This window comes from Nerophis lumbriciformis, linkage group LG04 (genome assembly GCF_033978685.3).
Source record: "Nerophis lumbriciformis linkage group LG04, RoL_Nlum_v2.1, whole genome shotgun sequence".
Classification (NCBI taxonomy): domain Eukaryota; kingdom Metazoa; phylum Chordata; class Actinopteri; order Syngnathiformes; family Syngnathidae; genus Nerophis; species Nerophis lumbriciformis.
In genome coordinates this window covers 21,561,072-21,633,160 of record NC_084551.2, presented here as the reverse complement: position 1 = coordinate 21,633,160, position 72,089 = coordinate 21,561,072, and the positions used below count along the sequence as shown (strand labels likewise).

The window sequence follows — 72,089 nt, the reverse complement described above, 5'->3', positions numbered from 1 at the left end:
ATATATATAATAAAATTAATATATATATATATACGTATATATATATATATATATATATATATATATATATATATATATATATATGAAATACTTGACTTGGTGTATTCTAGCTGTAAATATACTCCTCCCCTTTTAGCCACGCCCCCCTTCTACCCCGACCACGCCCACCCCCACCCCCCTCCCCCCACCTCCTGAAATTGGAGGTCTCAAAGTTGGCAAGTATGGTTTAAACCTCGTCAAAAAGCCTGTTGTTTCACCGTTACGTTTGAGCTGCTCAACGTCAAGACCTAATTCAACAAGTTCTAAAGGATGTTTTGATGTCTTGTGCCTGCTGGGAGGAGATACCTTTTTTGACTATTTACATACTCGGTTGGTAAAGTGGCCGTGCCAGCAACTTGAGGGTTCCAGGTTCGATTCCCGCTTCCGCCATCCTAGTCACTGCCGTTGTGTCCCTGGGCAAGACACTTCGCCCACCTGCTCCCAGTGCCACCCACACTGGTTTAAATGTAACTTAGATATTGGGTTTCACTATGTAAAGCGCTTTGAGTCACAAGAGAAAAGCGCTCTATATAACTAATTCACTTCTCACTTCACTTTAGCATAAAATTAGCAAATACATAAAGGTACTTGGCATTTATGCTAATAGCATGTTGACACTTATGGTGCATTTCATTTGTACTGGGAAGTCAGAATTTCTGAGTTTCTAGTCAACTGGAATGCCCCTCAAGGTTGGATTTCATACTCATTCTCATACCCAAGTAAGTTAGTTTCAAAGATAGCTGCTCTGGGTGTAAACAATGATGTACACTTCTATAATAACCATTATTAGCACTTGTGATAGTTTTTTTGTTGCATTAAATCAGCCATAAGGAATGTATAGTTGGAAGTGTATATATAGTTATGTTACTGTAGTATAAATGTGATGTATATGTTCCACATCGCTAGCAATACCGTCTGTGTTACCTCTTCATCCACCGTGTTTGAAGGTTGCAGAAAGAGTGCATATTTTCCCATAGGTTGTTTATATTCAGACAAGGCAGGCGCAAAAATAGCTTACGTGGATGTGGCCGTCTTGATTTCCGACCTCGTACCTGGAACGCTCACATCTCGGCTGTGACGTCATTCCCAGCTCCGACTTCCAACTTCCGAGGTAAATGGAACACACCAGTAACACTTTAATGTAGTGCCTTAGTGGTTCTGTAACTCAAAACACTATCTAAATCAATGTCTCCCATTGAAATACATTTAATTGGTACTTGGCCCCTGCTCAAAACAGCACACTTCTAACAAGTAACATGCCTTTTAGAATTTAGTACTAACAGGTACAGTAGATTTATGAATTAATGTAATACAATGTAAAGTATTTAGCTTGGAGAATGGACTTCTACGGTATCTCCTTCCAGCTTCTTCCCTGCCAAACACACCATCCGCAGCTTTTCCATATTTCATGGTAAAATGTCTGCCGTTTAGATATTATTTTAACATTTTTGGCTGGCGGCAGACTCATTCTGCTTCAGTATGGTGCAGACTAGCAGGTATACGCTCAAATCGCTTCGCCAAGTTGGCTACATGCACGGCGGTCATGTTTATGCTAATTAATTTCTTTATTTGAATGGATATGCCCAAATTCTTCTTCTCAGCACTGTCCTTCACATTTACTTTCTTCCTTCCTACGGTTGGAAAACAAAGTTACATCCATCTCTAGGTATAAGCTAATGATAGCGAGTAAGACCAGATGTTTTGGGCAGATCTTATTAGGTGTTATATTTATATTTTTGTGTATATTTAGTTTTTATCAAATGTCATATTGCAGTTAAAACATGTGGCTAATAGATTAATTTCCATCCATCCATCCCCACAGATGTTGCTAATGCAGATTTTCTGGGTAGGAACTAGACCTATTGCTCGTAGATGAACACATTCGATGTTGTTGTGGTTAAGGGCTATATAAATAAACCTTGATTGATTGAATGAATGAGAGTGTATGTTGTGTGAGCACAGAATACAAAAAAAAAAAAAGAAGAGAATAAGACGTCTTATTGGACCTTCAAACAGAACAGTTACGGATAAATTCCCACATAGTGTTCACTGTGACATTTTCAACGCCAACTACTAGTGGAAATGCTTGCACCTCAAATTTATCTTGCGACTAAAAGCACAACAATTAACCGAGCCACAGCTCTTATCTTAAAACCCTCTTTAGTTGAGGTACCGACTTTGGCGGCGTGGCTCAGTTGGTAGAGCGGCCGTGCCAGCAAATCACCGCTTCCTACTGTTGTGTTCTTGAGCAAGACACACTACCCACCTGCTCCCTGTGCCTCCCATATTGGTTTAAATGTACCTTAAAGATGTAGATAATGGGTTTCACTATGTAAAGCGCTTTGAGTCTCTAGAGACAAGCGCTATATAAATATAATTTACATACCACAGTATAATAATTTAAAAAAAACATGTACTCTAAAAGCAGGGCATTGACTCCTTGCAACCATGAAGGGACTTTTTCAAAAGAGGCGATGGAGCAAAGAGAAATCAGCGTTCTTTCGGTGTCGTCGACCTTTGACGTGCACTCCTCACTTCCCCAACTGGGCCACTGATCAAAGTCAGAGATGGCCACCTCGTTTTTTCTTTCCTGCTTTCCTTTCCTTTGCCATTTCTCTTTTCCTCTCTATCATCCTCTTTTTGCTTCCTGTTTTCATCTCTTAACCAATTTGCAATGAATGGATGTAAAATAGACCGACGTCGCCATGACAATATTTAAGTGTTGTCACTCGGTGTCAATACCTGAGAGCCTCTCATTTTGTAGTGTGAAAATAAATCTATACTTTCACTGGCTTATTTAAGCTCCACCTTAAAAGCAGTCGCAGCGGCGACGGCAGCGGAATCAAACTTAGATAGGAGACAAATGAGGGTTCTATTTTATCTTGTTGTTATTGGCAGCTTAATGAGGATGGGAAGGTGTTGCCTCCCTGCTGATGCATTGTGTTGGTGAGAGCAGGATGAAAGCAGCGGGTGCGTGAGCCAGGCCGGCGCTCCCAGTGTGTAATACATTCAACTGTGCCAATATCTAATTTGGATGCACCCAGGTCAGCAGAGTTTTCCCAGACAGCCAGCGAGCCCCCGTCAGTTAAGTGACGACTCAGCCAAACTGAGATTTATTATTTCTCTCTCATTACATCTTAAAGGGAAACTTAACTTTTTTTGGAATGTTGCCCATCATCCACAATCCCGAGGTGACACAAGAGCACACGTGTCTTTTCTGTGCCTTATAAATAGTGAAAAACTGCATGCAAGGGGCGGCTAACAATGCAGGTAGTGAGGATTGACCTACTCTGAATATATAGCACTCTCAAAAACATCCTAACAACGCTTTATATACATGCTGCAAGTATGTATGTAATGTAGTTACAGACACGTCCATGATAACATATATTATTTACAGTAATTTGTTCATTTTAAGCATAACTGGAAATCATTTTCAAGTGCTATACGTTTAATTGACAACATAAAAAACAGTACCAAGTGTGTGAATGGTTGTCTATCTATCTGGGTTGGCCCTGCCTTCCGCTCCAGTGCAGCTGGGATTGTCAGGCTTGGACGAAGGAAGGCACTCAAATGCAGAGATGGGATTCTAAATAAAGCTTTTATTTTGAAAACTCTTTAACCTCCAGAGCAGAGTATATTCAATTACTATGAGTCACAAAAAACAGACAGCGAAAAAAGGTTCCAAAAAGGGAAAAACCGAAAATCACTCCAAAAGGAGGAAATACGAAAATAAAGACGAACTATAATTAGCGCCGTATCTGCTATACATTTTTTTAAAGGGGAACATTATCACCAGACCTATGTAAGCGTCAATATATACCTTGATGTTGCAGAAAAAAGACCATATTTTTTTTTAACCGATTTTCGAACTCTAAATGGGTGAATCTTGGCGAATTAAACGCCTTTCTATTATTCGCTCTCGGAGCGATGACGTCACAACGTGACGTCACATCGGGAAGCAATCCGCCATTTTCTCAAACACATTACAAACACCGAGTCAAATCAGCTCTGTTATTTTCCGTTTTTTCGACTGTTTTCCGTACCTTGGAGACATCATGCCTCGTCGGTGTGTTGTCGGAGGGTGTAACAACACGAACAGGGACGGATTCAAGTTGCACCAGTGGCCCAAAGATGCGAAAGTGGCAAGAAATTGGACGTTTGTTCCGCACACTTTACCGACGAAAGCTATGCTACGGCAGAGATGGCAAGAATGTGTGGATATCCTGCGACACTCAAAGCAGATGCATTTCCAACTGGACTGGACAGATCAGCTTTCAGGAAAAGAGAGCGGATGAGGGTATGTCTACAGAATATATTAATTGATTAAAACTGGGCTGTCTGCACTCTCAAAGTGCATGTTGTTGCCAAATGTATTTCATATGCTGTAAACCTAGTTCATAGTTGTTAGTTTCCTTTAATGCCAAACAAACACATACCAATCGTTGGTTAGAAGGCGATCGCCGAATTCGTCCTCGCTTTCTCCCGTGTCGCTGGCTGTCGTGTCGTTTTCGTCGTTTTCGCTTGCATACGGTTCAAACCGATATGGCTCAATAGCTTCAGTTTCTTCTTCAATTTCGTTTTCGCTACCTGCCTCCACACTACAACCATCCGTTTCAATACATGCGTAATCTGTTTAATCGCTTAAGCCGCTGAAATCCGAGTCTGAATCCGAGCTAATGTCGCTATACCTTGCTGTTCTTTCCGCCATGTTTGTTTGTATCGGCATCACTATGTGACGTCACAGGAAAATGGACGGGTGTATATAACGATGGTTAAAATCAGGCACTTTGAAGCTTTTTTTAGGGATATTGCGTGATGAGTAAAATTTTGAAAAAAACTTCGAAAAATAAAATAAGCCACTGGAAACTGATTTTTAATGGTTTTAACCCTTCTGAAATTGTGATAATGTTCCCCTTTAACAAAAAACGCTCCAACAGGAGGAAGAAAATAATGACTATAAAAATTACTACTCTAATCTTATTCTAATCAATGTAAACAAAAAATCACTCAAAAACTTTGAGGCTGGAAGATCATTAGGAAAAAATGATAACTCACCACTGCGGTTGAAAAAAGGCTAGATAACAAAAGACGCTCTGAGGGAGGAGAAAAAGTTAACTCAAAATTACAGCGTGGGAATTTCTGGATACAAGGAAGTAGACGTGGGACGAGGCAAGGCATGGACATGAACATGAACATGGATGCTAGACAGGCACGAAAGCTTGAGACAATCTGGCTCAGAACAAGGGGAGGCATGGGCTTATATGGAACATGAGGGTAATGGGAAACAGGTGGAAACAATCAAGGGTCAAGGATGACGTCAGACTGGTGACACAAGAGGAAGGACCCGTGATCTGAAACAAGAGGAGTCACTTTTCAAAATAAAACATGCAAATCACAAGACAGAAAAAACCAAGACAGGACTTCCCTCACCGCGGTGTGACAGGGATAGGCTCCAGTTGCCCCGCGAACCCGAGATGGATAAATGGATGGATGGACTTACAATGTCCGCTCTCTCTGGTATTCCGACTAATGGGATGGTTGTATCTTTCAGCACAATATTTGTGCTTCAAGTTAAGATGGTCAATTCGGTAAAAAATGCTGAGACCAAACTATCATTTTGTTTTGTTTTCCGTTCAGATTCTTCAGGTCTAAGTTGAGAGCCACGATTTAGTCGGTCCAGAGTTTTAGCTGGTGACATGCAGAATCTTAACGTTGACCAACTTCTTGACTTATGGCCGCAACCTTCTACTGTACAGGTGCAAGGTATGATTGATAATCTAGCATCAATTTAGAAGCTCAGGGGCTAGCTTACCTCTCGCTAGTGGCCGGAGGAGCAATGTGAGCAAGGCGCTGTTACTACCCCAGAAAAGTAGTTCCTCGGCGTTCATTCTTGCAATAACTTTTTTCGTATTTTTATTTATTTATTTTTTAGTTCTTACAATAACAATATTGTTATAGCTTCATTTAGGGCTAGGCAATATACCGGTAATATAGTTAATACCGGTGTACATTAGAAAGCGGTATATAGTTGAGATGATACCGCCATACCGGTATTTTTTTATGTGCCTCTGTTATGTATGTTTGCTCTTCTATGCGCCTGACAGGGGAAGCACAGGACATCCTCTTTGGCTCACCCTCGCACCTACCGTGTTTACGAAGGCTTTCCTGATGACGCATTATGACGGGCATTACACTTTTTTTAATAACATGCCCGAGTGATGCAATGCTTTGGACAGCGACTGCATTTGGCTGTGGGTGAGTGACTACAGCTTTATTTATACTTATACCAATTTGCTTGAGAACCTATATCGCTCCTTGTGGTGACTTTATCACTAATCTCATCTGTTTATGTTGTTCAGCTCAGTTCAGTTATCGACTTAGCACAGCACAAGCGCAAGGCTATAAACCTAACATTAATGAACAAAAATTGTTTTGACATAATAACGGCTAACTAATTACTTTATTAGAATAAACAACACGTTACATTACTACTTATAAGAAAAATAACCTGAGTACGCTCATCACTGGTTATTTAGCCGTAAAACACTGAGGCAACCTTAAGCACTTTGCACATTTTGTTTAAGATACCAGTACCGTATTTTTCGGACTATAAGTCGCAGTTTTTTTCATAGTTTGGCCGGGGGTGCGACTTATACTCAGGAGCGACTTATGTGTGAAATTATTAACAAATTACCGTAAAATATCAAATAATATTATTTAGCTCATTTACGTAAGAGACTAGACGTATAAGATTTCATGGGATTTAGCGATTAGGAGTGACAGATTGTTTGGTAAACGTATAGCATGTTCTATATGTTATAGTTATTTGAATGACTCTTACCATAATATGTTACGCTAACATACCAGGCACGTTCTCAGTTGGTTATTTATGCGTCATGTAACGTACACTTATTCAGCCTGTTGTTCACTATTCTTTATTTATTTTAAATTGCCTTTCAAATGTCTATTCTTGGTGTTGGGTTTTATCAAATACATTTCCCCCAAAAATGCGATTTATACTCCAGTGCGAATTATATATGTTTTTTTCCTTCTTTATTATGCATTTTCGGCCGGTGCGACTTATACTCCGAAAAATACGGTACATACCATATACCGGTATTAGGACTAAAAATACCGCGGTATCAGTTTTGGTCCATATCGCCCAGCCCTACCTTGATTAATATGCAGGTCACAGCATGTAAATGAAACATTGCTAGTTAGTTTTGCACTATTTAAAATGCAAAAATGCACAGAAAATACGTGTGTTCTTGTCTCAGATGAAGATTGTGGACAATGGGCAACATTCCTAAAAAAAGTACAGTTTTCTTTCAAGTTCAGTTATCTGTTTCCTGGGTGCTACTGTGCAACACAAGTGTCCATTATACACATGCACACATGGAGGCTTACAGACACGCACACAAACTTTTGTTTGCTTTTTAAAGTATTATCCTGTGTCTCACTCCAGATTTTAAATTAGTTACCTTGTATTGTATTTTCTTTTCCTTTTTCATAACACCACCACACCAGTCCAAAATGACAGCTGAATTTTGTCAGTAATCCCAGCTGGAGGCCGTACTTTTTCTTTTGCTATTGGTCTTGTTTTGTATATTCCAGAGATCATGTGTCCTTTGTAGTGGACATTTGATTTTGGTCTATTTATTTTGTCACAGTTACGAGGAGCGCTCTGCTGTTTTTAAGGACCTTCTGCAAAAAAGATAGTCAAAGATCATCTCTATGGCAGCACTCTGGTGTTGTCAAGAATCTGCTGAAAAAATGTGAGACTCCTACAATTGTTATTAACTGAACTCATGGGCCACCATTTGAATAGCCCATATGATGAAAAAAGAGGGCCTAAAATAGAACTTTGAGAAACACCACTATACTAGTCTTATCCTATTATTTGGTTAGAGTTTAGTTGCCTAGAGGATAGTTTTGTTGTCTTCCCTGCCAGAATTACCACTACGGCAAGACACGCTTAACTCCAATTTATTTCCCACACACAGCACAGCAACCCTCCAGACGTCTCACGCTCTCGTTCTTTTTTCCCCCCTGTCAAATGTGGTCGTCATTGAACGTCACATGCTGTTCTCTGTCACACTGTCTTAGTCTATCTGAGTGTGTAGCGGGTGATCTGTGTGTACCTGTGTCATAGGGAGACTCACAGTCATAGTCGTGGTAGGGTGAAGATCTGACACCATGGCGATGAGATGGTTGCCATCTGTGGTCAGTGCTGTGTCATCAATATTAACGTCTGGTAGGACCTGCTGGTCAGGTGACACTGCTGGTGTTGTCACTGCGTCTACCTTTGTCTCAACAATACAGTAGTCATCTCTATTGTTCTGGCCTATAAGGTACAGTATAGCTCACCAAGTTTAGTGCCATTTGGTACATGCAAGTAAGAGGTAGTAGGGTTCATAACCCTAACACAAGTCATCCCTTCCTGGACCAGAGCTTCAGTACGTGTAAGCAATGGACACTGGTAATTAGGTGGGGTTGGCTCCATAACTCCAGTGTAGTCAGCCACAAAGTCAGGTACACCAATTGTAGGTTGTACCATAGCCAGAAGTCATCTGTGACATTGCTGGCACAATGAAGGGCGTAACAGTAATGGCGTTGCAACACAAAGGGGTGGTCTTTCTGAGAAGTGGGACACTAGCTCGGTTACCTAGATTAAGGAGACCCTCTTTCAAGTCCAAAACAGCAAAGTGTACCAGTAGAAAATCCCAGCCAAGCATTACTGGCTGTGTGACATTTCTGACTACGTGGACAGTGTTTGTAAACATCTCACTGCCAAGTCTGATATTCATAGCGTGGATGCCTAAATTGTCTGGGTAGTCAACTGTGGCAACTCTACACTAAGTCGTTTAACCCCTTAAACGAATAATTATTTAGCCTAAGCCCCGTTTCAGCCACACTAAACCAGCGTTTAAGGTCCCCATCCTCGGACAAATTTTTACACGGCTAAGTGCGCCGTGTATTTCTTGAATGTCCGGCACTTAACTTTGTATGTATATCATTGATCGTTAACAAAGTGAGTTCGGAGAGGAAGTGGCGCCAGAAAGACCGCGCCCACACAGGAAGTGACGCCAGAAATTCCGCGCCCTACACAGGAAGTGACATCAGAAAAAATGCACCACGGCTAGTTTCATAACAAAGATGGAGGCGGATCATGCATACATACCCGTGTTTCTCCTTCTTCTAAATGTACAGGCGCTTTTGCAAATCACAAATCAATACCCTAAGAGAATGCAATGGGCAATTGCAGCTATTTCGGATACTACACATCTCAGACGGAAAGAGAACTTTCGAACTTTCGAACAGTCAGCTGTGATTGTATTTACCGGAAAACTTGGTCCCTTCCGCCCGTGGATGTGATCGTGATAGGCAGTGTGTGACTACAAATATTGCTTTATGGATGTGACTGTGAAATGGCCAGGCAGTGTGCATGATGCCCGCATCTTCGCTAACGCCGCCATTAGCGCGCAGCTGAAAGATGGAACCATCTCCTCATGTCCCAAACAGTTTATCGCATTGTCTACATTCTCATGTCGATTAAAGATTTGATTAATTTATGATGGCTCAGGTGTGATTCACTACAATAGGGCCCCACAGCACACTGGATTGTATTTAATTGAAATACCACAACACTGGATATTGTTCAAAGGAGATACACTTTAATTTAAAAACTTGCACATAAAACACAGCAAACATATGTAAAATGCACAGCAAACTACTTACAATATAGCTCTTTTAAATAACTTCACAATGAAGTAAAGTCATCGACTGGAAAGCTTGGAGCAGATGGACGCTTTTTTTTTTTTCGCGCATGTGTACTAGGTCACGTTGCGCCGGCGGACGGGGTCTTAAACAGTGGCATTTCTGTGTGTGGACACGGATAAGGTTAGGTGTGATTTACCCTGGATAACCTTATCAAACAGGGCCTCAGAACAACTTGGGGTCGCTGTAAGCTTTTGGTCCTCAAAGAGGAAATTTACATTCTAAATGCTTCACTAATGAATGAGCTGTCTGAACCAGATACTACAAACACTTTAGTGGCGATACCTTCAACAATGGCAAGTACCTTATGTGTGAATTTCTTACGTGTGAATTGGCTTAGGCTGGGCCTCATTAACAGAAGCAGGCACTTGGCCCTCAGTGCCTCACTATTACACCAGTTGAAAAAGTGAATACTGACTGCATCTGAAGTAAACAAGCTATATTAACACCTGAGTTACATGCTGTAAATCACATTACGAAAAAAATGCGTAAAAAGGAGAGCAAGTGGTGCCTTGAGGTACACCTCAGGCACTGTATGTAAATCACTTCATGAAAAACATTGTAAAAAAGGAGAGGACTTAAAGTGGTGCCTTGAGGAACACCTCAGTTATGTAAATCACAAGTTTGGTCTATGTTTGCTATCAAAGTTAAAATGTCAATATAAGGATCTGCCAATGTTTTGACAGTGGTCCAAATTTCTCTGTACAACAGGAGGACTCAAGTGTTTTTAGGAAATTGCTGCAAAATTGTTTGTCTCCCAAGTTTTAAACTGAACTCGGGAGCCGGTATGGTGTCATTCCCAGGATGGATTTAGCCCCTGGGCCGCCAGTTGAATAGCCTAGATTTATGGTATTGCATCAGAAATACACCATGTACTGTATACATATACTATTTGACACTTTCTTTATGATCATCATGATGATCAACCACAAAGGAGCATATTTGAATCCCTGGGGTTGAGGTCAGGGTTCTAAGTTCTTCTACACCAGACAAATTGTATGCTCCCTTTAGACAGCATGACCTGTATAATAAAATTCCTCAAAAGTACTTTAAAAATGCTTCTCAGAGATCATGCCTATTAAGGTTTCATTGGCCCTTGGTCAATCCTATTTGATCTTATTGATTAAAATATGTGAAGCCATGATTAATGGTTGACCTCAGTGAAATGTGATCACCCGCTTCTGTCTCCGGCAATAATTTCTGTTGTGTGTTAAAGTCACAGGGAGCTTTCACTTGAGTGGCAGCCACAAAAAAAAGCATTTAACCTGGACATGACCCCCATAATTCCAAGTGATTTGCTGCTCCACGTTAAGATGAATATGTTTTTTCTGTGTAATGAACAAGCCATTGGAGGCCTTTAGCCAACATGAAAAACTTTCAATCAACATAAATATGGTAATACAATAAGATTCAAAGTCAACAAATCATCAATCTTTTCATGAATATTTTTGATTACTGAGAAAAATGATAATTGGTCAAATTGGTTATTGAAGGCCTTATTGTAAATATTTCACAGTAATAATAATAGCACACCAATGTGTTGTCATATTCTTTCCTTCATTTGATCTTACAATATTTAAACAAAATGACAGCGCTGACAAGAATACTTGATGGCATGCTCATCACTGAATGTGACGTGTGCGTGCGTGCTGGAGCATCTCAATCAGAGAACAGAGATCCGCTTCAATTACACTTGCAATAACTTTTAGGTCTCCACAGGCCTGGGGAGCATTTATATGCTAATAGGTATGACAACCGTAATGACTTGCAATAGAAAGACATCTGGTGCTTGATCAAATCTGATGGAGCATTACCACAATCTGCCTTTGGTATTTGTTCTGAAAACCATTCATTAGCCCCCAAATTACTTGCAGGGACTATTTTGGGTGTTGTAACAATGTAAATGCTTATATTTATGTGTGTTGTCCCCCTGAGGGAAATTTAAGAGTGGTGAAAGTTTTCTGTAGTGGTGATGTGTCTGTTTTACAGCGCATAAACACATTTTAGTTTGGAGAGGTTTCAATGCTGAACAATTTACTTGACATTATCCTGCGCTTTTAGATCTTAATACCCATCCTGTGACGACCTGTCACATCAGGTGTCACATGTTCTGTTTCCCTTTGTGTTTATTTCCTAGTCAGCTATCTTATTTAAGTTCCACTTCCTGTTTGTCTTCCTGAGCGCTTTACACCCTCACCTGCCGCTAACTGGCAGCCTGGCTACACCTGGTCATGGTTGCTAATCAGCTGGCTTTAATTTATGCTTGTCTTGCCCTCCAGTCAGAGCTCGAGGATTGTGTTGTGCTAAATAAATGTCACATACTGTCTGTGTTACCTTGTATGCTGCTTATGCTTTCTGCACTTCCCTGCTGCACCTTGTGCCATTTTGTGATAAATAAAAGGGTCTTACTTGCACATCGTCCTCCTGTCTCCTGCATCTTGGGGTCACAACTACCACAGCCATGCGAGTTCCTGACGGAATCTTCGAGCCTGAAAGTTACCTTGCAGAGACGCCTGTCGGCAACGTGGACTTTTGGACATCATCATTCCTGGAGGAAATGAAGCCCAAATTTGTGCGGTTCAAACCCATGGCAAGCTCGCTCCTTCTCTCTCCGGCACGGCCTCCGCTGCCGGTCCTGCGTCCAGCCAAGATGCCAAGTGTAGCCCAAGTCCTGCCTCCTGCACTACGCGCAGTTCTTCTAGTGAGTCTTTTGACGCCACGTCCAGCTCTTCGAGTGGGTCTTCCGACAACGCCATGTCCAGTTCTTCTAGTGGATCTTCCGACGACGCCACGTGCAGTTGTTCCAGTGGGTCTTCCGACAACGCCATGTCCAGCTCTTCCAGTGGGTCTTAATTTTAATTTTTTTGGGACTTACACAGATCCCAAATACACAAAAACATATACCAATAGGTGAGAAAAGTTGGTTTTGCACAATAGTTTAATTTAAGTGGGAAAAGGGGGTCTTATAAGTAGTTATTCACCATAAATGTTTAACTTGCTGATGGCCTTTTTTTGCACTGATGGCCTTTTTTTGCACTGCTCTCCAAAATATAAATAATGGAATTGATTAACTTGCCTCTCAAAAATTTTTAAAACATCCTGGGTCCGGGGAAACCTGCCCGTCTTTACGGAATGGTTGTTGCTGGACACACGACGGACTCTTGGGGAATAGGAGTGCTGCGGACCTGGCGACCCTTTCAGTCAAGAATGTTGAAGATCCCTATTCGAAATCATGGTAATAGGACATCTGCTGATTGGAGTAAGCGTTACCCTGATGTAGGGTTGTCCTGATACCACTATGTGTATTTTCGATTTTTTTCAAAATAAAGGGGACCACACATTTTTTTCAATTATTGGCTTTATTTTAACAGAATAAATTAAATATAGGTTTGTTACTGCAATCAAATAATAATTTTGTCATAAAATAAGATAGTGAACATTCTAGACAACTACTCTTTTAGTAGTAAGTACACAAACAAAGGCTCCTAATTTGGCTTCTGACCAATCTTCCCTCTAAGGTGCGCGCCTGTGCAATTGCGCACTGCTCAAGCGTCCTCTGCGCACGGCAAATCTATGCCACGCACAAAATCAAATAAAAAAATAAGCGAATAACAATTTTCGACACGACACGGACACGACAGAGAAAACAGTTTTCGTCATCATTGTTCAAATATTGTAACGTCTGTCGAGACATTTTGAGGACATGAATTCCATCGATCCCTTTACTGAGCAAAACTCTTTATTGTCTGCCATAAACACATCACCAAAACATTAGTAAAAAAAATTATATCAAGCAAAACTGGTAATTTTCTGCAGTACAGACCAGACCAAAACCAACTTTGTTATATCAGCAGCAGCCGCTCGCTCTTTCTCACTTGCGCCAACACTTGCACATATGGCGCTTAGCCAGTGATGCGTTTACAGCCACACAAAAAGTCGGACAACTCCAACACCACACATAAAGTGTAATTCCAGGTCGTTACACTATGATTTACCAATCAAATGTGTGCTTATTCTAGTGTCATTTATTAGGAATCTTAATTCATAAATATTAATCATGAAATGCTGTTAGTATATTAAATAAATACTAATAAAAATATATTTTTTACAAACAGGAAATTGCAGGAATTTACACATGATCCCCTGCTTACATCTCATTGTGCAACATGTGAATGTTTTAATGGGAACTAAATGCAACGTCTGAAAGGGGTACAAGTTATTTCCAAAGCAGGACCTCCACCCAGACAAACAATACAAGTACACAGTTCATGAAAAACAATATTTTTTGTTATTGTCATTGTAAGTGGGCCTAAACACTTATATTTGAAAATAACCTCATGGAAATGACTGCTGTCATTTGATTATAATAATAAGAGAATGTTGTCTGTCTATCTGTGTTGGCCCAGCGATGAGGTGGGGACTTGTCCAGGGTGTACCCCGCCTTCCGCCCGAATGCAGCTGAGATAGGCTCCAGCACCCCCCGCGACCCCAAAAGGGGCAAGAGGTAGAAAATGGATGGATGGATGGAGATTTAACTTGTTATTTAGTCAGGTTTGGGACAGGTGTGCTGCTGGTGTAGCCACAGTGTGCACGTCTGATGTTGCTCACATGGGCTCCACTGAATGCTCAGGGAGTTTTTGCGTTTGCTCACACACATGAAAAATTAGAGGGAACATTGCTGCTGACGTATGCAGTAACATATTGTGTCATTTCTCATTCTATTGTTTTGTCAAAATTATGAGGGACAAGCGGTAGAAAATGTATTATTAACCTACTTGTTCATTGACTGTTAATACCTGCTTACTTTCTGTTTTAACATGTTGTATCTACACTTCTGTTAAAATGTAAGAAGCACTTATTCCTTTGTTGTTTGGATACTTTACATTAGTTTTAGGTGTCACTACACATTTTGGTATCAATCCAATACTATGTAGTTACAGGGTCATACATTGGTCATAATTAAAGTTATTCTGTGTCCAGGGACATATTTCCAGACTTCATAAACAATTAAAAAAAAATGACAAAAGATTTTGTGATAGTATAAAATATTGATGTAATCATTGTAGTATCAGCGAGATACGGCTTTTGTACTTGGTATCATGACAATCGATGTATGTATAGATACGCCCATTTGTTTACATTGAGGAGAGCTAGCTTGCTGTTAGTGGTTAGCAGAGGTGGGACCAAGTCATTGTTTTGCAAGTCACAAGTAATTCTCAAGTCTTAGCCCTCAAGTCTCGAGTCAAGTCCCGAGTCAAGACAGGCAAGTCCCGAGTCAAGTCCAAAGTCGAGACTGGAAAGTCTCAAGTCAAGTCCCAAGTCCTGCATTTTGAGTTTCGAGTCCTTTCAAGTCCTTTTAACCACAGACTAATATATTTACACAGATTGTGTATGCTTTTAAAACGCTGTATTTATTTATTAAAACAAGTGCATTTGAAATTGCAGGAAAAAAAATAGTGCTGACATTGCACTTCATAATAGCACTATTAACCAGTCATTTTAAACATTTAACTCATTCCTTTGCAGAATAAACACATTTGGAAAAACAAGTGCAACTGTACTTATTTGCACAAAAGTGTTAACATTGTATTTCCATGGCATATTGCATTGTAACTAGTTCCACAGCAGTTTCTGTCCTGTTCTTACCTTATCTCATTGATCCCATCTCATACTGTATGTGTGTTTATGTGTGCGTACACATGAAAAACATGACAACAACATAAACATAACAATGAACAGAGTTGTACTTTTTAGATGTCAGGGCCCTATGCAATATGTACACATATTCTTAATAAAGTATACATTTTAACTGACCTTTATTTGACTATGTTTGTCTTTTTGTTGGTGGCTAAAATACGCGATGCTGCTGACCGGCGTCTAAAGTTATGTTACTGTGTGTGATACATTGACTAGCGTAACGTTATTTGTAGGTACCTCATGAGACCCTGCTTGAAAAAATCACTTGACAAAAAGTATGAATAAGGTAGCGAACTGCAGTGGACGCAACAGATTGCCGTGTTTGCAATGACTTATAACCATAGACATCTTATAAGTAGACGCAGCATTGGCTGCTGTGACGCAAGCAATTTGGCCGCCATCTTGAAGTGGTGATGAGGAGCCGGCGAGCAGCCTAAGCTGACAGTTGACAGGTAGAAAACAAAGATGCCAGGCTGGTGTTCAGCATTTTCCTGCTCAAGTGAGCGAACTGTTGAAAATAGGAATCGGGGGATTACTTTTCACAAGTAAGATTTAACATTAACGTACTATTGGTTGTATTTTGTGAAAAGAATATTAGCACAGAGTTGAGAAGGAGCAAATATCTTCAATATTTGTATGTGAAAATCACAAAGAAATCTTCTGGGGGAGGATGACCCCCCCCTACAGGGGTTTGGTTTACAAACTTTCAGCCCCACCTAAAACAAAATTCACCAGCTGCCACTGATTATGATGCATTCTCATTTTAGGCAAAATATAAGACAATACTTTCTTAACAGTATAATTGTAACCAGGAATAAGTCTTCAAGTAACAATATTCAAATACTAACATTGTTGGGTAAAACAGAATTTGGTTTTAATCTGAATCCAGTGAAACAGATTGGTGGTTTTAGCTGATATAAAGACTTTAAGGTGTTTATATATGTTTATGTTTAAGCATTTGGCAGGCTTTTATCCAGAGCGACATACATAAAAAATACATATAAAACAATCACTGTAAACATTATCATTTAAGGGAAGAATGTAATACAAAATATCAATACAAAGTGTCAAGACAGAATAAACTCTCTGCTACTGCAGCAACAGAGATACAGTCTATAGGTCCCTCAGATATATAGATATCTAATGTAGTCATACATTGTTTATGTAGGATATACGCATGTATATATAACCTAATCATATTGTTTCTTCAATTTAAAAATAGCTGACCGTTTTTTCCCCCTTCTCTGGGATTATATTCCCAGTTATGATCTTGGATGTCTGGTCACTTATAGCATATAAGAATATTCTATTACTGTTAAGCAAACTATGAATAATAAAACATGTGTCCTTTATCATAGCTACACGTATGACAAAAAAGCGCGTGAAAATCAGTGGTATTCACTGAGGTAAGATGAATTAAATGCGCTGACAGTTCATTGCTCCCGCCAAATGAATTGTACTGAGAGGTACCTCGGTTTTCGTACAATCCACTTTTCACAGTCTTCTGTTTTCAAGGTAAATTTTGGCTATCGCACGGCCAACTAAACATTGTGCATAAAAAAATACAATACTATCATTAATGGGGCCCGGCCAGGCAGACCCTAAAGAGGTAACGTGAGTCCCCTCTCCAATGGGCTCACCACCGATAGGAGGGGCCATAGAAGTCAGGTGCTCTTTGAGCTGGGCGGCAGTCAAAGGCAAGGCCCTTGGCGGTCAGATCCTCCACTACAGAAACTTGCTCTTTGGACGTGGAAGGTCCCTCGCTGGGGGGGGAAGGAATCTGAGCTGGTGCGCGAGGTAGGGAAGTTCCGGCTGGATCGAGTCGGTCTCACTTTGACGCACAGCAAGGGTTCTGGAACCAGGACGGTGGCTATACTTGTTGCTCTGCGGCTCAGAGCCTGTACATTGGAGTTTAACCTGGTGGACTTAGATTGTCGCGGTCCGCTCCCTGTATGATCAATGTCTGTGCTTTGTCCGCATTGCAGTAAGTCGGACCCTTTTCCAGTGAGGGTTACCCTTTGTCACCGATTCTGTTCATAACTTTTATGGACAACTTTTATGGATGGAAAACTGCTGACATTAAAGTGGGCTAGCTAGTTGGCCCTGTGAGGTAAATCCAAAATCCGATTGGTTAACCAAATAATCCCATTGCTATTATAGTTTAAATGACATGGGCCTGCACTCCTGATTCTGAAGGCCCTTGGCAGACTACATTAACATGGCAACAAATTGAAGCTGAAATCTAATTGGCCCAAAAAATGTAACATACACGTACTGGAGGTAGTGCAGCCAAGAGACACGCTTCAAAATGAAGATACTATACTAGAACGTTGGGAATGAATTAATACAATTATTAAAGTAAACGTAGGTCTGTGCTTCTGATGGTTTTTAGGCCTGCAGAAAAGTCCTTGCTGGCCCACTACTGTTAAAAATTAGGAAGCCTGAGGCACCTATCGAATGGATGCAATTATCCTCAAATACATTTTGTTTGACGAAACATTCTTGCAACTAATTGTAAATTGCTGACGTTAGACCATACTTGCCAACCTTGAGACCTCCGATTTCGGGAAGTGGGGGGTAGGGGGCGTGGTCGGGGGTGGGGCGGGGCGTGGTTGGGGCTCATCATTCACCCTAAAGTCGTCCGCTGTGGAGACCCAATGCCGGGTAAGGTGAAGGGTGTTGCCCCGAGCATACATCGGCCCTGGAGAAGTGTCTCCCCTGTGCTCTTCGACTACGGTCTCGTTCTTCTGCTTCGTCTCCTTGTGTGCGCACACTGGACTCAGGTCCGCATGGAGCTGGAGGGGGCGTGGCCTCCAGCTCCGGCTGAATTCCGGGAGATTTTTGGGAGAAAATTTCTTCCGGGAGGTTTTCGGGAGAGGCGCTGAATTTCCGGAGTCTCCCGGAAAATCCGAGAGGGTTGGCAAGTATGCGTTAGACTAGTGGATTGTTTACCTTTCAAAATAAACGGTGAAGCACAAGAATCTGGTAGGCTTCATGTGATTGAGAAAAAGAGTGAGGAGGAGTTTTTATCGTCTCTTATCCCAATAAGACAAACCTGCTGTGCACAGCGCTCACTTCAAGCTTGGGAAAAAGATCAATGAGGCCGAATAGCAGAGGGACCACACGAGAAAGTGAGCTTCGTCTAATCACCTCGCACGGGTTCACAGTGGTGTGAAAGTTCCTGGCCTTGAAAAGGTTTAATCACTGACAAAGCTGAACACAGTCAACTTGCTGGGTAATAAAGGGCACACAGGCCTTGAAGCACATCTCAAGCACACGTGTGCATTTGCCAGTTCACCTTAGCAACCACACATTTCAAGCACCTTTGTTTTGAAAACATCCTTGTAGCAGTACTGTAGCAACCTTTCGAAATATTTTACAGCTGCTGGGGACAGATAAGAACATCGTTGAGTCTTTTTTGTTGTTGTTATTTTACAAAAATAGTTTTCAAAGTCTTTATTGGGGAATTTATTTTAATTCAAATAGGTGGTCATTATTCGATCAATGGTCTGCCTGACAAATGATAATTACCCGGCCCAACAGTCAATGCCGCTCAGGGAATGACAAGTGGGACGTCAATGCTCTTAATGAGCAGTCATAATGAAGACAACGTGGTCACTCGTCCAACAGTGTGCTAAGTGAAAAGGCTTTATGTGACCTGGCTGACACTTTATACCCACATACAAATGCTCTATTTCATTTTATTATCGCATACTATCTTGAGTAAGTGTTTTTTTTCCCCGACGTGAGCTGATCCACAAAGACCAATCGAGATAACGAGACGAGAAACCCCCTTAAGGCGGCAGAAGGTTAATAAGGAGGTGCCGTAAGAGACCTGATTAGTGAAAACCCTTCATGATGCTTCCCAGGAAGCCCGCACAAGCTTACCCATGTGCTTCTGAGAATGTGACCTTGGTGTGATATAGTAAGTGGGTAATAAATACAGCGGCCGCAGGGACGCCGTATGTAGTGTGTGGACAGCCGGGACAATGAGGAGGCCAGCTATAAATCTAAATTGCGCCTGTCTGTCTTTCCTCAATATATAATGTATTGAAATAATGATGGCGCTGCAGTGGCTCAGATAAGACGGACGTTTAATGTCATTGCTCACCATTTTGCACTGCCAAACTTCTGTACGTACAGTATGTTAAACAATATAACTTTAAGTGCTTGTCATATAAATGTTTGGCCAATAAAAGCTTTGAAAACCAAATGCTGCAGACCGGGAATAAATTCTCGCTATTAAGCACAGAGAGGGGGATAGGTGAAACAAACAACCGTGCCATATGACCGTTATAAACTTTATCGCCAACAGCAGCACTCAGTTCCAAACTCAGGGTTGTCGAAGTGGAGGAGGAAGTGGGTATGTTGTGATGGGGTCCCAAGCATTTTGTAGAGATCAAATATATATTTTTTCTGTCATTTAGATATGTCAGTTATAAAAAAAAAGAAGTCATAAATGTAAGTATAAAATAAATACAGCTGTGAAAGTTGAGTCAAATTAAGAAACGTCTAACTAGCTACACCCCACTATCAAAAATACAAAATGGTTGGTTCCACCTGGATAGCGGGAAGCTAGCATGGAACACTTCACTCAACACAGACGTCACATTTAAACATTCACACTCAGCATAAACATTATGGAACAAGAATGAGTTGACAGAAGAAAAGTAGACATACAATAAATCTATCAGTGGCAGCAATAGGAGAATATGATGCACGCGTTTCACTTTTGCATCTCATTGCAGATAACTGTGGTGTGTTCAAAGACCCTCAATTGAATTTAGAAACAGAGGCATAACCAGTTTTTAAAGATTTAACCCCCATAAGATGCACTAATAATGTAAATGTGTTATACTTGTATAGCGCTTTCCTACCTTCAAGATACTCAAAGCGCTTTGACAGTATTTCCACATTCAGACACTGATGGCAGGAGCTGCCATGCAAGACCCCTAACTACGAGGCCATCAGGAGCAAGGGTGAAGTGTCTTGCTCAAGGACACAACAGACGTGACAATGTTGGTAGAAGGTGGGGATCGAACCAGCAACCCTCAGGTTGCTGACACGGCCACTCTCCCAACCGCGCCACGCCGTCCCGTATTGATTGATTGATTGATTGATTGAAACTTTTATTAGTAGGTTGCACAGTGAAGTACATATTCCGTACAATTGACCACTAAATGGTAACACCCGAATAAGTTTTTCAACTTGTTTAAGTCGGGGTCCACTTAAATTGATTCATGATAGAGATATATATTATTTTCATAATACAGTCATCACACAAGATAATCATCACAGTATATAAATTGAATTATTTACATTATTTACAATCCGGGGTGTGGGATATGGAGGGGGGGTTTGGTTGGTATCAACACTTCAGACATCAACAATTGCATCATCAGAGAAATTGACATTGGAACAGTGTAGTAATAATAAAATAATCATAAAAATAATGATATATTATGATTTGTATTACAATTTGTATTATGATAATCCCTACTTTACTCCCTGAGGTAAAGGGAAACTTGACATATTTATAATCATATTTAAGTGATTAATGACTGGTTGCATGATTATTTCAATTTGTATTCTGGCCACTTTATATTGAATTTGTTAGCACTTTTTTTTAACAACACAAAATCACTTAAGGGGTTTTAACAAATTATGTTCTAGATATGTTAATGCCATATTTAAAAATTCAAAAACCTAATTGAGGTTTTTACATGTAATTAAAAAAGATGGTTTCAACCAAATCCATGCAATAATGAGGTTTTTTTTAGTGCATGTAAACATACCAAGGCTGGGTAAGGGGGTAACATTGGGTTTAGGGTGGGATGGGATGATACTATTGGAGTCCTGTTTTGGAGAATTCTGCAGACTGGCACACACATTTGTTCGTCGCTCTCCATACCAACACACACACAACTCTTTTTCATTATCCACCAATCACATTCACGAAGAGTGAGATGTCTTCACAGACACCAGCATTCTGAACATCAACATTACAACACAACTACATTTTTCTCAATGAATACACAACCTTTGTACAAACCCCGTTTCCATATGAGTTGGGAAATTGTGTTAGATGTAAATATAAACGGAATACAATGATTTGCAAATCATTTTCAACCCATATTAAATTGAATGCACTACAAAGACAAGATATTTGATGTTCAAACTCATAAACTTTATTTTTCTTTTGCAAATAATAATTAACTTAGAATTTCATGGCTGCAACACGTGCCAAAGTAGTTGGGAAAGGGCATGTTCACCACTGTGTTACATGGCCTTTCCTTTTAACAACACTCAGTAAACGTTTGGGAACTGAAGAGACACATTTTTGAAGCTTCTCAGGTGGAATTATTTTCCATTCTTGCTTGATGTACAGCTTAAGTTGTTCAACAGTCCGGGGGTCTCCGTTGTGGTATTTTAGGCTTCATAATGCGCCACACATTTTCAATGGGAGACAGGTCTGGGCTACAGGCAGGCCAGTCTAGTACCCGCACTCTTTTACTATGAAGCCACGTTGTTGTAACATGTGGCTTGGCATTGTCTTGCTGAAATAAGCAGGAAGGGGGGGGGGGGGGGGGGGGTCCATGGTCACGTTGCTTGGATGACAACATATGTTGCTCCAAAACCTGTATATACCTTTCAGCATTAATGGCGCCTTCACAGATGTGTAAGTTACCCATGTCTTGGCCACTAATACACCCCCATACCATCACAGATGCTGGCTTTTCAACTTTGCGCCTATAACAATCCGGATGGTTCTTTTCCTCTTTGGTCCGGAGGACACAACATCCACAGTTTCCAAAAACAATTTGAAATGTGGACTCGTCAGACCACAGAACACTTTTCCACTTTGTATCAGTCCATCTTAGATGAGCTCAGGCCCAGCGAAGCCGACGGCGTTTCTGGGTGCTGTTGATAAACGGTTTTCGCCTTGCATAGGAGAGTTTTAACTTGCACTTACAGATGTAGCGACCAACTGTAGTTACTGACAGTGGATTTCTGAAGTGTTCCTTAGCCCATGTGGTGATATCCTTTACACACTGATGGCGCTTGTTGATGCAGTACAGCCTGAGGGATCAAAGGTCAAGGGCTTACCTTCTTACTTGTAGAGATTTCTCCAGATTTTCTGAACCCTTTGAGGATATTACGGACCGTAGATGGTGAAATCCCTAAATTCCTTGCAATAGCTTGTTGAGAAAGGTTTTCTTAAACTGTTCAACAATTTGCTCACGCATTTGTTGACAAAGTGGTGACCCTCGCCCCATCCTTGTTTGTGAATGACTGAGCATTTCACGGAATCTACTTTTATACCCAATCATGGCACCCACCTGTTCCCAATTTGCATGTTCACCTGTGGGATGTTCCAAATAAGTGTTTGATGAGCATTCCTCAACTTTATCAGTATTTATTGCCACCTTTCCCAACTTCTTTGTCACGTGTTGCTGGCATCACATTCTAAAGTTAATGATTATTTGCAAAAAAAAATGTTTATCAGTTTGAACATCAAATATCTTGTCTTTGTAGTGCATTCAATTGAATATGGGTTGAAAAGGATTTGCAAATCATTGTATTCCGTTTATATTTACATCTAACACAATTTCCCAACTCATATGGAAACGGGGTTTGTATATTCAACTCTATATGCAATCTTGTATTTTGCGCACGTCATTTTGCGCTTGTTATTTGTATCTTACAAAGATCTACTAAGATTTTTAGTAGATCAGGCCCTTCGTTTGTTTTCTTTTTTCTAAGTAGCAGTTCGGTTTCAAAAGTACAGAGTTGGCATAGGTTTGGCATAGTATAGTATGTAAACAGAAAAAAATGTACATAGCATAATTTTAGCAAAATTAGAGGGTTTAATTTGCATAATTTGCCTATTACATTTGTTTAATAACTTCTGTGTTAAAGCGTTTGGACATCGCCTAGCTTTTCCCCCTCTGGGCCACCGTATCAAATGATTATGTTACCTCAATGCGCATGCGCAATTTGGTGCACAGCGTATGAAAGATTGACAGTTTATATTCTAAATTTAACACACGTGACCTTTGTGATTAATTTAATTTGAAATATTATCATTATTTAATTCACGCAAGCAAAATACTGTCAGTGGAGCCAGGAAAGCACATTCACACACCAAGTGATGTCAGACAGCAAGAAATAAGCAAGCGAGGACACAGTGAGTGAATCTCTTTCGCCATCTAACGGATCTAACGGTGAATTTCCAACAGAACCCGCTTAAATAGAGTAGAACCTCTAACCCACCGAATATCAATAGGCTTCAGCATGTATAATTTGTCCACAATACATGTTGTAATAATTGGAAATTTACCAAATATCAACATTTCTCCCGACACGACAGCCCACATTTGTTTGTTCGTTTCCTGCGCGCTGTGTGTGATGAATCAAACGCACCCAGCGGCGGAGTCACGTGGTTGGTCATGAGGAAGTAAACAGTGAAGAAAAATTATCGAAGGGACAAGTTCTAATTAAACATTACGCCGTTATATGTCAATTTGTATTGAACCACGAACACATAGAAAGGTACGTGGTCTACGATTAGTTTGCGTCTGTGTTTGTGTTTGCAGCATTAAACGGCAATGAGAATAAGAGTGAACATACAGTATGTGCTAACATTAGCATGACAATGAAGGACTAGCTATGCTACGACTATGTTACATTTACTTCACATTATTTAGTTTAGGAAACGAGTTTAGATAAGCACAGGGCTGCATGTAATTAAAGCTCGCTAGAAAAATTATGACAAATAATGTTTTGAATTAATACATTCGATACCCCTGTCTACAGTACCACCATAGAGGGAACTCGTCATATTTGTAGTTACATGTAATACACACTACTCAGCAATGTGTATTGTTAAAAAGTTCAAGTTCAAGTTCAAGTTCAAGTACCAATGAATGTCACACACACACTAGGTGTGGTGAAATTATCCTCTGCATTTGACCCATCACCCTGGGAGGTGAGGGGAGCAGTGAGCAGCAGCGGTGGCCGCCCCTGGGAATCATTTTTGGTGATTTAACCCCCAATTCAAACCCTGCTGAGTGTCAAGCAGGGAGGTAATGGGTCCCATTTTTATAGTCTTTGGTATGACTCGGCCGGGGTTTGAACTCACAACCTACCGATCTCAGGGCGGACACTCTAACCTTGCTTGGTGATTTAGTACTGCATTCAAATATCCTGTCTACCTGCCCACAGGTGTGGCTCCTCCTCTTCAGCCACTATGGTGGACTTCTTGGCAGAGAACAACTTGTGCGGCCAGGCAATCCTCAGGATAGTCTCCAGGGGAAATGCCATCATTGCTGAGCTCCTGCGTCTCTCAGATTTCATTCCTGCAGTTTTCAGGCTCAAAGACAAGACTGAGCAGCTGAAATATGGAGACATTATTTGTGACTTCAGCTACTTTAAAGTATGTATAGCCTCTTGAGTGGGCCTGTTTGGTTTATCAGAAATATATTTGACTACAGTACAGTAATTGCCAAGGTTTGTGTTAATTACCTGTTGTTCTTTTTTCACATGCAAACTAATCATCCTTCCCCAGGGCCCGGAGTATTATGAGGGGAAGCTTGAGGCCAAACCCGAACTTCAGGACCTGGATGAAGAGTTTAGAGAGAACAATATTGAGATTCTTTCGAGATTCTACCTAGCTTTTGAAAGCGTACATAAATACATAGTGGATCTAAACAGGTAAAAATGCACTTAGTCGTTAGATTTTACGGCTTTTTCTAAATCATGGTTGTGAAATGTGTTTTGCAGTTTACAATTTATTGTAAGTTTACAATTACAGTTTATTCTGCGTTATAGACGATGTACCGGTATGATGGCGAAGGCAAGCAGCTAATGTCCCTCCACAGCCCCAGTCACTAATCCTAGCCTCCAATGCGGCAGATATACTATGTTTCTTAAAAGTATTGTTATCACTGGAGAACGAGGAATAGCTAAACATGCTACACTGCACATTGTAGAAAGATACAATATGTCATGCTAACGGCTAAGCTAGAGCTCTTGAATGTAAACAAGGAGGGCAGGAGAGAATCAATACATATAGTGACAGGAAAGATACAAATTATCTGGAAATAGTCGATAATACAGTGATTAGATCGACATTTTATATTATCACAAAAACTGTTTTGGTCGTTTTTGGTATTGTTTACTCACTCAGGAAATACATTCCTTGGCACAGGAGAGCTTTAAGGGCAAAAACCAAATGATCTAAATCAGGGATATGCCGATCGATCGGCCACCAAACAGTATCGGCCCATTTTCACTATCGCTATTGCCGAACAATGCATTTTATTGCCTATCACAAAACACTAGGGATGTCCGATAATGGCTTTTTGCCGATATCCGATATTCCGATATTGTCCAACTCTTTAATTACCGATACTGATATCAACCGATACCGATATATACAGTCGTGGAATTAACACATTATTATGCCTAATTTGGACAACCAGGTATGGTGACGATAAGGTCCTTTTTTTAAAAATTAATAAAATAAAATAAGATAAATAAATTAAAAACATTTTCTTGAATAAAAAAGAAAGTAAAACAATATAAAAACAGTTACATAGAAACTAATAATTGATGAAAATTAGTAAAATTAACTGTTAAAGGTTCGTACTATTAGTGGACCAGCAGCACGCACAATCATGTGTGCTTACGGACTGTATCCCTTGCAGACTGTATTGATATATATTGATATATAATGTAGGAACCAGCATATTAATAACAGAAAGAAACAACCCATTTGTGTGAATGAGTGGGAGGGAGGGAGTTTTTTTGGGTTGGTGCACAAAGTGTAAGTGTATCTTGTGTTTTTTATGTTGATTTAATACAAATAAAAAACAAAAACCGATACCGATAATAAAAAAAACGATACCGATAATTTCCGATATTACATTTTAAAGCATTTATCGGCTACATCCCTACAAAAGACCCATCCCCTCTGGCTGACACTGTAATTATTTTTGGTACCCCAGCCCACCAGTAGCTAGCAGCTATTTATGTGTCTCCATGCACAGTGTGGAGCCGCTCATTTCTTTGTATCTTAAGTATAATTATCCAGTACCATAATCACTGCAGGATAAGGCTGAACATATTACACTCATAGAAATGAAATAATCAACTGGTTTAAATATTGTGTTGATATTGTTAAACTGTCTGGCATTCACTGTAAATACATTTAAAATGTACAGTTAATGGTATTGGTATCAGCCGATCTCAATTATGGAATCGGCAGCATAAAACCCTGATCGGAACATCCCTAATTTAAATCATAGGCAACAGTAGTTTTTGCCGAAGTTATTTTGAACTTTTGAATTTATTTTGATCAAAATAAAAGGGGATAAGCAAATAATAATAATAACGAAAATATAAAAATATGTATTTATATTGTTACATCTCCATCCTGTGTTTTTGTCTGATTATAGTTGTGATCAAAATGTAATTATTCAATGATGTATCAGCATTTAAGTAACAGCATTGGTGTGACCAATACCCAAATTTGTAGTACAGTATCACCCAAAACTAATGTAAAGTATCAAACAACAGAAGAATACGTGTTTATTAACAGAAGTGTAGTAAGAACCATGTTACATCAGAGTAAGTAGTAAGTAACCAGATATTAACAGTAAATTAGCAAATAGATTAATATTTGTTTTGATAAAATTATACAACTGGAACTTACACAATATGTTACAAAATACTTCAGCAGCCAAATTAAGAGCCTTTTTAACCCGTTTTGAAATATTTTAATTATTATTTATATGCCAAATAATATATTGTTGTATGTATCGTCATTGCAGGAGGCTGCAAAATATATTGCGATATATATTTTAGGCCATATCGCCAATCTCTATTGTGCAGATAATGGAGTAGTTTAAAATTAAATGGCCTAAATGTCACTCCTGATTGGTCTCTTGTAAAATCCCCAATCTCCACAATGTCTACATCCATCACTCATCTTCTCTCCAGATACTTGGATGACCTACATGAAGGTGTTTATATTCAACAAACTCTTGAGACTGTGCTTCTAAACGAGGATGGAAAACAACTACTGGTTAGTGAACATTACATTTATAGTCTTTGTAAAGTTACAGCAACAAGGACTTGATGACTTACACTATTTTTTATAGCTGAGTTTACATTGAAAAATCTAAAACTCTTTTCAGCCTAATTTTCATAGCTATCTTAAGAATTATTGGGAAAGACTCTGAAGAAGAGAATTTGATGCATAGCACTGTTTCCCCTACTCAGTGTGAGGCTCTCTACTTGTATGGCGTGATGTTGCTGGTTATCGACCAAAAAATTGAGGGAGAGGTTCGGGAGAGAATGCTTGTTTCCTATTATCGATACAGGTAGGTTCTTATCTCACGCACTCCCACAGGCAATACACTAAATCATGAGCTCCATGACCCAAAAATGCACTTTAATCCTCCACATGTATTTTTTTCTTCAGTGCTGCAAGGTCTTCAGCAGACTCCAACATGGATGACATCTGCAAACTCTTACGCAGCACCGGTTTCTCCAGCCAGCCCGGTGCCAAGCGACCGGCCAACTACCCAGAGAGCTACTTTCAGAGGGTTCCCATCAGTGACACCTTTATTAGCATGGTCATCGGAAGACTGCGCTCTGATGATCTATACAACCAAGTCAGAAACATGGAAGTGTTAGTGATTGGAGATATTTGAGGTTGGTCTGTTCTAAAGTCGTTCTCTTTTTTCACCTCTAAAGGTGTCTGCCTACCCTCTACCAGAACATCGTAGTACAGCGCTGGCTAACCAGGCAGCCATGCTGTATGTTTGCCTTTACTTCAGCCCATCCATACTTCAAACCCAGCAGGCCAAAATGCGTGAGATAGTGGACAAGTATTTCCCTGACAACTGGGTAGGACTCTGGAGCAATTATATAAGACATGATCTGCACAGTAAAAAGAAGTGAAACATCATAATCATTTATTGACACTAATCCCTAATCCACATCATTCCAGGTTATCAGTATATACATGGGGATCACAGTGAATCTGGTGGAGGCCTGGGAACCTTACAAAGCTGCAAAAATTGCTCTTAACTACACTTTGGAATCTGCTAACATCAAAGAGCAGGTACAACAATACCAGAGATGTTCTTCACATATTCAATTATATTTAGGCACTGGCAAATACAATTATATCTTGTCATAAAGATGGTTCATCAGTTTAAATTCAGCTGTAGGGGAGAACTAGGTTGGTTGTAACATTATCACTGGAGGCTGAGGCTAAACATGTTACACACTGAGAGCAAGCCAGGAGCAGGCACGCTAATCGCTAAGCCAGGAGCAGGCACGCTAATCGCTAAGCTAGCTTCTAACCTCACTAGAAACAATAGAAGAAATTAGTGTTCAGTAAACTTTTAAGAAGTGCAGATGGAACCGCGTTACAGCACACACTAAGCAGCTATTAACATGTAATGAACCAGTAGATTAACTAGAGTCTAGAGAGAGGATAATATAACAGCAACTGTTGGTGTGTCAGCATTCTCACAGTCAGTACACGACACATAAAAGGACGGCGTATCGATCCATATATTTAGTGGTGTTGATACCAAGGGTGATATCAGTATATGATTGACATTACATTGCTTAGATCAGTGTTTTTCAACCTTTTTTGAGGCAAGGCACATTTTTTTCATTAAAAAATCACACCACCAGCAGAAACGTTAAAAAATTAAACTCCACCAGGTCGTCGTGCCTTATTTTGAGTTTGTTGGCGTTTTCCTGTGTGTAGTGCTTTAGTTCTTGTCTTGCGCTGTTATTTTGGTGGCGCACCTGCTTTGTTTTGTGCAAGCAAGGCTATTTACTTTGTTGCTATCCTTCTTTGTGTGGACATTGTTGATTGTCATGTCATGTAAGAATGTACTTTGTGGACGCCGTAAGTTTTTGTTGTCGTCCAGCATTCTGTTTCTGTTTACTTTGTAGCCAGTTCAGTTTTACTTTTGTTTTGCATAGCCGTTGCCTTTTCCTTTCCTTTTCCCTTTTGTTAATTTTTGGTTTAAGCATTACATACCTTTTTACCTGCACACTGCCTCCCGCTGTAGTCTGCATATTGGTATCACAACAAACCATCCTCGTCTCACCCGACACATTCTGACTTTTACAAAGCAATTAACTACCTGCTGCCACCTACTGACATGGAGTATTACGTGGTTACCCTGCCAAGTTTTACACAGCACAGACACTAAGCAACAGCACATTATTTGCAGATTATAATTATTGATTTGCGACTTGTCCAGGGTGTACCCCGCCTTCCGCCCGAATGCAGCTGAGATAGGCTCCAGCACCCCCCGCGACCCCAAAAGGGACAAGCGGTAGAAAATGGATGGATGGATGGAATTATTGATTTGCAAAATATATTTTTTGGGCCAATTAGGTGAAGTTGCATAATTTCCCATGGCACACCAGACAATATCTCACGGCACAAGTGTGCCACGGCACAGTGGTTGAAAAACACTGGCTTAGATATACAGTTTTATTTAAAAAAAATATTTTTGTTGTTCTTTTTGTTAATGTTTACAGATTCAGGTAATAATAATTCACTGGCCACAGGAGGACTTTGAAGCTAAAAACTAAAGGATATAAAAGAGTAATAGATAGTAGTTTTTGCTTTTGTTTAGTTATCGTGTACTATTAGCTTTGTTTTGCTGAAACAATTGTATGTAACAAAACAGAATAAATAACTAGTTTAACTATAGTGTTGATGTTGTTAAACTGTCAATAGCATTGATAAAAAATAATGTAAAAAAAAAAGTGTTGCAATTAATACATATGATCAGTGTTGGTATTGGTCGATTTCACTTATGGATGATCGGTATTGGAATCGGCAGCATAAAACCCTGATCAGAACATCCCTAAATCTGACACATAGTGACAACCATCCCTGTGAATAGGATGGTTATTTTAAGTGGAATTTTTAAAAATAGCAAGTTGACAAATACATAACTCAATGAATCTTAACACAACAAAATCAGCAAGAAACAAGTACAGGAAGGACATTTTAACCCCGGAGAATGTGACAACCAACCCCAACTGTTTTTTTGTTAGCATCAAGGCGAATAATCGTGCAGCAACTAGTTAGCTCGTTAATAACTATACATTCCCTTTACATTTTTTAAAAGTAACATTATACAAAAGCCTAAAACAAAAAATACTGAAGAGCTGAGTATTTATAATTTCACATGAAAAACACAAAAAGGTCCTCTCACATCAAGCTCAGCCAGCTTGCCAAAGAAGACCATGTCCGCCAGCTTTGATCCCAATTCCCTACATTTCAACACCATACATTGAGGGACATCGCCCTCTGGGGGCGAACTTGATTAGCGTGACAACCAACCTCGTTCTCCTCAATGTGTGAATACATGTAGGGAAAATGTTGTCATCGACGAATGTCACTGGGCTTTCTAACATCTAGTTGAACTGAACTGTAATGACTGACATGTGTTTAGGCAAGCCGTTATGCCACAAGCATGGAGAGTCTGCGGCCTCAGGTGCAGCAGTTGCTGAAGGAAGGTTTCCTTCGGGAGGAGATCATTTTAGACAACATTCCCAAACTGCTAAACTGTCTAAGGAACTGCAACGTTGCTATTCGCTGGCTAATGCTGCACTCTGCAGAGTCAGGTAAGAAACTCCCTTTTACCTTCCGACCTTTGGCCAACATCCAAGATATTCCAAGATTGCTTAAAAATGGATACTCATATGCCGTTTTTGTAAAATAATTTGATATTGTATTGTTTAAAGGGGTGTCAAAATATTGCGATTCGCTAATTTAGCGCGTTGGGTTTTTTAATCTAACGTTACTGTCTCTGTATGCGAGTTGTCTCGCCCTCTACTTGTGCCTGACTGTGAGCAACAACACTACTGCTAGAAAGAGGTCTCACACTTGTCACTAGATTTGGCTAGTGATGTTAGCTCCTTTGAATAATGGGGACAGGAAGAATCAAATCTAATACATTTTGTAAAATGTTCACAATAAACTTAAATACATGTCAGAATTGTGTTTATGGTTTGTATAAGTTTTAATTTTGCCGTAGACAAGACAATGTTGTTGCTTTGATGGGTTTCCACTTCTCTGTGAGGGCTTTGAGTATCTAACAATAGAAAATCGCGATATAAAATCTAATCCATTATTATTATTATTATTATTTTAGCGTAACGCGCATCCATCTACTACTTGAGTTAGTTTGATCCCAATTCCCTACATTTCAACACCATAAATTGAGGGAGGGCGAACTTGATTAGCGTGACAACCTACCTTGTTCTCCCCAATGTGTGAATACATATGGAGAAATGGCATCATTTCCGGGTGTGTGGTGACACACACTAAGCTGACTTCATTCTATTATAAGACAGCAATATAGTGCTATTTTACTTGTACAATCATGTGTGCATTGTATTTAAAATTAGAACACAGTTATATGGAAGAGGATGTTGTTGTAATCGCCCCCTTGTGTCATATGTCATATTTGTTAAATGTGTTCTCCTAAACCACTATTGGTAACATATGCTAGTGATGTGATTGATGTCTCTTTTATTTATTTTATATTACCGTATCTGAAGCAGAGGACAATCAACCAGTTCTACATCCAATACTTTTTGCTAAGAAAAGTGTTCTTCCTGTTTTTGATGTGTTAACATCAGCTTTTTATATTGGTCTGATGTTTTATTTTAGTAGATAAAACAGACTGCATCTGTTCAAATCTATTAAAACAACAATTGACTTTATAAAGCCACTTTATTTTGTTACATATCTATCATTATCATAATGTAATACATTTATATGAAACTACCTCAAGTTGAGGGGTTTTATCTGTATTTTTAGGTGAGAATAAAATACATTAATTATATTGATTAATTACAGATCCCAATTAATTAATCACACATTTTTTAATCCCTTGAAAGCACTAGAAAAATATCTCAAATTGAGGGCTTTTCTCTGCATTTTAGGTGAGATTAAAACAGCGAATAATTAAAAGAATTAATTACAGATTCAAATTACTTGACCACTCATTTTGTAATAGCTTGACAGCACTAGAAAGTACCTCAAATTGAGGGCTTTTCTCTGCATTTTATTTAGGCAAGATTAAAAAGTGGATTCATTAGATTAATTATATATGCAAATGAATTAATCACTAATATTTTTAATCGCTTGACAGCACTAGAAAATACTTCACATTGAAGGCTTTTCTCTAAATGTTTTAGGTGAGATTAAAAAAAGATATTCATTAGAGAAATGAATTACACATCCAAATGAATTAACTGCTCATTTTTGTTAATCGCTTGACAACACTAATTCTTGGTCAATGTCTTACAGCCTATGACCCGAACAACAAGAGACTGCGCCAAATCAAAGACCAAGTGACCAACGACTCCAAGTACAATCCTAAGATCCTCTTTCAGCTCCTGCTCGACACAGCCCAGCTGGAGTTCATGCTGAAAGAGGTGAGAGTTTATCATATGTCACGAAGCAAAAATTATGTCAGAGTGGCTTCGGGTTGAGAATATAATGAATGCCAGCTAAGTCCATTTTCATTGGGTTGCCACTTGTCAGAATAAAGCACTGTGACTGTAATTACGCATTACTTGTATAAGTGGCTTTTTAATTATTAATGTATCTCTTGTTATGTCAGTCCTCATGCATCTTTTCAGCGAGCGATGTCAGAAAAATGTCAGATCGATCGCCGCAAGCTGCTTTGTGGTGCCCCCTCTGTTGTTTATTAACACACTGCGGGGGCAGCATATGGCCAGACATTCAGTCATTAGGAGAGGACACAAATTGAATCTTCTCATTATCATCATCTCATCTGACTAATCCTTCCTCATCCACTCCACATCTGTGTGGCCCCTCCTCCAGATGTTCAAGCAGATGCTGTCAGAGAAACAAATCAAATGGGAGAGCTACAAGAAGGAGGGATCAGAGAGAATGACTGAGCTGGCCGAAGTCTTCTCAGGTGTTAAACCGCTGACAAGAGTGGAGAAAAACGGTGAGTTCTGTAGTCAGGATTGCAACGCATGTTTGGCTTAGATTCAAACATGGACGCTTAACATTTCTCGCACACTTCCTTTGTATACACCATTAGACTGTATGTCACCCTCACAGAAAACCTCCAAGCCTGGTTCAGAGAAATCTCAAAACAAATTGAATCTTTAAATTATGAGGACTCAACAGCTGCTGGGAGGAAGACGGTCCAGCTCATACAGGCTCTTGTCGAGGTGAGCAAGTTCAGCCTTAACATTAAGTAGAATAATTCAACAATGTTTTTCTTTGAGTTTCTTTGCCATATTCTGTTTGATTATTGGAATAGAACATAGTAAATGTACTATACTGTATCTATACAGTACTCAATCACTTTCTAGTGAAGCAAAGTTCTTACTAATGTTGATGTAACTAAATCATCTTTATGCTTCTCAGGGCTATTATTATGTTTTCATGGACAAATTACTCACATAAGCCTATATATATATATCTTATGTTCTTTGTTTGGTCTTTAGGTTCAGGAGTTTCATCAGTTAGAGTCTAACCTGCAGGTCTGTCAGTTCCTGGCAGACACAAGAAAGTTCCTGCACCAAATGATTCGCACAATCAATATTAAGGAAGAAGTCCTCATCACGATGCAGATAGTCGGAGATTTGTCTTATGCCTGGCAGATCATAGACAGGTAGGCACGCTCTGGTAATTGTATTGTATTTTGTGATATATTGGATTTAAAGTTGTTTGTCCGCAGTAGAGATGTCCGATAATATCGGCCGATAAATGCTTTAAAATCTAATATTGGAAATTATCGGTATCGTTTTTTTATTATCGATATCGTTTTTTTGGGTTTTTTATTTTATTTTTTTTATTTTTATTAAATCAACATTAAAAACATAAGATACACTTACAATTAGAGCACCAACCTCAAAAACCTCCCTCCCCCATTTACACTCATTCACTCAAAAGTGTTGTTTCTTTCTGTCATTAATATTCTGGTTCCTACATTATATATCAATATATATCAATACAGTCTGCAAGGGATACAGTCCGTAAGCGCACATGATTGTGCGTGCTGCTGGTCCACTAATAGTACTAACCTTTAACAGTTAATTTTACTCATTTTCATTAGATACTAGTTTCTATGTAACTGTTTTTATATTGTTTTATTTTCTTTTTTAGTCAAGAAAATGTTTTTAATTTATTTATCTTATTTTATTTTATAATTTTTTTTAAAAAGGACCTTATCTTCACCATACCTGGTTGTCCAAATTAGGCATAATAATGTGTTAATTCCACGACTGTATATATCGGTATCGGTATCGGTTGATATCGGTATCGGTAATTAAGAGTTGGACAATATCGGAATATCGGATATTGGCAAAAAAGCCATTATCGGACATCCCTAGTCAGCAGTGCATAATTGTATGTATAAAATACGCAATGTTTTGTTTTTTATAGAATAAATGCAGAATCTACTGTTACTACAGCGAGACAGTATTTTGGAATAGAGTCCCTTGTTTAGAGCCGTGAATTGGTTCCGAATGTGACTGCAATAACATTTTTTTGCTAAGCATAAAAAAACCTGTTTCCCACCTTCTAAATACTTATTTTTAACGTTATGAGAGCCTTCTCATAACAATAACAACATTCAGTAAGATTCACACTCTTTTTATCCAATAGTAATGCTTCCTGAGGCTGGGCCAGTCAGTGGACGGTATACCGGTACTATTAAATTACCGCAGTACTAATGAATTGAAAACAGCACTATACTGCCTTTGAAAAATACCGGTACATTTTTTCATCCACATGTTGCCCTGCTGCGGTGACATACAGAGCCAAGGAGCAAATTGAGTGTGTCAGCGGGCACGCACTCACAGAGCGCACAAGGAGAAACGCCGTGGGAAGGAAAAATGTCAAATAAAGTAAATTCTACTGGTTAATAAAGAGGGTGCGTGAAGCGCAATATGGAGGTATTTGAGCTTCAAAACTATCGATCAAGGTGACGCTTTAAACACGTATGCGTCACGCTGCAAGCACTGCTTTAAAACATGCCTCGCCAAAGGTGGCATGATTAAATTACTACAATTTTTGCGTTAAACTTAGGTTTTTGTGGAATTTTGCCTATCGTTCACAATCATTATGAGAGTCACTTTCTACTAGGGGTGTGGGAAAAAAATCAATTCGAATTCAAATCGCCATTCTCACGTTGTACGATTCAGTATTTATTCTCATTTTTCAAAAATTGATTTTTTTTTTTTTAGTAATCAATCCAACAAAACAATACACAGAAATACCATAACAATGCAATCCAATTCCAAAAACCAAACCCGACCTAGCAACACTCAGAACAGCAATAAACAGAGCAATTGAGAGGAGACACAAACACGACACAGAACAATCCAATAGTGAAACAAAAATTAATATAATCAACAACAGTATCAATATTAGTAACAATTTCAACATAGCAGTGATTAAAAATCCCTCATTGACATTATCATTAGACATTTATATAAAACAATTTAATAAAAATGAACAATAGTGTCACAGTGGCTTACACTTGCATCGCATCTCATAAGCTTGACTACACATTGTGTCCAATATTTTTACAAAGACAAAATAAGTCACATTTTTGGTTCATTTAATAGTTAAAACAAATTTACATTATTGCAATCAGTTGATAAAACATTGTCCTTTACAATTATACAAGCTTTTTACAAACATCTACTACTCTGCTTGCATGTCAGCAGACAGGGGTAGATCCTGCTGAAATCCTATGGATTGAATGAATAGAGAATTGTTTTGAATCGGAAAAATATCGTTTTTGAATCGAGAATCACGTTGAATCGAAAAAAATCGATTTGTAATCGAATCGTGACCCCAAGAATCGATATTCAATCGAATCGTGGGACACCCAAAGATTCGCAGCTCTACTTTCTCCTATATAAAAATCGTCTCGTTCTCGGTGGCTAGCAATGCAGCTAATGGGAGTAATCTACCTCTAAATCATTTATATACGAATCACTTAATTTATGTTCCGTAACCCGTATAATAACCAAGCTGTGGCGACATTGTAAGAGCGAACACTGAGGAACTCTTTTTCTAGTGTAATAACACATCGCCATACTGCGATTTGTTATTACATAGTGGATCGCGACATCCTGGGGCACGCTCGGGAGGAATTCTCATATCGTCTTGATGTTGTCCGTGCTGCCTGTAGTGGCCATATTGAGCACTTGTAAAGAATGAAATAAATACTGGAAGTTATGTACAACACATGTGTTCAAGCTAGGTTTTCTATTGATTTTCATTTTTGAAATATCGAGTGATAATTTTGCCGTATTATTTTTGAATCACCCATATATATACTTGCAGTGTGTATATAAAATGTTGCCGGAGGGTTTTGATGTTGTTTTAGAGAGCTTTGAAGTCTACAACGGTGACTCCCATGAGCCGCATCTTTCAAGCGTTTTGTTATCATCTTTAAAAAGACATGTGTGTTCTTGTCTTTCAAAATGATTGTGAACGATCGGCAAAATTCCAAAAAAAGTGCAGTTCCCCTTTAATAAAAATCATCCAGACCTGCACAATGAGTTTAAAGGTTATGTAGTTAACTAGCTCCCCTGCTGTGCACATATAGATGCGTAGACGCGCACACAAGCTGCTAGGCTTGATGCCAAATAAAAAGACTTCAAATCGCCCACGTTGCGCAAACTAATAGAAGTGAAATTACGGAATGTTGTATACAAATTGCTACAATTTGTGTTTTATCTTTAACAATGTGTGTTTTACCTGCTACATGTCTTATCTGTGTACTTTGTTTTATTTTTAGTATTTACTAATTATTTTATTCGTCTTAAAGCACACACCAAGAGTGGTAAACATAAATCATACATCATTTAATACAATGTCAATAAATCTTTTTAATCTATTCTATTCTAACCTAATCCTAGATTATGGAAGGCTATATGTAATATATCAAACTGTAAGTTGTTCTTTGAGTGCAACAAGAAAAGCCCAGTGCGTTTAATGCCTTTTATTTATTTTTGTAATCTTCCACAATTGTTCTTTGAATGCAATTAACAGCCATATGTTTAATGTATCGTAAGATATTTTTGTTAAAATGAAGCCAAAAATGAATTTTTTTCATGATCCCCTTTATTTTAAAAAGTATTGAAAAGTATCGAAATACATTTTGGTATCGGGACCAGCCTAGTGGTCACAATACTGAACAGAATGCTCTGATTGGTTTGGTCTCATCTACTGAACATAATGCTCTGATTGGTTTGGTCTCATCTAGTGACCATCACTACTCTAATGTTGGTGTTTTTAGTTTGTTAAGCCATGTTTATGCTGGAAAATGCTTAATTTAGGCAAAACATGTTGTAGAATATACTTTACAATAATGTTTTAAAAATTGCAACGTGGTGAAGCCGCAATATTTGAAATGCGACGTGGCGAGAGATGACTATATACATACATCGGATATTATTTAGTTTAGTTTTAAACCACTTTGGTATGTGTATTAGAAACCATAAGAACAACTGCCGTGGCTTGGTTGGTAGAGCGGCCGTACCAGCAGCCTGAGGGCTCCTGGTTCGATCCCTGGCTTCCACCATCCCAGTCACGTCCGTTGTGACCTTGAGCAAGACACTTCACCCTTGTTCCTGGTGGGTCGTGGTTAGGGCATGGCAGCTCCTGCCATCATTGTGTGAATATAACCCATTTACCATTGTCCTAAAGAGTGGGGCACACCGCTTGTTACAACCATACATTTCAAACTTGCTTTTTTTTTCCTTACTATTTACATTGTCAACTCCTGCCATTATTTTTCTTGCCACTGTGATTTTATCAAAGACACTCACAGCGGAAAATTACAACAGATACAACTAAAGACAATTACAAAAAAACAGCAATAAAACACAATTTAGTTCTTTATTTACAAATGTATTGTTGGATTGCTGTGTAATATAACCTGTATCATAAATGTATCATGATAGTGTAATACCATGAACTGCAAAGACCCAACATATATTTCATATGCTAGACAGCTCCATATATAATTGATTGTATTTTCTTTATGACATGATTTATCAGTTTGCAAGTAGTGCCAAACCACAGGTGCTTTGTGTATGTGTGTGTTGATTTTCTTTCTCTTCTGTTCAGGTTTTTTATTTGTTATGCAGAGCAGATTTCAGCAATTTATTTTCCTCTAACACGCTTGTTTCTCCCTTGCTCGCCTTTTACCCTGCAGCTTCACATCCATTATGCAGGAGAGCATCCGGGTAAACTCATCCATGGTCACTAAATTGCGAGCTACCTTTCTGAAGGTGAGTGGTTCCCAGCATGCATGCATAAGTAGGAGTTACAGTTGACACTTTCTAAACCAACTTGTGTGTATGTGTGTGTGTACGTGTGTGTGTGTGTGTAACCAGTTAGCTTCTGCTTTGGATCTCCCATTGCTGCGCATCAACCAGGCCAACAGTGCTGACCTTCTAAGCGTTTCCCAGTTCTACTCTGGGGAATTGGTGGCCTATGTCAGGAAGGTGCTATATTTTATGATTGCCAGGATAAAAAGCTTACGTTAAATTGTTCTTTTTAATTAATATCTAGGTGTCCACGAACTGACAAACATAAGTTTAATATTTTTAAACTTTTTTATTCCAAGCTGCATTACTGCTTCCCTTTATACTAAACTAGATTGCTGGGTTAGTTTGGTGTTGAGCTGTCTTTTTGTTTGCAGGTACTGCAGATCATCCCGGAGAGCATGTTCACCTCTCTGGCCAAAATCATCAAGCTTCAGATCCATGACATCATTGAGGTGCCCACACGGCTGGACAAGGACAAACTGAAAGACTACTCCCAGCTGGGGGCACGCTATGAAGTAAAGAACCTCATTAGTTTGTAACAGCCTCACACACGTCACATCTGCTTTGTAAAATCAAAAGCTGAATTATTCAAAGTGCGGCTTCAAGATGATTATATACAGCATAATAAATATAACTCTCAGACAGTCACACTAGCGCTCTTATGTAAAAGACAAGAAGACACCAAAAAAAAGAACGAAGTTGAAAAGTTGGCTATATTGAGGCCCTAAGCAGAATTTCATTTTGAGGCCCTCCTCCCCCATTACAAAAAACAATTTCACACTTTTTTTTATTAATGTGGAATAATCGTTATACTTTTCGAATCAAACTTGAATTTAATGCCCCCGATGTCCACGCAATGATGCAGAGTCTTGTCAACCAAGACAGCCCCACAGCATCCAGAGCCTTAAGGAACTCCGGGCGGATCTCATTTCCCCGCATTCAGGGAAAATTTCCAAAACATTCTCATCAGTAACGAAGCAGGAAAGGGCTCGGAATATGAATATGAAAACTGTTCTGCCACCCCCGATTTTAAATTCATCACCACAAATATTGTGACACAAATTGGCAGATTAATTTAAACACAACTATTGTTATGTATAAACTGAAATCATTTGAGCTTTCCATATTATAAAAAAAACTCTGTCAAGTAAGGAGCATAACTATTTAGAGAAAACACTGCATATGTACTGTATCGATCCGTTGTGGTGAAGAAGGAGCTGAGCCGGAAGGCAAAGCTCTCAATTTACCGGTCGATCTACGTTCCCATCCTCACCTATGGTCATGAGCTTTGGGTTATGACCGAAAGGACAAGATCACGGGTACAAGCGGCCGAAATGAGTTTCCTCCGCCGGGTGGCGGGGCTCTCCCTTAGAGATAGGGTGAGAAGCTCTGCCATCCGGGGGGAGCTCAAAGTAAAGCCGCTGCTCCTCCACATCGAGAGGAGCCAGATGAGGTGGTTCGGGCATCTGGTCAGGATGCCACCCGAACGCCTCCCTAGGGATGTGTTTAGAGCACGTCCGACCGGTAGGAGGCCGCGGGGAAGACCCAGGACACGTTGGGAAGACTATGTCTCTCGGCTGGCCTGGGAACGCCTCGGGGTCCCACAGGAAGAGCTGGACGAAGTGGCTGGGGAGAGGGAAGTCTGGGCTTCCCTGCTTAGGCTGCTGCCCCCGCGACCCGACCTCGGATAAGCGGAAGAAGATGGATGGATGGATGGACTGCATATGTAGCATTTACTCTAATAATTTTTCACTGTTCTTCTACATCATCCCTACAGGTGGCTAAACTCACCCATGACATCTCCATTTTCACTGAGGGGATCTTGATGATGAAGACCACTTTAGTTGGTATTATCAAGGTGCGTAATTTTTTCTTGTTACATAGTATAAATCACTTCCTCCTCTTTTTACATTGTAAGACAATGAGTTGGCATGAACGTGATGCTTCAGGTGGACCCTAAACAACTTCTGGAGGATGGCATCAGGAAAGAGCTGGTGAAGAGGGTAGCTTATGCTCTGCACAAGGGGTTAATTTTAAACCCCAAGGCTAAGGTAGGGCATTATATCTGTACTATAATACATGCTGTATACATATTAATTTTTCTCTCTCCCAGCCAAGTGAGTTGATGCCCAAGTTAAAAGACATGGCGGCCACCATGGATGGGTTCTACAGATCATTCGAGTACATCCAAGACTATGTCAGTATATACGGCCTTAAAATCTGGCAGGAGGAGGTCTCCCGAATTATCAACTACAATGTAGAGCAGGAGTGCAACAGCTTCCTCAGGACTAAGGTTAGATTCAGCAATTGGAGGTCAACACTTTTTTGCTTTTCATTGTCAGTAAATTATCATTATTTTTTATCTTGATCAGATCCAAGACTGGCAAAGTGTGTACCAATCCACTCACATTCCCATTCCCAAGTTTCCCTCTGTAGACGAGTCTGCCACCTTCATTGGTCGTCTCTGCAGAGAGATTCTCCGGATCACAGATCCTAGGTCTGTCTCCTGTTATTACAAAAATAAAATATACTTCCTCTATTGTCCGTAGAACCTCTCATGTATTTGTTATTTCTCCAGGGTTACATGTTACATTGATCAAATGAACACCTGGTATGACCTTAAGAGCCACCAGGAAGTGACCAACAACAGACTATTTTCAGAGATCCAGAGCTCATTGGGTACATTTGGCTTGAACGGACTGGACCGATTGCTCTGCTTCATGATTGTCAGGGAGCTGCAGGTAACGCACCTTCATAACAGTAGTAACTACACATTAAGCTATAGTAAAAATACAGTGGTATCTCAATTTAAGAGTGATTTGAGATAAAAGCTGTCTCTTGGCTAATTGTTACACTTTAAATTGAAAGCAAAAATCTGAGTTAGAAGCTTCCATGCCATTAGTTGGCGTAGGAAATGTTACAGTGAACCCCGTAAGATCCACCCAAAAAATCTGGAGCCTCATGTAATAAGAGTTGCGTGGATTTCCTACAAAAAAATGTGTGTATGTTGAATTTCAAAACACTGCATACGCAAGTAAAAATTCAAATTTAAGCATTCCAAACACATTTCTTTTTTAAATCGCAATCAACTTGAAATTGATCCCTGATATTTACGTGGCTTGGCACGCCCAGGCCACGCCCCCTTATAAATACGTGAATCGAATTGAAAGTAGCCACATGGCTGAGCGCTGCACGGTGTGTCCAATCAGGAGTAATTAGGAGGTGCTTGTTTCTTGTGATTCCAGCGAACTGTTATTGTGGGTGGTCTCAGAGAACTGAACACAGGCTGAAATGTTTAAAAAATGGTCGGGTCAGGAAGAAGGTGAAGAACAAGATGGATGTGCATGGCTAAAACAGACGAGTGGACCGGAAAATACGTAGTGCTGCATCCCTTTGAAAAGATAGTCGCTACAATGATACGTAAAACTTTAGAAGAGGTGGATGACTCTACTTACCCCCAAAATAAAATTAATTTGTGTAATTTACACAATGTGTTTCCACTGCTCACAGCCAGATTAGAGTTTGGCTTACATTGAATCAGAACATTTTAAAGTGCACCAAAACTACAATATATTCCCTCACGACACATAGTGCACAATACTAAGATAACTTCAGTGAGAGAAAAAATAAAATATAATAAACAACTCAAAAAGAATATAATAAAATAAAATTACAATAATACAAATAAATATATGGTGCTATATATATGTATATATATATATATATATATAAATGTACATATTATTTTAAATGTACAGATAGGGAATAAAAGTAACAAACTATGAAGTAAATAAATCAGTAGCTAGGTCAAATAAATAAAAAAGTAAACAGTGTAAATATATATGTATGTATATGTATAAATATATATATATATATATATATATATATATATATATATATATATATATATATATATATATATATATATATATATACAATAGAACAAAATACATTGAAAAAAACCTAAAGAGGAGACAAAAGGATTCGAATGGCAATATAACAAAATAAAATAAAATGAGCAATATTACTAGTTGTATAACCAATAACACTAATAATTGTATATTAGACAGGTTAAATCTGAAATGTCGGCATAATATAATAGCTGAAAGGTTATACAAAGAAAGTGGATGAAATGAGTAACTACACAGATGTAAAATTCACAGTCAGGCCTGGAGTTAGCGTTACGTTGACATGGTTAAACGTGACAAGACACGGCCTTCATTAATAAAGGAAAGAATAAGAAAAAAAAACAATGACTCAGCATCAGGCAGTCATACATATTGTAAACTCCTATCCGACTCGTATACTGATTATTAAGGCTGATGCCTGCATTGTAGCCCCCGGACATGGCTACAGAGGGCTAAACTAACGCTGTCCGGCCGTGCATTGTAAGGTAAGCCATACCGACAGAGATTACTCATTTGTACAACCCTGGTTGCGGTGATTGTGGGACTTGACAAAATCGTGGGCGTCTTTGAGATATGCGAGCCGCCGTCTCTTTCCATTCTTGGTCAACACCATTAGTTTAGCGGTAGTGAAGGGCTGGTTTGAGGCCCAGACCGTAGAGAAACCTCATAACGTCCCAGTACACGGCCCGCTGTTCAAGTACTTCAGGGCAGTAGTCTTCGAAAATGTGGATCAGTGAGTCCTTGTACTTTAGTTTGCCTCTGAGTTTCCAAGCTTCCCGCACCACCAGCTCCCTCATCTGGAATCAGTGGAAGCATATCACGACAGCTCTAGGTCTCTCACCAGGGCCTGGCTTCGCTATTATAGCGAGCGGTGGGCATGGTCTAGCTCCGGGGCCGACGATAATGTGTGTTAGCATTGTTGTTAGCGTACCCATGATGGTGCTTGCAGCCAAGTCCTCCTTTCCTTCTTAGATTTGTTAGACATTTTCTCATTCAACGCGAGAAGGTATTAGTATTATTCAATGTTAGCAGCAGTTACTGTTTTCAGTCGAGCTATACAGAATAGTAGGAGTTAAATTAGCGGTAGCATGGAATAGTGCGACTACTCCATCCTGTTGCCGACTGCAAGTCTGGCCTTAATCTTTTCTTACATTGTTGAAATCATATGTTGGCAAAACCCCAATGACCACATCTGTGTGTCGCCAAAGTATCCATAGCATACATGAAGCATGACGTTGACTTGAGACACCGCACATTTCCATGTAAACGTCAGTCTTGAAACATCTCAACTTTGCTGTGAAAAAGGTCATAAACCAGGTTTTTGTGCATAGGCCGCTGTTCTTACATGCTAGCATTAGCTTTTATGGAGATAAACACAACTTTGTTTTCCAACCACAGGAAGAAAGAAATAAGTGGGTGATATTCATTGAATTAAAGAACAAAATGATCAAAAACATGACAGAGTGTGCAACTTGCTAACTTTGCAAAGCAGTTGGGAGTGTAGCACTGCTCATCTGTGCTCTACTGAAGCACAATGAGCCAAGGATGTTAAAATAATTTCTAAATGGCGAACATTTATTCATGAAATGCTGCTCATGGTGGGTTTGATGGAGAAGTAGCTGAAATGAGAACTGTAGAAGTCCACTCTTCAAGGTAAATGCTGTACATTAATATTATATGACTTAATATAAGTGCTGTAGTTGTTTGTACTGCATTTGATTGTATTGTTTTTTATAGAATATTTTTTTGTTTTTGTTTTTTAAAAAGCCTGGTACACATGAAAATTGTGCCGTTTCGGGTGTGGGGACAAGCACCAAATAAATTGCTTTCACTGGGCGACATTGATTTGACATGCAAATGTTTTGATTTAAGAGTGCCGTCACAGAACCAATTAAGCTCGTAAATTGAGGTACGACTGTGTTGCGAACAAATTGAATTTGACGCTTTAAATTTTGTTGTACATTGCTAGAATGCTTGTGTGCTGTATGAGGATCCCAATCATCCCAACATGTGTGGACTTTTAAAATGTTCTCCCATCCCTTTAGAATTTCTTGACAGTGATTCAGAAGAGCATTCTGAAGGACAAAGCTGCATTGGAGGTCTTTAAAGCAATGCTGGGCGCTGTCAACCCGGTTCAGGGTATCGTAGGTAGGTAATACAAATGTTAAAAAAAATTAAAAAAACAGTATATTTTAGGTGGTTCTGTAACAAAACATTTCTCTTCTGGTAGGTAATGCCAGCAAAGTATATGCCAGTGCACTGGCTAAAACCCAAAAGATCTGGGGGCCATATTTAGAGGCCATCATGAAGGTACTTGCTTTTATGTTTCTAAATGAAACATCTAGATCAGTGGTTCTTAACCTTGTTGGAGGTACTGAACCCCACCGGTTTCATATGCGCATTCACCGAACCCTTCTTTAGTGGAAAAAAAAAAAAGAAGAAATTTTTCCAAATTCAAGACAAAGTTATATGTTTTTTTTACTGGTGCTCAAAATGAACCATGCATGAACATCACCTTGTTCAAAGAACAAAACCAACACAGTACATGAACTCACAACAAATTACACACCTGAAAACCAGTGTGACTTCTGCTGTTGCCGTATCCATAATACGACGATAGGGAGAAGTTTTTATTTACACGATGAGTCGGGTGTGTCTTGACCTCCGCGGCGGAGGCTCCACCGAACCCCTGAGGCCGACTCACCGAACCCCTAGGGTTCGATCGAACCCAGGTTAAGAACCACTGATCTAGATATAATTCTACTATCTATACAGTTTAGGGAATACACCTAATCCAATGTTGACAATGTAGGTCGGTCAAATGCAAATTCTACGACAACAGATTGCTAATGAGCTGAACTACTCCTGCAAGTTTGACTCCAAACACCTGGCGGCTGCCCTAGAAAACCTGAACAAGTCAGTCCAGTGCTTACACCTCACCCAGCATGTAACAAAATACTAAGTATCACAGCTTGTGCACGTGACTGTGAAGAATCTTTCATCTGGCTTTGTAAATTGTGCATGTTTTGTTCTGTACTTTATGGCTTCTTACTAAATTATGTTTCTCACTGTATATGTGCTAGGTCTCTTCTAGCAGACATTGAAGCCCACTACCAAGACCCATCACTGCCCTACCCGAAAGAAGACAACACCCTTCTGTATGACATCACTGCTCATTTGGAGGCCGCGGGTATTCACAATCCGCTTAATAAGGTTTGGAGATGAATACTCATGATTTTGCCTAAATATTGTTCTGACTATTTTATTGGCTTTCACAGATCTACATTACCACAAAGCGCCTCCCTTACTTCCCCATCATCAACTTTCTGTTCATTATAGCACAGCTGCCTAAGCTTCAGTACAGCAAAAACCAAGGTTAGTTCTCACCCACTTCCCTCACCACAACGTAAGTTTTTAGTTGTGAGTAAATTTTAAATGAGTGCAACATTTCACACATGCATCTTTTTCTCTCAAAAAAGGCTACATTTGTCCAAAATATCTGTTGACAAAAATAGCAAAGCATGTTACCCAGTTTTTTTTGTACATAAGGTAATTCGGACTGTCAAAACGAATATTGTGATTAAAATGGTTAATGCTGTTAAACCATCTGCAACACAGAATGACTCAAAATCCCTGTAAATTCTCTGGCAAGAGATTTTGGGCAGTTATTCCAAGTATTAGTTTTCATCATTCATGTGCAAATGGGCGGTTGATGTGGTAGTGACGGGCTGCAGAACCAAACAAGTCAATATGGAAGACACTAATTGGAAATTTGAGTATAAAAAAACATGATGGAAGAGTATTCTGCACACTCTGTTGGAAGGAGTTTTTCTTTCACAAAGCCCGTGTCATCTTAAAGAAGCCATATTATGGGTTTTTTCTACATTCAAAACACTTCCTTGTGGTTTACATAACATGTAATGGTGCTTTGGTCAAAAATGTTCATAAATAATGTTTTACAGGGCATCTTCGACCCGCCTTATTACCGTCTGTTTAGGATGCGGCCTCTGGGCTCCTTGAATGGCTGCCATCGTCTTCGAATTTGTCGATTAACCAGAACAACGCTCAATCCAATCAGCTGATGACCTGTTATTACAGTTTCAAATAGATAGACACCTTCAATGTCTTTGAATGAAATAATCGCCTGGCACACGACTCTCTACTTTACCCAAGAGCCCCTCATGTATCCAGCAGCAAAAATTTCTTCAGGACAGGCAGTTCCCCAGTGAACTGAGCTTCTCGCCGTGAAGATCTTGTCAATTTTGTTGAGGGACTAGTTTAGAAATTCCATATTTTAGGTTTCGAAAAACAATGCAAAAGAGAGGTTCGTAGAAAGTTAAGACAAGACGAGACGAAACAAAGAGCCAAAGCAGGAGAGATAAGGGAGTGGGAGAGGGAGCGTCCGCCTCTGTTTAGAGCCAGAAGAAGAAGGATATTGGCCGAAAGCACATGTAAATGGAATGTTTTGTACTTTTACCAGGAATGACCTGCAGGAAATCCACTGACCCAGTTGACTGGCCTCCCTTAGTACTCGGTCTTCTCACCCTCCTCAAGCAGTTTCACTCCAGATACACGCAGCAATTCTTGGCCCTAATTGGTCAATTCATCCGTTCTATCATGGAACAGTGCACGAGGTAACCAAGCCGAAAAAAGATACCCAAGTTAACATAATCTGTGTTGTTTTATAATGATTTGATTAGCTTTGAATCATAATTGTAAATGAATGCAGTCATCCATCCATCCATTTTCTACCGCTTATTCCCTTTTGGGGTCGCGGGGGGCGCTGGAGCCTATCTCAGCTACAATCGGGCGGAAGGCGGGGTACACCCTGGACAAGTCGCCACCTCATCGCAGGGCCAACACAGATAGACAGACAACATTCACACTCACATCCACACACTAGGGCCAATTTAGTGTGCAGTCAATGCCTCTTAATAAGTTGTCATCATTTTCTGTTTCGCCCCAATTATAGCCAGAAGATCCCTGACATGCCCTCTGATGTGGTGGGAGCGCTCATGTTCCTGGAAGACTACATCAAATACACAAAATTGTCCCGCAAGGTATACATTCCAAATGAAAAATGTTTAATTTATGTTGTGAATAAATGCATAGCATTTACATTTTCACAGTGGAGGAGGTTGGTTGTATTGAAATTTGTTTCTATTTTTCCTCTGTGTTCAAAAGGTAGCTGAAGCCCACGTGCCCAGTTTCATTTTTGATGAGTTCAGAACTATACTGTGACGACCCGGAAGAAGCAGAAAAAAGGATTTTGTTGCCTTTTATTTTACTTATACATTTCATTTTTGAGCTCATTCATGTCCTAAAACACATGTAAAATTGTATATTGTTAATAGATAGAAAGCTACAATTGCCTTACTGTCCCTAACATTATGTATTAGCACATTTAATACATTAATAAATATCAGGGGTTCCAACCTTTCTGAGTGCACTGCCTGGCTAATTTGTGTTATGAACAACTCCTTCACAACATTGTAGAAAGTTCTGGAGAGTTCCATTTGACTTGAATCCAAAATGCACAACAGATTTTGGAGCATTGTACTTGGCCCTCTCCTCTTCATCCCGTACATACCCCCACTTTTACAAATAATACATCAACATGGTCCATCATCACTGTCACCCTCACTGGCATAAACATCTGGATGAACAATGACTTTCTCAAACTCAACTACAGTAAAACAGATCTCATAATTATTGGTCCAAATTATCTCAACAATTCTGTCAAGGATTTCAACATATCCTTCAACAACCTCACCCTGTCCCCTTCCATGCACATCCGGAACCTTGGTCACATCTTGGAAAAAAACTTTTCATTTGAAGATCATGTCAAACACATCACTACACCAGCCTACCTCCACTTCAGGAATATTACCCATCCTCTCCTTCTGTACCACTGAAACACTCATTCATTAATTCATCACCTCCTGACTGGATTACTGCAACAACATCCCTTATGGTTCATCTTTCAAAGTCCTCCATAAACTTCAATTCATCCAAAACTCAGCTGCATGTCTCCTCACTCGTTCCTGTCGCTATGACCCCATCACCCCTGTCCTACAAGAACTTCACTGGCTTGCTATCCCGCAGTGGCTCCATTTCAAAATCCTTCTCCTGACACATAAAGCCCTCCACAATCTGGCCCTCTCCTACCTCTCTGACCTCCTGACCCCTCACATTGCTGTTAGAAACCTTTGTTCCCCCAACAATCACCAGCTGTCTCCTCCTCACAGGACCCAACACCAAACCCGGGGGACCGTGCCTTTTCCGTCGCGGCCGCCGTCCTCTTTTAACTCTCTCCCCCTTTCCATCCTCTCATGTCATAATCCCACAATGTTCAAAGGACTATTAAAAACCCCACCTTTTTAAAACTGGAGAAACCATCTTATAACACAATGTTCTTTTTCTTTGGAACATCAAAAAACATTGATACACAATACATTTAAAGGTGTTGTCTTATTTACCAAACTAAAATAAATAGATAGCGAATGTGTGTCAGTGTCCGCCCTGAGATGGGTAGGTCGTGAGTTCAAACCCCGGCCGAGTCATACCAAAGACTATAAAAATTATCTCCCTGCTTGGCACTCAGCGTCACATTCACAAACTAGGGCCAATTTGAAGAGCTACATTTTGGTTGTCTGCTAGTGATTGGTGCAGTAGTTGCCAGCTGTGGATCAGAGCACTATAGTTGCCAGCTAAGTGTTACTATTTGAATAGTGTTAATATTGCACAATACTTTAGGGCTAGTGTAATATAAAATACTATCATAATTTCATACAAGATATATAAGTGGGAGTTCACGCTCCTTCACTCCATCATGTTGGGGGGCCTGGAAAACGTTGAAGACCCCTGCTCTAAATCAGAAATCTGGGTTGTGTTAAAGCTTTTACTTTGAAAACCAAGACACAAAGCCGGAAATCGGAACTACAATGACGTCATCACTGTAAAGTTTTCCACCTTTCGGCGGGTGATTTGGGAGACTTAAAAGAACGTAAACTAGTCGTAGGCATTGTAGCTTTACCAATACTACAGATACAAGTCTCAGTTCTTTAGACTTTGTATGTAGCATTAAACGTTCAAATATGTTAAAAGGGCGCGTTACTACGCTATGCTAACGCGCTGCTAGCTTAATAGAGTGTGACGTCGCTAGCATGTCGCTCAGCCTGAGCGCCGTCCATGGCACACTGGTCAGCCTCAAGTCCTGTCAGGCCGATCTCTCGACTGGGATGGACATCGTCACGTCAGTGGCCATGGACCTGACAGAGGACCAGGGTAACTAGCGCTTTGTTGCCCCCACTCTTGACTGTTCAACACGGAAAATACTGCTAATTTATGAGTCAAACACAGTCGTACCTCAGCTTACGAGTTTGATTGGTTCTGTGACAGAGCTCTTAACTCAAAACACTTGTATCTCAAACCAACATCTCCCATTGAAATGAATTAAAATCAAGTTAAACCCGCCAAAACAGCAACATGTTAGAATGCAACATGCTTTTCACACAGAAAAGCAAACGTTCAAATATAAATGTTGTATAATAAAGAAAGCATTAGATTGTAGTACTAAAAAATACAGTAGTTTTATTAAGTAATGTAATACAAATGTACATCATTTTGGAGAGTAGACTTCTATGGTATCTTCTTCAAGCAGCTTTCCCATTAAACACACCCATCGGCAGCTTTTCCACATTTTTATGGATAAATGTCCACCGTTTAGATATTTTGGGCTGGCGTTAGTCATACTGCTTCAGACATAACAGTGATAGGCTAGAATGTCTTCACCTAGTTGATGACATGCTCCGTCATGTTTTTGATTATTTCTTTTTTTTTAATTCAAAGAATATCAACTTCTTCTCAGCACTGTCCTTCACACTCATTTTCTTCCTTGTCATTGTTGGAAAACAAGGTTACGTCCATTTCTAGCTATTGGCTAATTATAGCGAGTAAGACCAGATGTTTTGGTCAAATCTTGTGTGGTTCACTATGGCATTTGTAACTAACATTTTTGCTTTGTAAAAATTGGCCGAGAGACAGCACTTGTCCCAAAACACATTATTAAGTTGAGGTACATGTTACATGAGATTTTTCAAAATTTCAGTCTGTAATGCAAAATATCTTACTTTTAGTTGAATGGTTATTATTTGTCTGTAGCACCACATTAAAAGCTGACATTTTGGTTATTTGGTACTGAAGAGGGACACAATTACAAATGCTGTGATACACTCAAATTACTGACATTCACAAAAGAGAACTGAAATTGATTCTATTTATTACACTGAAATACAAGACGTGTTCAACCCAGTGCTAATATGTTGGTAGACAATTAGATCAAGGGCTGCAGCTATCAACTGTTCTATGGGTTATACTTGTATAGCGCTTTTCTACCTTCAAGGTACTCAAAGCGCTTTGACAGTATTTCCACATTCACCCATTCACACACACACATTCACACACTGATGGCGGGAGCTGCCATGCAAGGCGCTAACCAGCAGCCATCAGGAGCAAGGGGTGAAGTGTCTTGCCCAAGGACACAATGGACGTGACTAGGATCGTAGAAGGTGGGGATTGAACCCCAGTAACCAGCAACCCTCCGATTGCTGGCACGGCCACTCTACCAACTTCGCCACGCCGTCCCCAACAACCAAAATTTAGCTCTTCAAATTGGCCCTAGTGTATGAATGTAACGCTGAGTGCCAAGCAGGGAGATAACTTTTATCACTCATCACAGTAAACCAACCAACCATCATAGATTTTTCCCATATATGTTGTCCCCTGCATTTGGAGTTGCACTAGCATGCAGCTTAGCTAACCACTACATTGGGTCTAAAAATAGCTAATCTACGGAAATCGCTACATGTTTGAAAAGTAGTACCAAGCTGCTGGGACATTTGCTACGTAGCTTCGATTTTTAAGTTAATAATTTTTAATGGAAAACTGTACTTTTACCACTGCAGCCGTAAACCGGAACGGATGATCAAAAACCGTACCCATTACTGGAAAACCGTAGTTCATGCCAGGTATGGCAAAGAAACGGATCAAGATTACAGGTAACACACATTGTAGGTCGAAAAAAAGAAGAAAAACAGAAAATATGTTTTTATGTTTTTACAGAGATAAAAAAAAGACAAGATTTCCGACTATAGACGGAAAACTCACATGCCTGAATAGAGCGCACATAAGAGCTGTGCACCTATTGGTTATGCAGCCCGAAATGCGGGTAATGTAGCCTGTGATAGTGTGGCTGGAAGAGCAGAGTGCCGAGAATTAGCTAAAACAGAACTGATATGTATTTCACAATGGCACTAAATCAATACAACACCTAACCAAAAAGCATCCTGCAAAATTACGACCGGCAAACAAGCATAAGGACGGATCTTTATTCTCATTGCACAAGTACAACAACATTTTAAATAAATAGAACAATGTTGATTGGCAACACTAAATTGGCCCTACTGTGTGAATGTGAGTGTGAATGTTGTCTGTCTATCTGTGTTGGCCCTGTGATGAGGTGGCGACTTGTCCAGGGTGTACACCGCCTTCCGCCCGATTGTAGCTGAGATAGGCTCCAGCGCCCCCCGCGACCCCAAAGGGAATAAGCGGTAGAAAATGGATGGATGGATGATTGGCAACACTAAATTGGCCCTACTGTGTGAATGTGAGTGAGAATGTTGTCTGTCTATCTGTGTTGGCCCTGTGATGAGGTGGCGACTTGTCCAGGGTGTACCCCGCCTTCCGCCCGTGTGCAGCTGAGATAGGCTCCAGCACCCCCCGCGATCCCGAAAGGGACAAGCGATAGAAAATGGATGGATGGATTAGAGACAGGCCAATCAGAGGCAAGATAGGGCGGGTCATGGAACCAGGAAAGGAAATCACAACAGACACGCACATCCCAAATGACGACGAGAGAGTCGCAGAAGAGAAGAGGGAATATTCAAGTGGGCGATTTATACATTAAAAAAAACTAGTGGAAGATGGCAAAGGGAAACCCACAATACGTCTACTTGGCCACATTTGGACAAATGTATGTGTCTGGACAAAACAATGCCCAAAACATTCATTTTAGTTGTTTACCATGTAAGCCCAAATCAAAACTGCTCTCGACATGGAAGACGTGGAATACACATTTAAGAACACACATGATTGACTGTGGTGTTCTTAGTGTCATAGTGTGTGTAGTTAGTATGCTCCAATAGCAGCAGAAGTGAACTTTTTGGAGAGCTGTATTATTTTCAGTTTTGTGCCCAAGGGACTGATTTTATTTAACACTATATTATTATTTATACACCTATAGGGATCACAGAGACAGGTTGTTTTTGTGTTACTGTATATATTTGTTTTTCTGAAAAATCCCACTTAATATACTTTGGGTAACAACAGTCAATATATATATTTTTTTAGGGGGGTAACAGTCAATATTGATTGATTTATTTTATTTTATTTTTTTCTTATAAAATAAAAGTGAGCTTTTGTTAAACCAAATATTGTGTTTTTTTCCATATACAACAACCCATCTGGATTCGATAAGAGAATCGATAAGGAATCGGTTCGATAAGAGGATTCGATAATGGGCTCAAACTCAATAATTTCTTATCAAACATCATCCCTACTAGTAAGGTTGTAAATACTGTAGAGTAGGCTAATCCATGTGGTTATGAACACAAGTTGTAATTACTGTAATGACTAAATAACAGTGACTGAAACAGACATAGTGATTCATTTGGATGAATGGGGTATGTATTTATGTCAACTCTGTTGATAATTTTTCAATTCTTTAAACACAAACAGCTTTGTTTGATAATTTTTGCATGTTCAATTGCTGAAAAAACAGGAGCTTCAGGGGGGGTGGGCCCCCTTGTACCCCCACCACTGGACCTGCAGCCCCAAACCCCCCGGCTTATTTTCAGTCTTTTTCATTAAGTTCAAATCACATGCCTGTCTATTGGAGCAGTCTTGCGCAAACAATGTCCGCCTATTCTACTCATTAAACGAATCATCGAAGCAACAAAATACACAACGCTTTTTTCTGATCTAATTAATCGATGAATCACCGCAGCCCTAATTAAATCTGCTTTAACATTATTAATAACATTATTAGCAGCTTTTATAACAAATGTGCCTTGACTTTTGCTTTAAATAACGTGACGATTGTGTGCATTGCTGTGTTGTATGCACAGATGAAGGGAGGAACCCCGGCATTGACGAGATGAAGGAGCTCCTGTTGGAATGTGCCAAGCTGGATCGAGAGATTGACTGCTTTGTTGACATTGTGCAACAATCCACAGCGGATGTGAGCCACCTGGACAGATGAGACATAATCATGTTAATGATTACATTAGAGAAGTGGTTTCGATGAAGAGATGTACTTGAAAGTTCTCAATCAGAGTGAAACAATGACATGGACTCTTCTTGTTTACTAAAATGCCTTCTGTCTTTAAAAAAAAAAATCTAGATTACTGCACAGCAACCAGAAACTATGTTTGGTCTCTCCTCCAAAGTGAAGGAACGCTTTAGTGAGAGAAAAGCCAGGCTGTCTGAGAGAGATCTGCAGAATCACAGAAAAGTGGTGGCTTTTAAGGACAGCATCAATAGCTGTTTCGACCAAGGTACAAACATGCTTGTTAAAATTAACACATAATGGTTGAAAGTGTTCAGGGTAATGATAACAACCATCTTGTTTGCTTTGATATAAATATGTATACCCTACAAATTTGTTTTTTTGGTAATGGTCCCTGTTACATCCCTTTTTAAAAGGCATTTACTCTGTTATAGAGACTGGGGGAGAAAAACAACACCCTTCTAATACCCTATCAATGTTTTCTATTTGGTCATTATTTCTAGCCATGTTGGTTGAATCTGTGCAGTGCTTTTCTCGCCTTCTAGTATTCTGGGAACAGGTTGGTTTTTGAGACATGTATTGTGAGTTTTTATTTGTTTTCTCTATGATCCTGCACAAAATATGTCACTAAATCTCGAAAGTCTGGGTCAATTTATATTTTTGGTGACTTTTAATGTTTAGAACTCACAACTTTTTACCTACTGTAAGAGGGACTGGTCCAAAGTCATGTCCGTCTCCTGTTTTCCTTGGCAAAGTATGAAAGTTACTTAATCAGTTATCTGTGTGTTATGTTTTTTGTAGATATCCAAGAACCAGAAAACATGGAGGAGCTTGATGAGGATATTGCTGTAACACAGACCCAAGCAAACTTTACCTGCCCTCTCACCCAGGTACACACCTCCAGCTGCTTGCTGCAGTTTATTTTGGTATCAACAAGCTGCTGAAAAAAACATTAGTTTTTTCCCCCGTGCATTAAACTTCTGACAGGAAGAGTAGGCTTTGTCCATGTATTCTTTGGCAAAGATCACTTCTTTTTTATATCTTGTCTTAACTAAAGATATTCTGCAGAATGTATCTAAATTACTGATGTTCTGAACAGGGTTTTATGTTGCCGATTCAGATACCGATCAACCATAATCATCAGTTGATACCAATACCAATCCCATGTATTAACTATTTCTTTTAAGTAATTTATGGTGATTTCTTTGGACTATTTAACATTATCAACAGAATCTTTTAATGTGTTCCTTTTCCCCATTATTTTTAATTACATACAATTTTTTGCGCAAAACAAAGTCAAGAGTACAATATAACTAAACAAAAGCAATAACTACTATCTACTATTTTAAATAATTTACTTTTTCCCTCCATCTTCCTGTTTCCAGGGAAGTATTCCCTAAGTTTGTAAAAATGTACAAAACCAACCAAAAAAAAAAAGGAATTTTGAGAAAATAAAAATATCGATCTAATCCCTCTAGTTTCGATCATATCCTGATACTACCCTTGGTATCAACACCATCAATTTATGGATTGTTTCACCCTTCTCTTATGGGTCTTATTTTCAGCTATAACGCAGTTACATCGAGACTTCTTTAAGCTGACTAAGCACTTACTTCTTGGTGTTGTTTCAAGATAGTTTAGCAATTAGCATGCCTGTTCCTGGCTTGCTCTCTGTGTGTTACATGTTTAGCCTCGTCCTCCAGTGATAATGTTACTTAAGATACTAAGAATTGCAGTTTAATTGCTGTAATGGAGGTAATTATTATTAACTTAGTAAAGCGGCTTCACATAATTGGCTGCTAGATGCTTGTCAGTTGGGGAACTCAGAATAAATATGTGTCAGCCATTTGGGATCGGCCTCTGTAATCTGCAAATAATCGGCAATAACTTACTTTTTCAGGAAATTCTGCCAATACTGATTGGAGGCCGATCGTTTGGCACATCCTTAACTTAAATATACACTGACAATAATAGTTGCCAGAACCTTATACAGGTGCGTCTCAATAAATTACAATATGGTGCAAAATGAATTTGACTTAAAGGGTTAAAATAGGACAAAGACACCAGTTTAAGGGTTCAGGAAGTGTTTGAAGTTAATTTTTAGATTACAACGTAAACAGTTAACAATATTTTTTATATTTTTAAAAATATTTTCAGTTTTTTTAAATTACCTCTAAACTAAATCATCAAAATGTTTAAGAAATACATTCTTAAAATATTTCTGTGTAATGAAGCTATAGAATAGTTTAAACTTTTTCAATTGAACTACTGAAAATGAAGTGCTGAGCAGCACGGTGGAACAGGGGTTAGTTTGTGTGCCTCACAAACTAATGCATCTTCTCCCCGTGACTGCGTGGGTTCTCTCCGGGAACTCCGGCTTCCTCCCACCTCCAAAAACATGCATCTGGGGACAGGTTGATTAGCAACACTAAATTGGCCCTAGTGTGTGAATGTTGTCTGTATATCTGTGTTGGCCCTGCGATGAGGTGGCGACTTGTCCAGGGTTTACCCTGCCTTCCACCCGAATGCAGCTGACGTAGGTTCCAGCACTCCACGGGACCCTGAAAGAGACAAGCGATAGAAAATGGATGGAAAATTAAGTACTGTTCAGTCAAAAGTGCATATAAATATAATTTGAAAATATATTTAAAAAAAATCGTATTCCATTGTGCAAGTGTCTACTTATGATGAAATGAAATGAATGATATTTACACCAGTCTGGGTGGCACTTGGAACAAGGTGGGTGAAGTGTTGTGCCCAAGGACACATCGGCAGGGACTAGGATGACATAAACTGGAAATTGAACCAGAAATCCTCACGTTTCTGGACGGCCACTCTACCAGCTGAGCTACTCGGTTATTGGGAAGTGATTAATATGATAATATGTATTTATTTGTGTTGCAGGAGCACATGATCAACCCGGTGAAGAATAAGATTTGCAACCACCACTATGAAGAAACTGCCATCAGGAGCCTCATTGAAACAAGAAAAAAAAATAAGAAGAGATGTTTGTAAGACACATTTCCCAAAATGAAAAAAAACTAAACAAAAGTTAATTTTGCATTGTGTATTATGGTATTGCATATTCACAAGTTAGCTACTAGCTGCTGCTGTGACTCTGACCACTCCTCTCTGTGCCCCTCAGCTGCCCTGTAGTGGGCTGTGGAAACATGGAGGTGACTCTGTCAGACCTGGTACCTGACCACACCCTGAAGAGACAGATCCAGAAGGAGCAGAGGCAGGGTGACCGCACATAGGACTCAGCCCTTTCATCCAAAACACTCATCTTAAAACAGCAAGCCTTTATCTCTTGTTATTGTTCTTCAGAAAATGCACCCACGTTGAGCAATATTTGTTTGTGTTGGGTTGTAATATTGCTTTTTTCCCCTTTTTGATTTGTCTGTAAGAAAATGTTTTGTATTTCGCCACAACTATTTGGTGTTCTTCACTCTTTCTGAATTATAATTAAAACTATTGTTTTTAGGATACTTTTGATATTTGAAAATGGACGTTAAACTTGCAAATGTTTTAATGCTGTCAGGTAACTGACTGCACCACTAGAGGGCGACATCTGCATGATGACAGCAATGGCGTAGTGGCACATTTCTTTTGATTCTTGAAGAGTGGCAGAAGAAGACAGAAATGAGGCTAATAGGACACTTGTGAACATTGACCGCAGAGTGGTGAGTGGCTATGAAAGAAAAGGCCCAACATATTTCTATTTAATTGTATGAAGGCTGGTATAAGAATGTGATTATTTGCCCTATTTACAAAACAATGTTACATTGTGCACACACATGCATTATACAGTATGTGGTCAGATTCCTCCCAGCCTCATTAAGGTCTATGTGCCAAAGAGTAACAAACAAAGGCTATGTTGAGATACAACTTAGGCGCAGCTAATCTTTTAATATTCTTACATGAGGCATTTTAAGGGTCTTTTCTTGTGCTTTGCACAGCACTAGGAGTATTTCACTTAAGATTTGATGTTGCTGATTCATTCATTTCTCTGAACTTTATCTGAATTTAATCTTATTTGTACAGACAGGATGTTCTCGCGCTGTACAGACAAAAATATTTTATTTTCTCGCAGAATCTTAGTCTGACCAAGACATGTTAGGAAACTATCCTAACTTTGACATTTTCCATCAATCCATTTTCTACTGCATCAAACAGGCTAAATCCAATGTAGGTCAGGATAAAAGCTTTTTTTTTTTTAAAGTTACCCTTTTAACCTTTTGATGTTGCTATATGCTTTATTTTTTAATCTCATTTAAATTGTATGTTGTTTTGTCTTCTCCCTCTGTAACACTTTGAAATTCTAGACATAAAAAGTGTGTTATAGATCAAATGTTTGAGCTAAAACAAAGCCCACTTTTCTGCTTTGTGTTACAGTTGATAAAGGAAAGCATTATATGACATATTGTAATACTCAATATTTGTATAAACATTTGCCTCCATCATTGGATTTTGATAGATTTAGGAGAATTATGACAACTTTTTCCTCCAAGTACAACCATAAAAACCAACATTAAAGCACAGTAGCGTGGTAGGCCTAAATATTCATTATAAACAAGGCAGACGTTTTATTGAACAAATAGATTTAATATTTTGGCCACTGTAACATTACATACCGTTGAACAGTAACACTGTGTTTAAACATTAAATTAAGTGATTCTTTGGCATGTCTATCTGTGTTGGCCCTGCGATGAGGTGGCGACTTGTCCAGGGTGTACCCCGCTTTCCGCCCGAATGCAGCTGGGATAGGCTCCAGCACCCACCGCGACCCCAAAAGGGACAAGCGGTAGAAAATGGATGGATTCTTTGGCGTACCACTAGTAGTACATGTACAACAGCTTTTCTGTCCATTATTGTCTTGCGAAGAAACTTCTGCATGTCTTTTGCACCCATTCTGTTCATAAAATCCTTTAAAAAATGGCTACTAAGTGTTGTTAAATGCGTTGGGTGTAGCAACGATATGAAAATACAATTTTTGATATACACCACTTTTAGTGTGAACACATTCCCACCATCCATTTTCTACCGCTTGTCCCTCTAGGTGTTGCAGGGTGGTGCTGGAGCCTATCCCAGTGGGGTACACCCTTGACAAGTTGCCACCTCATGGCAGGGCCAACACAGACAACATTCACACACTAGGGCCAATTTAGTGTTGCCAATCAACCTACCCCCAGGTGCATGTCTTTGTATGTGGGAGGAAGCCGGAGTACCCGGAGGGAACCCTGCCTTGTGGTTAAGAGTGTCTGCCCTGAGATCGGTAGGTTGTGAGTTCAAACCCTGATTGAGTCATAACAAAGACTATACAAATGGGACCCATTACCTCCCTGCTTGGCACTCAGCATCAAGGGTTGGAATTGGGGGTTAAATCACCAAATGATTCACAAGCGTGACCACCGCTGCTGCTCACTGCTCCCCTCACCTCCCAGGGGGTGAACATGGGGATGGGTCAAATGCAGAGGATAATTTTACTGCAACTATCATTAGTACTTTAACTTAACATGCAAACTCCACACAGAAAGATTGAACCTAGGACTTCGTGTTGTGAGGCGCACACACTAACCCCTGTTCTACCGTGTTGCCCCATTCCCACAAGTTTAATCACAAACAGAGAGCATGATGGTCTTTATAAAAGTCCCTTTTGTTGAATTATTGTATCTAACCAGACAATTTCATGGTAGCCAGTCATGCAAATGGGGCAACAAAAAAAAGGGTGCACTGTGCCTTTAAAAGATGACACCTCCCAGTAGTGGCTCAGTTTGCTTTAAACCAACAGTGTGGCTGCTAAGCACACACACTGTTGTGTAGTGCAGTGCAAACACTACACAACACAAACAGGAAGAGAGCAGAGCACACACACACGCAAAAGTACCAATATTTTGTATTGACTTATTGTTTTTGGAGCAGGTGAGTCAGTAGTTCATGTCATGTGACGTCACTCAGACAAGTTCGCTTTATTGCTGATGTTTACCGCAAACTGAGCCAACAGGTGTGTCGAGTCTCACCTGTTGCAACTGTGTGTGTCCTGCTGTAGGAACATGGATCATCGGCACCACTTTGCACCGAGTTGACCGCTTCCCAGCGTGGTGGAGAGAGCAGGTGGATCCTGCTCGCCGTCTCACCTTTATGGGGAACCAGGTGGAGAAACTAACGCACTTGAATTACGTGGAAGTGCCGACGTCGGATCCCAACGGCTTCGACCCGGACGAAGAGGGACCGCGCATCGGCGTCTCCTACATCTTCTCCAATGACGCGGACGACGACGACGACGAGCATTCGGACGCTTTCCCACCCGAGCACCAGCCGGCGAAGCACGACGAGAAGCCGTTCGACCCCCAGGACGAGCTGGGGTGCTCGGTGCTCTTCCGGGAGGAGAGCGTGTTCGACAGGAGCGGCGGCGCCGCCACGCACACCGCGGAGAGTCTGTTGAACAAGTGCAAGCCGGGGGATCTGCTGGAGTTTGTGGCCACCGGGCAGTACCCACACTGGGCCGTGTACGTGGGGGACTTCCAGGTGGTCCACCTGCATCGCGCCGAGATCAAAAACAGCTTCCTCACCGACGTGAGTCAGGGCAAGAAGGGCCGCGTCGTCAACAGCATGTACCGCTACCGCGCGCTCACGCCGGAGTTGATCGTGCGCAACGCCGTGGACCACGTGGGCTCCAGGGACCGGGAACTGTACTGGAGGAACTCCGAGTGCTTCGCCGCCTGGTGCCGCTTTGGGAAGCGCGAGTTTAAGATCGGCGGGGAGATTAGGATCGGAAAGCAGCCATACAAATTGAGATTACACTTTTCCGAGAAGGAGGAGCACGTGTTGGAGTTCCAGAGCCTGGAGGACGTGATCATGGAGCGGAGGAGGAACGAGCAGATAGGGAAGGATGCTGTGATGCAGGAACTGGCCAATCACCTGAACGCAACACAGGACTTTAAAGAGTCTTATGGCACCTGATGCTCGTCATAGTGCTCTGTGCCATACATTTGACACTACTTTCTAACAGCAATATACACTCCTGTTATTTTCCTACCAATCAGCAGCTTTAATGCGTTTAAACATCTGCTTAGCTGGCAGCAGGATGGAACAGGGGTTAGTGCGTGTGCCTCACAATATGAAGGTCCTCAGTTCAATCCCGGGCTCGGGATCTTTCTGTGTGGAGTTTGCATGTTCTCCCCGTGACTGCATGGGTTCCCTACTGCTTCCTCCCACCTCCAAAGACATGCACCTGGGGATAAGTTGATTAACAACACTAAATTGGCCCTAGTGTGTGAATGTTGTCTGCGATGAGGTGGTGACTTATCCAGGGTGTACCCTGTCTACCGCTCGAGATGGGCTCCAGCCACCCCGAAAGGGACAAGCAGTAGGAAATGGATGGATCTGCTTGGCTTCATGTCTAATGTCTAACGTACACAGGAATAAAAGCACCTGAAAGGAGATAATAGCCAAAATTTAAAAATAACCCTGCATAGTTATATTGTTCGTCAATGTCTGCATATATAAATGAAATCAACTCGGGCTGTCAACCGTAATAAATAACTCATGTGATTAATCACTAAAAATGATCGCATCAATTATGAACATACCGAGATTAATCATGCAAATTATTTTGACCAGACAAGCTCTTTTACTTTAGGTTGATAGGCAACACTAAATCGGCCCTGGTTTGTGAATGTTGTCTATCTGTGTTGGCCCTGCGACTTGTCCAGAGTGTACACTGCCTTCCGCCCGATTGCAGCTGAGATAGGCTCCAGCACCCCCCGCCACCCTGAACGGGACAAGCGGTAGAAAATGGATGGATGGAAGTTCTTTTACCTTCACTGCTACACGTGCAGTGTTAAGATCGATGCATACAAACATGAGTAAGGACACTCCGACTGTTGTTCTCACTGGCAAATTTCACTTCAAAATACAGCCTAACTCAGGGGTGTCAAACTCATTTTAGAATCAGGGGCCACATTGAGAAAAATCTTACTCCCAAGTGGGCCGGACTGGTAAAATCACGGCACGATAACTTAAAAGTAAAGAAAACTTCAGATTGTTTTCTTTTTTTTAAAAATAGAACAAGCACATTCTGAAATTGTACAAATCATAATGTTGTTGGGTTTTTTTTTACACTTACATGTTGTGGCTAATAATGTTCTATCTTTATTTGTCGTTATTTATATTTTCTGAATAAATTATGTAATAATGTTCATCAGTCAACTCATTAATGTTAATTTTCAATCTATCAAGTTAAAAAAATGATATCAAAATCAAATTACAGTATATTATTTATGTAGTTTCATCATTTTTCTCGACTGATGTACTAACATGTGGTTTATTTTGTACATATGTACGAAGATACAAAGAATTGCTATTGTGACATCCAGTGGACACATTTAGAACAGCAGTTTTTTTTGTTCAAAAATTTCCGGTTAATTTTTATATTTAGCAAACTCTTCCCACGGGCCGGATAAAACCTGTTCCATACGTTTGACACCCCTGGCCTAACTGGATTTTAGATTAAACTTACCAAGTTTTGTGCAAATACATGACATGCATTCAGTAAAACGTGTGTACACGCTTCTGGATGACAAAGTTGCATTTGTCTCTAAATATTAGGGTATTTTTTTTAAAGCATTTTTAAATTATGCACGCACAATCACCTGTGATTAATCTAAATTCCAAAATGTTATTACTCCAATAAAAATTTTTAAAAATAATTCGACAGCCCCAAAAACATTTAAAAAGTATGTTTAGCTATATAGTTTAATGTCAACTGTAAATACATTTTCTTAGTTAAACGGAAAACATTAAGTCGACATGAAAAGTCTCATTTTAATTTCAACCCTTACAAAGATCTGACTGACTTCATTTGAATTACTCGCTTTTTGTTAATAGTCTGTACCAAAAGGTCTTAAAACCGAATTATACGAAAACTGAAGACATGTATTTGCCCCAAAACCATTTCAGTCATATACAGTACAGGCCAAAAGTTTGGACACACCTTCTCCTCATTCAATGCATATTCTTTATTTTCATGACATTTTACATTGTAGATTGTCACTGAAGGCATCAAAACTATGAATGAACACGTGGAGTTATGTACTTAACAAAAAAAGGTGAAATAACTGAAAACATGTTTTATATTCTAGTTTCTTCAAAATAGCCACCCTTTGCTCTGATTACTTTTTTGCAAACTCTTGGCATTCTCTCTAACTCCACGTGTTCATTCATAGTTTTGATGCCTTCAGTGACAATCTACAATGTAAATAGATAGATAGATGGATAGTACTTTATTGATAGTCATGAAAATAAAGAAAACGCATTGAAATGAGAAGGTGTGTCCAAACCTTTGGTCTGTACTGCGTATATACTGTATATAGAAAATAAAAATATAACACAAATCACATTTTTAGAGAGTATAATTCCAGTTTACATCTAGAATGCCAATGATGATTGAAATATATAAATGAAAATTGAACATTTGTTTGCAAAGACGACAATGAGAGGGAGGATGGGAAGTCACTTTGCTATACAAGTTCTTCAATGGTCACGATTGTGTTTCTCACCTTCTTTATCAAAGTGCTGTGACTTGCAACTTTTATTTTTTGGCCCCATGGGGGCTTATTTAGCATTTACAGTTCATTTTTAAAGCACTGAGTCCCCAATGTGTGGGAGTCTTTGTTGAGCACTGGGGCAAATAGCAGTTTGTCACGCTCTATATGATTGGCTTTACCATAAGGGTCAACATTTTGTGTCAAATTTGATTCAAAAACCAAATATAAAGGACAAATGGGGCTTACACACACCATCATTACCTAGCCTTGTACTTTGCAGCCATAACTGCACTTTTCTGGAGTCATCTGTTTAATTTTTGAGGACAAAATATTAGTATGGAAATAAATAAATACATATATATTTGACTGATGTTTGTCTTATTTTTAGTACAAGCTAAATTATTTAGTCTTTTTTTTTTTGTGGCATTTTATTAACTTTTGTTCCACCTGCTCAGGACATTTTTGTCCCACCTGTACTGAAGGAAGATAAGTAATTTCTTTGAGTTGCCACAGGCTTGAAATGTTCTTCGCCCTTATTTGGCTTTCTTCCCTTCCCTTATAACTGCAGAGTTCATTTAGTCAAGTCATACACGCAGCTTTTATTTGACAATAGTCCTAAACAAGCAAAAAAAAACCTGTCACTTAGTCATCGTTGTTTTAAAACAATGGAAATGATGGATTGTAACTGAGCTGCCGGCAGAGAATGGCCACAAAAGAATTAGATCTACCTGGAAATGTTATGGTCTTAATGCAAAAACAACACCGTATTTCCTCTCTCCTTGCATATTTTCATGCCTGTTGTGTTTTTTTGTGCAGGTCATGTCCCAAAAGAGCTAAAAAGAGGAGCATGAATGAGAGCCGCTAACTAGCGGAAGAGCTGCTGGACACATTAGCATTTATTCAATTCTCTATGGTCTGTCACTGTGCTCAAATAGGAACTGTGCGTGATGCATATTTATGATAATATTTTGGTAACAGCAACAGAATGGGGACTGCACACCCTATTTAAACCGCTGTCTAAGGAATGGATGCAATTAAGAATATTAAGTGACCTTTTTCTCTAGTGTTTGCAGCACAATCACATGTCGCACACGTGAACAGTGGAGAGTAATAGAAATTTGAGAACAAGAACATGGAAATATTAACTCTGCATTAATGTTTCACTTTCATGTGGGGAAGAGGGTTGTTAGGGAAACAGAAGACTTAAGAGGAGAAGAGGAATTATATATGCCAGGGGTGTCAAACCAATTTTAGATCGGGGGCCACATGGAGAAAAATCTACTCCCAAGTGGGCCGGACTGGTAAAATCACGGCACGATAACTTAAAAATAAAGACAACTTCAGATTGTTTTCTTTGTTTGAAAATAGAACTAACACATTCTGAAAATGTACAAATCATAATGTTTTTTTTTTTTTACACTTGCATGTTGCGGTTAATAGTATTCTATCTTTATTTGTTATTTACACTTTCTGAATAAATTATGTTTATCAGTCAACTCATTGGTGTTAATTTTCAATCTATCAAGATAAAAAAATAATATCAAAATCAAATTACAGGATGTTATTTATGTAGTTGGCTCATTTTCCGCGACTGGTGCACTAACGTGGTATATTTTTATTTTACATATGTAGCATCATCTACAAAGATACAAATAATTGCTACTGTGACATCTTGTGGACACATTTAGAACTGCAGTTTCTTTCATTCAACGATTTTGGCTCATTTTTATACTTAGCAAACTCATCCTGCGGGCCTGATAAAACCTGTACGTTTGACACCCCTGATATATGCAGTCAAAGCTATGGTGGGTTGTTAACTTCTTTTTACACCTAAGTGACAACAAAGACGACGTGGTTCAACTTTGTCTTCTGTCGCTGAAATAGTTTGAAAAAAAACAACCTAATTTTGAAATTTAACAGAGGTTACCTTGCTTTGTGATTTGCCGCTTTGTGTATGTCCCGCCTCCCTGCGCTGTCATTGGCTGGCGATACAGCCACCCTTGTTGCTTCAATGCCATGAAAAAGGTGTCAGTCATGATCGTGTCACCACTGACTGGACACAATATCCCGACATGACGTCACGTAAAGCCTGGTAAGTAAATATTTACTACAATATATGATTGTGTGAATGCTGAGGAACAATAACCATTATTGGATGTCCACATTTTTCAGATTTTTTTTCTCATTTATAATAAATTTAAAAAAATTCAAAAATCCATACTTCGCACATTTCTCAACCGATTCAAACCATTTTATTTGTCCTAGACATTAAAACCTTTTCTTTTTTTTAAAGGTTTTACAAAATCCCGCATTTCTCAGGATTTTGCTTGATGCTAATAATGTTAATCAATTGTTATCATGCAAACTTTTTTTTTTTGGCAAATTTTTTATGTATACTAATCGGAGTCCAAATTTTTTATGTATACTAATCGGAGTCCAATATTTTGTTACGTGACCCATGCTAACATTAGCATGCTAGCTTTCTAGCTAATTTTGCAGTTATACACCTCAGAGACATTGTTAATTGACGCATGCTAGAGGTAGCATGCTGCCTTTTTTTAAAGCTAATTTTCACAGTTATGCACCTGTCCGTCGTATTTCTTACTACTTGACATTATCTGGCTATCGTGCTAAGTGTGAGCATTCGCACATACTGTATAGCATGGGTCCCCAAAGTACGGCCCACGGGCCAGATGCCGCCTGCCAGCGTCCAAAATACGGCCCACGGGAAGTCCCAAGTTTAAAAAAAAAAAAAAAAAAAAAAAAAAAAAAAAGTATATATATATATATATATATATATATATATATATATATATATATATATATATATATATATATATATATATATATATATATATTTTTTATTTATTTATTTTTTTATTTTTTATTTTATTTATTTTATTTTTTTTAAATCTGTCCTTTCAAATCCATTTTCTGCCGCTTGTATGCTCAATGTCTCCTGGCCACTCAGGCAAATCATTGTATCTAAAAATTGATTTTCCCATCGATAATGTGACATCATTGCGCTCGGAATATATATGTATATATGTGTGTGTGTGTATATATATATATATATATATATATATATATATATATATATATACACACACACACATATATACATATATGTATATATATACACACACACACACATATATACATATATATATGTATATATATACACACACATATATACATATATACGTGTATATGTATATATATATATATATATATATATATATATATATACATATATATGTATATATGTATATATATATATATATATATATATATATATATATATATATACATATATATGTATATATGTATATATATATATATATATATATATATATATATATATATATATATACACATACACATGTATATATATATACAGTATATATATATATATATATATATATATATATATATATATATATACACACACACACACCCACATCTTTCCTCTAATTCAAACCATTCCAATTTCAAAATGTATTGCTCAATTTTTTTGTATTCCCCAAATTCCCGCATTTACAGGAATTCCACATCTTCCAGATTTTTTCCCCCATGCGTGGACGTTTGGACAATTTTTCAAAAACCCACATTTTGTACATTTCTCAACCAATTCAAACCATTTCACTCATCCTGGACATTAAAATACACTTTTGAGGTTCCAAAAATTTAAGCAATTTTCCTCTGGAAAATTAATCGGCAAACTTTCAAGCTTCCAAATTTTGTAGATATCAAATTTGTTGCTCGTTGTTAGTCAATTTTTAGCACGGTAACTTTTTTTTTTAGCAATATTTTTAGGCATACACCTCAGAGTCAAATATTTTGTTACTTGACCAATGCTAACATTAGCATGCTAGCTTTTTAGCTATTTTTGCCGTTATTCACCTTTAGAGTAATATGTTGGTAATTGACACATGCTAACATTGTAATGCTAGCTTTAAAAAAAAATATTCTTAGCTCCATCCATCCATCCATCCATCTTCTTCCGCTTATCCGAGGTCGGGTCGCGGGGGCAGCAGCTTAAGCAAGGAAGCCCAGACTTCCCTCTCCCCAGCCACTTCGTCCAGCTCCTCCCGGGGGATACCGAGGCGTTCCCAGGCCAGCCGGGAGAGATAGTCTTCCCAGCGTGTCCTGGGTCTTCCCCGTGGCCTCCTACCGGTCGGACGTGCCCGAAACACCTTCCTAGGGAGGCGTTCGGGTGGCATCCTGACTAGATGCCCGAACCACCTCATCTGGCTCCTCTCGATGTGGAGGAGCAGCGGCTTTACTTTGAGCTCCCCCCGAATGACAGAGCTTCTCACCCTATCTCTAAGGGAGAGCCCCGTCACTCGGCGGAGGAAACTCATTTCGGCCGCTTGTACCCGTGATCTTGTCCTTTCGGTCATGACCCAAAGCTCATGAACATAGGTGAGGATGGGAACGTAGATCGACCGGTAAATCGAGAGCTTTGCCTTCCGGCTCAGCTCCTTCTTCACCACAACGGATCGATACAGCGTCCGCATTACTGAAGACGTCGCACCGATCCGCCTGTCGATCTCACGATCCACTCTTCCCCCACTCGTGAACAAGACTCCGAGGTACTTGAACTCCTCCACTTGGGGCAAGATCTCCTCCCCAACCCGGAGATGGCACTCCACCCTTTTCCGGGAGAGAACCATGGACTCGGACTTGGAGGTGCTGATTCCCATCCCAGTCGCTTCACACTAGGCTGCGAACCGATCCAGCGAGAGCTGAAGATCTTGGCCAGAGGAAGCCATCAGGACCACATCATCTGCAAATAGCAGAGACCTAATCCTGCAGCCACCAAACCAGATCCCCTCAACGCCCTGACTGCGCCTAGAAATTCTGTCCATAAAGGTTATGAACAGAATCGGTGACAAAGGGCAGCCTTGGCGGAGTCCAACCCTCACTGGAAACGTGTCCGACTTACTGCCGGCAATGCGGACCAAGCTCTGGCACTGATTATACAGGGAGCGAACTGCCACAATAAGACAGTCCGTTACCCCATACTCTCTGAGCACTCCCCACAGGACTTCCCGGGGTACACGGTCGAATGCCTTCTCCAAGTCCACAAAGCACATGTAGACTGGTTGGGCAAACTCCCATGCACCCTCAAGGACCCTGCCGAGAGTATAGAGCTGGTCCACAGTTCCACGACCAGGACGAAAACCACACTGTTCCTCCTGAATCCGAGGTTCGACTATCCGGCGTAGCCTCCTCTCCAGTACACCTGAATAGACCTTACCGGGAAGGCTGAGGAGTGTGATCCCACGATAGTTGGAACACACCCTCCGGTTCCCCTTCTTAAAGAGAGGAACCACCACCCCGGTCTGCCAATCCAGAGGTACCGCCCCCGATGTCCACGCGATGTTGCAGAGTCTTGTCAACCAAGACAACCCCACAACATCCAGAGCCTTAAGGAACTCCGGGCGGATCTCATCCACCCCCGGGGCCTTGCCACCGAGGAGCTTTTTAACTACCTCGGCAGCCTCAGCCCCAGAAATAGGAGAGCCCACCACAGATTCCCCAGGCCCTGCTTCCTCATAGGAAGACGTGCTGGTAGGATTGAGGAGGTCTTCGAAGTATTCCCTCCCCATCCACAACATCCGCAGTCGAGGTCAGCAGAGCACCATCCCCACCATACACGGTGTTGACACTGCACTGCTTCCCCTTCCTGAGGCGGCGGATGGTGGTCCAGAATTGCTTCGAAGCCGTCCGGAAGTCTTTTTCCATGGCCTCCCCGAACTCCTCCCATGTCCAAGTTTTTGCCTCCGCGACCGCTGAAGCCGCACACCGCTTGGCCTGTCGGTACCTGTCTGCTGCCTCAGGAGTCCCATGAGCCAAAAGAACCCGATAGGACTCCTTCTTCAGCCTGACGGCATCCCTCACCGCCGGCGTCCACCAACGGGTTCTAGGATTACCGCCACGACAGGCACCAACTACCTTGCGGCCACAGCTCCAATCGGCCGCCTTGACAACAGAGGTACGGAACATCGTCCACTCGGACTCAATGTCCAGCACCTCCCTCGTGACATGTTCAAAGTTCTTCCGGAGGTGGGAATTGAAACTCTCTCTGACAGGAGACTCTGCCAGGCGTTCCCAGCAAACCCTCACAATGCGTTTGGGCCTGCCAGGTCTGTCCGGCATCCTCCCCCACCATCGCAGCCAACTCACCACCAGGTGGTGATCGGTAGAAAGCTCCGCCCCTCTCTTCACCCGAGTGTCCAAAACATGAGACCGCAAATCCGATGACACAACTACAAAGTCGATCATGGAACTGCGGCCTAGGGTGTCCTGGTGCCAAGTGCACACAGGTGCATTAAAACCAAAACAAACAGGCTAAAGAACAGCTTCTTCCCCAGGGCCATAACCATCCTGAACGGACTGCCCCATTGTCCCTCATAACTGCCTTCTCTTCGGTGCAATAACCCATTCCACCAACCACCCTGTTTTTGTTTTGTTTTTTCATGTATATATTCATTTCACACCATATTCATTGCACTTCTACATTTTTTAAATTTTTATATATTTGCACATTGTTTTTCTAGCATGCACACATCGCACTGTATGGAATGGCCTCAATCTCGTTACCTTGCGTAATGACAATAAAGCTGATTCTGATTCTGACATATGGACACCCTTATGTTTGAACATGGTGTTTGTTATCGACAATCTGTGACGAGCACAAAAGTCCAATAACAGAACACCACTCGGGTTCAGATCCGGGCGGCCATTCTTCCCAATCACACCTCTCCAGGTTTCACTGTCGCTGCCAACATGAGCGTTGAAGTCCCCCAGTAGAACGAGGGAATCACCCGGGGGAGCACTCTCCAGTACTCCCTCGAGTGAATCCAAAAAAGGTGGGTACTCTGAGCTGCCGTTTGGCGCGTAAACGCAAACAACAGTCAGGACCCGTCCCCCCACCCGAAGGCGGAGGGAAGCTACCCTCTCGTCTACCGGGTTAGGTGGACTTAGCTCATTTCACATATATGCAACTAGTACATTTCACAAATAAACTTTATCTGGCTAACGGTTAGCGTTTTAGTATTTCATTCAGACGCAATTTCTCCTTATACTTTTCTAATATTTAAAAACATTTTGTTGTTGTTTTTTGGTGTATGTAGTCAAATGGTGAACAGGCAGAATTAACGTTGGCGAATACACATCTGGTGGCCTAGTGGTCAGCAGATAGAGTTTTAATCTGTGTCAGGACATGTCTGTGTGGAGTTAACATATTTTCTCCCTATACGCACATCACGCTCTGTACGTAGGGCAGAACAACCCGTAAAGAGCCTCGTTTTGCACGAAGAAGCACATTAAAGTGTAATTTAATGAATGACAAGGCGCTTCATACAATATCTTAGCCCAAATGTATTCCCGGCCAGGTCATGCTCTGTTACTGATTAAAATATGAAAGCAAAATTTCCTCCGTCACTTCCGGTGGCTCCGTGGCCGGCGTAATTAGTACTTGCAGTGCAAAGCTGAATATCTTGGGCTGGAACCCTGGTCGTGGTTGAAATTTCGGTATGTTTATTTTTAAATGTATGTTTTAATGATGTTAAAATAGTTTAAAACGCTGAACTTCAAGATATTATTAAAAAAATGGACTGTTACAAAATGATGCTGATGATCAAATATGTTAGATGAGTGATAGATATAGCTCAATTAAAGATTTTATTATTCTGGAAATTCATTGTGTTTCCGAAGGTAATATAATTGATATGGTATCATGATTTCAGCCTTTCAAAGTTCCTCTTGGACAATCAATATTTGACCTCGGTATTGGTCAATTCCTATAGTTACCGCCCTGGTGGTGCGTTCAAAGACCCTCGATTAAAGCTATAACCAATACTGCGGGTTTTATAGACAGGGGGTGACTGGAAAGGGAAAGTTGGCATATTTATAATCATATTTAAGTGAATAATGACATATAATAATGGTTATGTGATTGTTCATATTCTGGTTACTTTGTATTGAATTTGTTGGCAAAAAAAGTACACACACACACACACACACACACACATACATATATAAGGCCAAAAGTTTGGACACACCTTCTCATTTCAATGCGTTTTCTTTATTTTCATGACTATTTACATTGTAGACTATTACTATGAAGTGAAAACCATTTCAGGTGACTACCTCTTGAAGCTCATCGAGAGAATGCCAAGAGTGTGCGAAAAGGTAATCAGAGCAAAGGGTGGCTATTTTGAAGAAACTAGAACATAAAACATGTTTTCAGTTATTTCACTGTAAAGGTTGACCTCTAGTGGGTTCCTCGGACCACCACACACTGCCACAAGAGCCCGGATTTCAGGGTACAACACTGTTTTATTTTCATAAATAGTGCAAGGC

General features: G+C 39.9%; 3 protein-coding genes across 5 annotated transcripts; all 3 read left to right on the top strand.

Annotated features, from left to right (window-relative positions):
• The first annotated feature begins 23,922 nt into the window (after positions 1-23,922).
• Positions 23,923-48,260, top strand: washc5 (WASH complex subunit 5). The gene is made up of 29 exons (XM_061950713.2): positions 23,923-24,069; positions 24,742-24,952; positions 25,085-25,230; positions 27,520-27,604; positions 27,802-27,902; positions 28,004-28,196; positions 28,279-28,431; positions 28,535-28,648; positions 31,023-31,194; positions 32,888-33,015; positions 33,428-33,557; positions 33,674-33,786; positions 34,066-34,232; positions 38,799-38,874; positions 38,980-39,090; positions 39,288-39,428; positions 40,691-40,771; positions 40,863-40,964; positions 41,027-41,206; positions 41,286-41,410; positions 41,492-41,654; positions 44,867-44,969; positions 45,052-45,131; positions 45,634-45,737; positions 45,905-46,034; positions 46,100-46,196; positions 47,302-47,455; positions 47,794-47,881; positions 48,006-48,260. Exons 2-29 carry the CDS (start codon positions 24,767-24,769, stop codon positions 48,060-48,062), a joined length of 3,480 nt encoding a protein of 1,159 aa, XP_061806697.1. The 5' UTR covers positions 23,923-24,069; positions 24,742-24,766; the 3' UTR covers positions 48,063-48,260.
• Positions 48,261-49,743: 1,483 nt separating this feature from the next.
• On the top strand, positions 49,744-57,652 carry nsmce2 (NSE2 (MMS21) homolog, SMC5-SMC6 complex SUMO ligase). The gene is made up of 6 exons (XM_061950694.1): positions 49,744-50,108; positions 54,008-54,120; positions 54,283-54,436; positions 54,970-55,058; positions 57,073-57,179; positions 57,314-57,652. The coding sequence occupies exons 1-6, from the start codon at positions 49,988-49,990 to the stop codon at positions 57,423-57,425; spliced, it is 696 nt and encodes a 231-aa protein (XP_061806678.1). The 5' UTR covers positions 49,744-49,987; the 3' UTR covers positions 57,426-57,652.
• A 55-nt stretch (positions 57,653-57,707) lies between these two features.
• lratd2b (LRAT domain containing 2b) lies at positions 57,708-64,060 on the top strand. 3 transcript variants are annotated; one of them, XM_061950683.1, is made up of 2 exons: positions 57,708-57,851; positions 60,218-64,060. In XM_061950683.1, exon 2 carries the CDS (start codon positions 60,310-60,312, stop codon positions 61,129-61,131), a length of 822 nt encoding a protein of 273 aa, XP_061806667.1. In that variant the 5' UTR covers positions 57,708-57,851; positions 60,218-60,309; the 3' UTR covers positions 61,132-64,060. The 3 variants fall into 3 exon arrangements, with proteins under 3 accessions (XP_061806667.1, XP_061806650.1, XP_061806658.1); XM_061950666.1 differs by lacking the exon at positions 57,708-57,851 and adding an exon at positions 59,338-59,443; XM_061950674.1 differs by lacking the exon at positions 57,708-57,851 and adding an exon at positions 59,790-60,090.
• The last annotated feature ends 8,029 nt before the right edge of the window (positions 64,061-72,089 follow it).

Bases quoted from the DNA above. Each gene is read 5' to 3' on its own strand.
- washc5 (XM_061950713.2), top strand. From the start codon at position 24,767: ATGGTGGACTTCTTGGCAGAGAACAACTTGTGCGGCCAGGCAATCCTC. The intron at 44,970-45,051 runs GTAGGTAATACA...CTCTTCTGGTAG, and splicing joins CCCGGTTCAGGGTATCGTAG to GTAATGCCAGCAAAGTATAT. The intron at 45,132-45,633 runs GTACTTGCTTTT...TTGACAATGTAG, and splicing joins ATTTAGAGGCCATCATGAAG to GTCGGTCAAATGCAAATTCT.
- nsmce2 (XM_061950694.1), top strand. From the start codon at position 49,988: ATGTCGCTCAGCCTGAGCGCCGTCCATGGCACACTGGTCAGCCTCAAG. The intron at 50,109-54,007 runs GTAACTAGCGCT...TTGTATGCACAG, and splicing joins GGACCTGACAGAGGACCAGG to ATGAAGGGAGGAACCCCGGC. The intron at 54,437-54,969 runs GTACAAACATGC...TGTTTTTTGTAG, and splicing joins CAATAGCTGTTTCGACCAAG to ATATCCAAGAACCAGAAAAC.
- lratd2b (XM_061950666.1), top strand. From the start codon at position 59,365: ATGTCTTTGTATGTGGGAGGAAGCCGGAGTACCCGGAGGGAACCCTGC. The intron at 59,444-60,217 runs GTAGGTTGTGAG...GTCCTGCTGTAG, and splicing joins GAGTGTCTGCCCTGAGATCG to GAACATGGATCATCGGCACC.